We start from the raw sequence: 72089 nt of genomic DNA, 5'->3' as shown, positions 1-72089 counted from the left end.
TAATATACACCCTTTGCATGTGTATCTCTGCTCTAGTGTGTTAGCTACCTATACCAATAGGTTTCATTTTCATGATTGGCAGGGGAAGTGCCAATATAATCTACTTTGGTGGTGTAAAGATCTCATATTTTTGTGGAAAACACATATCTACAGTTGGTTGATGCTGTCATACTTTTGAATGGGTGATCCAATAGTCTAAGCTGGGTCATGCCATGTTTCAATTTTTTGTTGTAGATTAGAGAAAGAAATCTGTCCAAACTGTTCAATCTTTGCAGATAAGTAGCTAGGTAGAGAATGAAGGTTCCCAACTGTTTAATCTGGGGCCTTGGAAGCAATAAGGCTAGCCTTAGATAGAAAATCAAAAGAAAAAGCCAAAGGAAAAGAAAAGACACATAAGGGTTTGCAAGTCTAAGTGCACCCTCTTTGAAGTAACAAAAAATGATAGGCAATAGAATGGGTAGGTAGATGGGGTTGCAGAAGCATGATTTATGACATTTCACTGGCCTAAGCAAAGGAAAAACATGGTGTCAATGCAGATCTTCTTATTCAGTAGTTTTCTAGTAGCAAGATGAAGCATGTCTAACTTCCGAATCATCCCCCATCACATTCCTTGCTAACATCCCAATACCACCTTTGATCATGAGAGAAACAAACTCATTGATTGGTTCTTGTTGCATAAAGATCCACATTTCCTGTGTAAAAGTCTTTTCATTTCGATCTACTCTCCTAACTAAGTTTCTTCCCTACCAACTTAGTCTTTGCCTCCGCCCATTCCTATTTTCCTCCAATACTAACTACTAACTCTATCTATGCTTAATTCCCTATGTTCCCCTTTCCCTATTACTATAGCACTATGGTGTATAAAACCCCAAAAATATGTATATTCCCTCCCCTTTGGCATTATAGCCATATGCTCAAATATTGGAAAACCATGCAGAGATAAAGTCTGGTTGCATGTGGTTGTGTAAAGTCAGGGATTAAACTGACCCCTGGTTGGTTTAATAGCCTAAGCCCTACCCTTTTTCCCCTTACAACCACTTTGAAATGTTTTACCCACATTATTTGCGAAAAACCTTGTAAAAACCCACATTTTCTCTAACCCGCGCTATTTGCAATAAACACCAATAAACCCACTTGTGCCCCTTATCCAAAGTTTTGTTGTAATGCGCATTGAATACAAAAAACATTGAAAAACCCATATTTTCTTTGGTTTCCAAAGTCCCGCCCGGGCGCACATTTCAAGAAATACAATTGTTTATTCCCCACCCCGCTGCCGTATCGTCCTTTCATTTTTATAACCCGTCGACCGTCAGATCTGGGTTTTCCCATCCGACGGCCCATATCAATATTGGGCCGCCCCCGATGTCCAGACTATAGCACCCTAAAAGTGTCAGAGGGTGACGTCAGGGCAGTGCCACGCGTTGCTCCCATATCGTATCGGGAGGCCGCCTGCCAATACCATCCCCGTACAAATAGCGGTCCGAAATTACCGCTTACCGCTGTGGTTTATCGCCTGCCCACGTCACGCCCACGTCATGCCAAGTCAGCGTCGCATCAGCTCCCGGCCCGCCATCGCTCCAACCTGTCTACCACCTCATCAGTCCCCGTGGACCAATCACAGGCCGCCACGTCACCCTTCCATACCCAACCCCACCCGATGATGTCATGCTGACGTCATCCAAAAAAAGCGCCAATAGCCCAAAATGTCCATATTTTCACCAAAATTCGCGTTTTTTCTCACTTTTGCCAAAAGAACTATTTGTGCTCTCTGCACGCAATTTACAACCATTTCACTGCCAACCTACAGAAATCGATTTAAAGACCGTCGGCGCCCTCAATCTGCCTGCACTTGCCACCATTGCCGAAGTTCACCAGGTATTTATCCAAGTTTCCCCTCCGCGCCTAGTTTTTTGTATAAATTCACCAAAACAAGTGAGAAAAGAGAGATTTTTGAATAAATTCACCAAAACAAGTGAGAAAAGAGAGACAAATCACTGTAATTACCAGAAAATCCCCGGTGACCACCATTTATCTTCAGTTATAAGGTCAAAATTCACCTACAGAAGTCCACATTGAGCCAAGTTTCCATCAATTTACAGTCAGTTTGCGCATTCGTGAACTTAAAACCTTTGCTGCACTAATTCACCGGGAAAATAGCTTTGTTAGTCCCAGCATTTGCTCATTAGACTTTCTTGGGAGCATTTCAATTTGTTCTCACCATAATTCACCCTTCTTCCCCTGCAAATTGCCTTACTTTTGCAAAAAATACTGCTCTGTGTTGCTCTGCCCAGTGAAACAAGTTCTAGTACAATTCAGAGTACTATTTAACCATGGAAACACCAGTAGCACTAAACATTCCACCCTTGAATGCCCCACACAGAGAGCTAGAATGGCAGGCCCTGGGTGATAGAGATTACCAGATGACAGAAACACTCTCAATGCACACCAAATATAATATTCATGTACTCAATGAGCTGAAGGCCAATAACCTCAATGGAACTGATATTCTAGGGATTTGGGACTCCAATTTGCCCATTTATAACCTCCCTCAAGTCAATGTCCTTCCAGATTTAATTCACAGATGCAGTGCCAACTATGACCCATGTCAAAGAGCAGTCCTCAATACCTCAGGTTCAGTTTTGTTCCATGTCACCCCTGAGGCTATAAATCAAATGCTGAACTTTCACTCTACAAAGCCATTGACTCCTCTTTCCATGATGGACTTGCTAAAGAAAGGAGGCAAGCTGTCTAGTGCCCAAATCTTAAATATTAATCAGCTATTCATTGAATCACGCTCTCAAACTGTGAGGACCCCTCCTATAGGAAATGTCTATTTTAATGAGTTGGGCAGGTTGCTTGTGGATTTGATCAGTTATGTCCTGGGTTACAGATCAGCTGAGGATGCTGATGAAACCATTCTGGCAATGATGTCTATCTTCTCCCCTGGAATGCCTCCTTCTGTGCACTATGATTATGCTGCATACATCGCCAATAAGATTCATGAGCAATTGATGAATCTAGAGAGGGAAAAGGTGTTTAGATACACTTCATACATATATCACTTGTTCCTATTTTATCAACCTGATGGCTTCCCTATTCCTCTCAAGAAGTTTGATGCTCAGGGAAACCCAAGGTCTGTGGTATTTTGGACTTCAGTCTTTCACCACACATCTTATTCACCATACAGCTACTGTGAGTTCATAGACCTCTTTATCCATCCAGCTATGTCCTTGCTATTGGGTACCCCTCCTCCAAGATTGACAGATGAGATGCAAAGGATTCTCCAGCTCTCGAAGGCCTACAACATTGGGGATTGGTACTTTTACCAAAACCATACAGTGATCAGAATATATGGCTGTGAATTGGCCCCATATAGGCTACCAAGATATGTCCCTATGAGACTCTTTGCCTTAGAATATTTCAGGCAATTTGGAAATGCAGACATGGTCCATTTCCACAGCAAAAACAAGAAGGTACAGCTCAAAATCAGAAACCAGCTAGGCCCATTTCTTTATAACAAAAGAGAAGAAGGATGGAAAGAAGCAGATAAGATCCTAGAGGGCCTCCAATTGAAAACCAGCTTCCTCTGGTCACCCTATGACCCCAATCATTTCATTAGTCTTAGAAGGGTCAAGTTTAAATTGGCTAGCTATGCTCATGTCAGGCTACCCCACATTGAGAAATATGCCAATTTGTTAAGATGGAAAGAGGGCACATTAGAGGAAGCAAGTCCTAGAGAAGAAATAGCACAAAGAGAAGCAAAGAAACTTGAGAAGGAAGCTGACTTGGAAACTTGTGGGCAGGTTTCTTCCTCTTATCAAGTGCAACTCGGACCAGCTGCCTCATCCTCTGCAGCCCCCCAGCAGGCAGCTAAAACTGCTCCTCAGGTAGCCAGCAAAGGAAAAGAGAAGGAGATGGAGCAGGAGCAGCCACCCCCTACAGCAGAACAGCAGAAGGAGCAGCCCAAACAACAAGAACAAATAGCTGAGGCTCCCATATCTACAGAGCAGCAGGCTCAACAAAGTGTGCCTCCAAGGCAGGAAACAATAATGGAGACCTCAGTGCTCCAAACACCACTAAATGAAGAAAGAGGTAAGAAGAGGGACAGAGAGCAAGAGACTCCCCTCACCACATCAACAAATCAACAAGGGGAGAAGAGGCAAAGAATAAATCCCCTTTCTGAAGAAGAAATGCCTATTGGGCAATCATTGGGTATGGGTCCACCAAGCATGGAGGCATCTGCCAGTTCCTTTCAGCAGGAACAAGAAAGAATAATTGGAGGAGAGGTCAGCTCCTCAAGTCAGCAGAGGAGGGCAGAGTCCGGTATAAAACAGCAGTTCATTGACATCAAAAAGAGAAATGAGCCAGTGAGACTTCAGCTGTACAATCACTTGCTAAAAATGGCTCCCACAAACCAACAAAGACTTATGTCAGCATATGACATAACAGAGGGGAAAATGACTATGAGTCATTTCATGCCCACTATGTTGCAGCCACAGTCAGCTGCAGATTATATAAGGACCAACCTTGAGGTTCTTGCCAAAGACATCCACCCTATGGACCAGATAGAGCTTCACAAGCAAACGGGTGAGATGGTCTATTCAACACTTGCAGACAAGACCTTCCTGGCACATAAGTTGCAAAACAGTCTGCATAATACAACTGCTCAACTTGAGTTGGAAAAGGCATCCTCTCAGGCCAAAGACAACAGGATCAGGTCTTTGGAAGACATTATTATAGAGCTTGGGCATGACCCAAAGGATCCCAAAGCTATACAGGCACTGCTAAAGGAAAGAGATGCAGATATTGCAGCTTTGAGAAAGATGGTGAAGATCCCAGCAACCCTTCACCCTCAAACAGAAGAGGTTGCTCAACAGAGGAAGGACCAGGATGTAGCAGCCATGCTGCTAACACTGCACAAACAGCTGGTACAAACAGAAGGGAAGCTGGTAGAAACTGAGGCTGCATTACACGAAGCACTAAAGCAGAAAGAGGGAGGCTCAGCCCCCTCAGGAAGTCATAAACCTTGAGGAAACCCCTCAAACTATCTCTCCTCCCACAAGGCAGAGAGCTGAAACAGCTCCATCAACACCAGCACCAGCAACGACATCAGAACAATCTCAAAGCTTAGACATGCAGAAGATGATGAAGGAGATTCAAGTCCTAGAAGCCCGGATGGGAGAGCTGAATGAAGCCAAGGAGAAATTGGCCACACTTAATGAGAAATATGACAAATCAAAGAAAACTATGGCTGAGAAAACCAGGGAAGTTAAAGCTCTGGAGAAAAGGATAAAATAGCTAGAGAAAGAGCTCTCCCTTGAGAAAGTGGTATTTGAGATCAAGAAAGTTTTATGTGCCAATATTGGCCAGTCAATAAAAGATCAATGGCAGTAAATTGAAACCATTCATGAGCACATGGAGCTAATAGGCAGAGAACACAAGGAAAGCCAAAGAGCAAGGGCATCTCTAGGCACTATGCCTGAGATAGCCAACAGAATGATAAATGTCCTTAATAACCGCACAGGCCCTCAGCTGGCAGCAATAGGGATCACCAATAGAACGGACACCATCTTGCTGATAAAGAGGGTCTTAACTTTGAGAAGTTTGGTGCAGACATTGGATAGAAGGTGCCAGGAGATGCAAACAGAGGTAAATAAGTTCACAGATAAATTTACAGCATTGCATAGCAGAGGCCTTCCCAGCCTACTAAACAGTGCAGGTAGGTTGCTGTCACATGAGAATTATGCAAAAAGGGTGAATACATTTGCCACCAATCAGATCACTGTAGGATCAAGCACCCCAGAAGAAGCAGGGCCTGCATCTGGGCAGAGCCTCTATGAGAAAATAGAGAATTTATTTTTTATCATGAATGAAATCAGGCATTTGTTTGAAGTACCTCCTAATTACTTCAAATATACAGAGGCAGATGAAACACTAGGCACAATTTTGAGGCATCAGTTGCCTACACAGGAATGGTGGACCAGCATGATACAGACATTGCTGTAAACACACAGGTTTTCATCAAATTTTCACATCAGAATACAAATCAGCAGGTTCAGATAGTTGACATATTTACTATCACTGGAGAAGAGTGGACTGAGCCAACTCAGCAAACCAATTCGGCCACTAAAGCAACGCTGACAGGTACAGATGACAGGGCCGAGAAAGCTACAGCACGACAGAGCCATCAAGACATATCATTCAGAATTAATGAAGAGCGCTCAACCGACTCAGTGGCCTCCAAAAGTCAAAAGATTTCTGACAGAAGTAAAGGGTATTCATTATAAATTTAAGACAGCAATAACTTTCTTATCTTCTATTCTGAAAGTTGGTGAACGCAGTTATTGAGTGAATGACTCAGCGTTCAGATATTTTGTAAAAACAGATTGTATATATTTCCCCTCGCATAAGCTTGCAGGGGTTGTTGATTTTCTCTTCAAAAGAGCCTATGTTGTAAATTTCAGAGTTTAATACAAGGAGCTAATGGAATTTCCAAAGTTCTGTGTTGTTTGATGCATTGTGGTGTGCTTGCTGACTACTACAGGATTCCTGCATATTTCATGGCACAATAAGTTTCTTTAACCTTCTTGTTATGTATTTCATTCTTTCATAATCCGTTCATGCTCTATGTTTCACAGTTTAATAGCACAGAAAAAGAATAGTTTCAGGATTTATTCATTGAATACCCTGAACTCAATCTATGTTGTTATGAATGTTCTCCTCCAGTTATAGTTATGGAAGTGTAATTCTTAATTGTTGCACCTTCAGACTAAAACTTTCATAGTGACTATTGTTCAGGAATTAAAACCTGCTCCTGGGCTATATATCTCATTCTCACATCACCAGCTTAGTGAAAAACTCTTAATTGCCTTTCACTGGCTAATCATATTTCATCATCACAATTTCAAGTTTGTTTCATGATATATCTAAATGGCCCTGCAGTTTAAACAATCCCACTCAACATTTCAAACAACCTATAACCACAGACTCCATTGCCCAATGGACTGAAACTGTCTGAAGATCTCATCTTAGCTACTGGAAGACATCATTCAACCAAAATTTAAATCAAAACCCATACCTCATAACTAGCCTAAGAACCTCAAGAAAAAACACCAAAAAACTAAAAGAGAGAGCCCTCTCTGGTTACAGGTTGGCTAGAACCTGTAATCCAAAGCTTGGTTAGTGGTTACCCCGGCTGTATTCCCTCAGGAGTCAAAGGGAACAACCTGGGTGTTAACATAAATGGCGACTCCACTGGGGACTGAATGAACTTTCTAACCTCCTGCCTGGTTCTTAATACTGTAGATAAAGCCTGAGTGATAGCTAGATAGCCTTAGAAACTGCCTCTGCTTTGCATTTGCAGGAGTATATAAAAGCTGCCTCAGTCAATCTTTATTCCGTCTTAAGTTCCATACAGTTGTGCTATATCTGATCAGTCCTTGTAAAAAATTACTATTTCTCAGAAAAATTATCTTAAAGAAAATCTTAGAAACTGGCTCCTAAGAAGAAAACTCACTATACAAGATCAAACCCAGATCCTGATCCATCACCTGAGTTCCAAAATCCAAACTTAATTTCAAGAATCCTTAAGAGACACAAATCAGAAGGGACTTTATCAGATTCAAGTTCTGCAGCAGGATGTCAAATTAATATTCCAACCCCTGCTAAGGTTTCTCTACCTCCTCAAACCACCATTCCACAGTCTCTTAGTTCTTCATCCACTTCACAAGGTATCCTTTCAACCACTCCATCAACTACACATACCCCTCTCATCCCCTTTCCTCCACTTGTTCCATTTGTCCCAGTTTTCCCTATTGTCCCACCAAACATGGCTAATAGATATGCTCCACTGCAGTTACCTGCCAATCCAGGGCCTATGCCTCAAGATTACCAAAGCAAGATTTCATATTTTGACGGTACTGGCTCTTATCCAACCCTTCAACATACTAAGAAAATGCAGGACTACTTTGAAAATTATGAGATAGATGATGATGGGGTTAGGATGAAAATTTTTGTGCAAAGCCTAATAGGAGAGGTAAGAACATGGTTTAGGTCACTCCCAGCAAACTCCATAGCTGACCCTGAGGCCCTATATCAAACCTTTATCAACAGATGGGAGAAGAAAAAGGATCCACTTCATATTTTATCTGAATACTATACTATCAAAAGAGTTCCCCAAGAAACTGTCTTGGATTATTGTGCTCGGTTCAACAATGTCTACAATGCCATTCCCCAAAATCTCAAACCCCCACCTGACCTAGCTCTATACACCTTTACTGATGGGTTTGATTCAGATATGGCATACCAATTAAGAGAAAGAGCTCCTTGAACTTTAGCTGAAATGCAAGAAATAGCAGTGAGTGTAGAAGCCAACCTAGTAGCTAGGAGAAATAGGACCAGAACTGAAAGAAAAACTACCTTCAAAGAAGAGCCTTCATGCTGGGATCAGAAATTGGATGCAATGATCACTGGCATGCATAGGTTGGGTGACAGAGTAGAATCAGTTGAGAGGAAGTCATCATGGGAAGCACCACAGAATAATCCTATCAGGAATCCCAATTTTAGAAGAAACCAAAATCCTAATGTTGGCAAAGCAAGCCCTGAACCAGAAATTAGACCTCCATTCCAAGAAAACTATGCTGAGACATCCACTTCTAATGAGCAGATAGATGATACCCACATCAATTTGATGGGCCTCAATAATGATCAGCAAGTCTTTCTGAGTCAAGAGGATCATGAAGATGAAGACATCAAGTAGTTCCAAACTAAGTCAGGTGAGTCATTTGACTTTAAACAAGGCTATGACACAGCTGTTTATGAAGTTCATAAACAATACAAGCTAAGGAGCAGAACTATAAATGTGACACAGCCTGAGAAAGCAAAGGATAGCCTGCAGCCTAAGAAAGCTATTGTCACTGAGCCTATTAACAAGACTGATTCAAGTGCAAATGAGGTAACAGTTGAAGAGGTAACCGAACCATTTCCATTGAATAAACAACCAATGGTTACACCTCCCTCACAGCACAATCCAAGCAACACTTTTCAAAAGGTAAACAAAAAGGACAAGCCTCAAGATCAGAGTGAGAGTCAAGAAGAAAACTTAATTAACAAAGAAAAGGTTGTTAAACAGGACACCAAGATACAATCTGAAAAACCCTTTGACTTAGAAGCTGAAATTGGTAAATTGAAGATAGCCATTCCTCTTTCAGAGCTAGCTAAGCATAACATTTACAAACAACAAATCAAGAAATCCCTTCAACTCACTCATAACAAAGATGATGTCAATGTATTGGATGTCACCCCAGAACTACTTTTCGGTCCAGAGGTTGATGGAAAGACAGCAGTTATCGAAATCCTACCTTTCTATGTCAGCTTGCATGTTCATGATAAGATGTTACACAATGCAATGTTTGACTCAGGCGCTTCTCATAACCTGATGCCTAAATCAGTCATGGAGAGGTTGAATCTAGATATTACAAGACCATATAAGGACCTATTTTCATTTGACTCCAGCCAAGTTAAGTGTTTAGGCTTGATAAAAGACTTATGTGTATCCCTTGTCCAATACCCAAACAAAACAATTTTGATGGATGTGGTAGTTGTTGATATTCCACCCATATATGGAATGCTGTTATCAAGATCATGGGGGGCTAAACTCCAAGGTTCCCTACAATTAGACATGTCATATGCCACTATTTCTGTCTTTGGGCAACCCAAGAGGCTATACAGAGAGTCACTCATGAAATACATGGTGAGCAGTGAAGAAAAACCTCAAAATTTCCCTATTTATGCAGTCCATTCTGATATGGATTCCTTCATTTTGTTCAATGATGATATAAATCCAATGAGTGATAACAAATTTGTCACACTTGAACAAGACCTCCATATGAGTGAGCAATCAAGTCCCCAAGAAATCAAGGTTGTGCAATCAAGTGATGAAACTGCTCTAGAAAGCAAACCAGGAAAAAGACAAGAACTCCAACTTATAATCCCAACTCATAGAGATAATGTTGAAAATCCCCTAAATCAAGAGATCCTATGGTTTCTTGAGTTTGATGGATCAGTCAACAAATTAGGGGTAGGAGCTGGAGTGTGGATTCATAACAAACAAAGCAATCATGCACAAGGTCGAGCCTATAGGCTTAATTTCAGATGTACTAATAATATGGCAGAATATGAGGCTCTTCTGTTAGGCCTCAAACTGGTAAAATCCTTACAAGCCACAAAAGTTTCAATCATGGGAGATTCAGACCTTATTATTCAACAAGTAAAAGGCAATTTTGTCACCAATGACAAAAGACTAAGATCATACAGGTCTGCTACTATTGAAATACAATTTCAAATGACCAAAATACCTAGGACCCACAACCTTCATGCACATAGTTTAGCTACATTTTCCAGTACATGCAAATTGCCTTTTGAACCCAACCACTGCTTTACAGCTGAGATAAAACACAAACCTTCTGTCCCAAACAATGTCAAACATTGGAAAGTATTTGAGGATGACACAGATAAATAATTTCTTAACCTTGCAGCATGAATTTTCAGGCTTGAACATTGATGTTGATTCTGTGAAAGACACACAGTCATTGAGTGAACAGGACCAAACAACAATATCACTCAAAATAACAAATCAAATACTCTGTCCAACAATCTTTGACAAGGAAAATATACAACAATTTTAACAATTGCATTTTGATGAAGTAGCTGGTACAGAGGCTGAAATCATAGAGCTAAAAGATAACTTTCTACCAACAGGCCTAACTCCATTAGAGGACATTTTTGACTCAAATGATGTTCCTAGAAAACCAAAAATGCAACCCCTTAATGCTGCCATTGAAGAATGCAACATTGGAACTATTGAAAAACCCAAGATAATAAAATTATCTGCATCTTTACCTCCTGACTAGAAGCCTAAATACGTTGACCTCTTTAAAGAGTTCGAAGATGTGTTTGCATGGAGTTATGAGGATTTGAAATCCTATGACACCTCTGTTATTCAACACACTATCCCTCTCAAGCCCAATCAAAATCCATTCAAGCAAAAATTGAGAAGAATCAATCCTATGCTTCTCCATTCAATTGAGAAAGAGGTACAAAAAATGTTTAAAGTTGGTATCATAGCACCAATCAGGTTTTCAGACTGGATTTCAAACTTGGTCCCCACAAGAAAGAAAACTGGGGAGATTAGGCTTTGTGTTGACCTAAGGAATTTGAATCAAGTGTCCCTTAAAGACAATTATCCCTTGCCAAAAATGGATCACATTCTCCAAAGAGTGGTGGGGGCTTCAATAATTTCATTACTTGATGGATTTTCAGGTTTCAATCAGATCCTAGTCCACCCTGATGACCAAGATAAAACAACTTTCACAACCCCATGGGGAACTTGCAAATATGTTAAAATGCCTTTTGGATTGAAAAATGCAGGAGCTACATTTCAGAGAGCAATGGATATTGCTTTTGCTAAAGAGATTCATGAGTTCCTTGTTATTTACTTAGATGACCTCACACCTTTCTCAAAATCTGACCAAGAACACCTAAAACATTTAAGACAAATATTCATAACATGTAGGAAATATGGAATTTCCTTAAATCCTAAGAAGTCTCTATTTGGTTTGGAAGAAGGTAAGCTGTTGGGTCATATTATTTCAATGGATGGCATTAGAATTGACCCAGACAGAATACAGGCCATTTTGCAAATGCCGCATCCAAGAAATATCAAAGAATTACAAGCCTTCTTGGGAAAGATCAACTTTTTAAGGAGATTCATCCCAAACTTAGCAGAACTGATCAGATTGCTAAACAACATGCTAAAGAAGGATTCAAAAGTAAAGTGGACAGTAGAAGAAAATCAATCTTTTGAAGGTATTAGATTGGCCCTTACTCAAACCCCAGTCTTAACAAATCCTCAATTTGACAGAGAATTTATCATTTTCTCTTTTGCCTCTCAGCATACTATTGCTGCTGTCTTATTGCAAAAAGATGATCAAGGGAATGAAAAACCCATTGCTTTATTTAGTAGAGCCCTTAGAGATGCACCTCTGAAATATCAGATCATGGAAAAGCAAGCTTATGGTTTGGTCAAAGCCATTAAAGACTTCAGGATCTACATACTATACTCCCATGTTGTTGCCTATGTACCAAGTCCCATTGTGAAAGACATACTGACTCAAGAAAACTTAGAGGGTAGAAGAGGAAAATGGATTGCTAACATTTTAGAATTTGACATTGAAATAAGACCTACAAAACTGATAAAAGGGCAAGGTTTGGCTAAATTAATGTCTGAAACAAACTTCAAAGCCTTGGACATCAACCAACTGGACAATGAACCGGAGCTAGCGACTCCAAAGATCAATGCAGCCTTTGAACAATCCCCGTGGTATTCTGATATCTGTTATATATTGCAAAACCTGTGTGCTCCCCCAGGATTGTCCAGAACCAAATCTAGATTTTTAAAAATGAAAGCTTCAAGATTTTGTGTGATAGATGGTAATTTATTATGGAAAAATCATGAAGGTATATTGTTGAATTGTCTAACTATGGATGAAACAAGCAATGTTATGAAAGAATTTCATGCAGGTGATTGTGGTGGACATTTGTACTTGAAGTCCACTGTGGATAAGATATTGAGGGCAGGTTACTATTGGCCCACTCTCTTCTCTGATGTTAAAAAATTTACCACTTCATGTCACAAGTGTCAAGTGTTTGAAGGAAAAAGAAAGTTACTACCACTTCCCCTAAGGCCTATTGCAACAGAAAGGCCCTTTCAGCAATGGGGTTTGGATTTCATTGGGGAAATTCATCCTTCATCGTCAGGCCAACATAGATGGATTCTAACAGCCACAGATTACATTACTAAATGGATTGAGGTTGTTCCATGCAGACAAGAAAATGATTCTACTATCATTCAATTCCTTGAGACTAATATCCTTTCTAGATTTGGTTGTCCTGACAAGATTATAACAGACAATGTTGCTGCTTTCAGATCGAAGAAAATGGTGAAATTTTGTCACAAATTCCACATTACTTTGGGCCATTCTACTGCATATTACCCTCAGGGAAACTGTCTAGCTGAATCATCTAACAAAAGTCTTATCAACATCATTAAGAAGGTACTAGAAGAGAATAAGAAAAATTGGCACAAGAAGCTTGTGAATGCCTTATGGGCAGACAGGCTAACCACCAAAAGATCTATTGGGGTCAGCCCATATGAATTGGTTTATGGAATGGAAGCCAAATTCCCTTCATCATTGGGGGTCCCTGTCATGAAGCTACTTCAAGAAAGTCAAGCTGAGCCAAATGACATACAAAGAAGAATAAACCAGATTATATGTTTGCAGCAAACCAGAGATCAAGTGTATAGCAGAGTCCAAGTCCTACAAGAGAAGCTGAAGAAAGCCTTTGATAGAAGAACCAAGGCTGAAGATTTCTTCATTGGGGATAAAGTGCTTAAATGGGATTCAAGAAGAGAAGACAAGGGTAAGCATGGCAAATTTGACTCCCTTTGGAGGGGACCTTTTGTTATTCAAGCAGTACAAGGAAATAACACTTATTTCTTGAAGAATTTGGATGGCACTGAAGCTGAAGAGGGCCCTGTAAATGGCCATATGTTAAAGCACTACTTTGACTACTTTCCATGTGTATAGCATGACTTGCCCCTGTACATAATCAGTTGTATATACTGTTTTCTTGCAGCCTATAACTAGTTCAGTTTAAGAAGCTTTGTAAATAAGCAGGAAAAGGCTTTCATTTCAGCAAGTTCCACAATGGTGACAGATTCCAGTTTTGAAGTCCAAAGAGGAAGTTTTCCAGTTTTGAGAAGAAATCAAAAGCCAAGGCATTCTGACCTACTGTTCTTGGTCTTTCAAGTAGAAAAACTATCCCCAAGTGGAGCCACTGTTAGCTACCTATACCAATAGGTTTCATTTTCATGATTGGCAGGGGAAGTGCCAATATGATCTACTTTGGTGGTGCAAAGATCTCATATTTTTGTGGAAAACACATATCTACAGTTGGTTGATGATGTCATACTTTTGAATGGGTGATCCAACAGTCTAAGTTGGGTCATGCCATGTTTCAATTTTTTGTTGTAGATTAGAGAAAGAAATTTGTCCAAACTGTTCAATCTTGGCAGATAAGTAGCTAGGTAGAGAATGAAGGTTCCCAACTATTTAATCTGGGGCCTTGGAAGCAATAAGGCTAGCCTTAGATAGAAAATCAAAAGAAAAAGCCAAAGGAAAAGAAAAGGCACATAAGGGTTTGCAAGTCTAAGTGCACCCTCTTTGAAGTAACAAAAAATGCTAGGCAATAGAATGGGTAGGTAGATGGGGTTGCAGAAGCATGATTTATGACATTTCACTGGCCTAAGCAAAGGAAAAACATGGTGTCAGTGCAGATCTTCTTATTCAGCAGTTTTCTAGCAGCAAGATGAAGCATGTCTAACTTCCCAATCATCCCCCATCACATTCCTTGCTAACATCCCAATACCACCTTTGATCATGAGAGAAAACAAACTCATTGATTGGTTCTTGTTGCATAAAGAGCCACATTTCCTGTGTAAAAGTCTTTTCATTTTGATCTACTCTCCTAACTAAGTTTGTTCCCTAACAACTTAGTCTTTGCCTCCTCCCATTCCTATTCCCCTCCAATACTAACTACTAACTCTATCTATGCTTAATTCCCTATGTTCCCCTTTCCCTATTACTATAGCACTATGGTGTATAAAACCCCAAAAATATGTATATTCCCTCCCCTTTGGCATTATAGCCATATGCTCAAATATTGGAAAACCATGCAGAGATAAAGTCTGGTTGCATGTGGTTGTGTAAAGTCAGGGATTAAACTGACCCCTGGTTGGTTTAATAGCCTAAGCCCTACCCTTTTTCCCCTTACAACCACTTTGAAATGTTTTACCCACATTATTTGCGAAAAACCTTGTAAAAACCCACATTTTCTCTAACCCGCGCTATTTGCAATAAACACCAATAAACCCACTTGTGCGCCTTATCCAAAGTTTTGTTGTAATGCGCATTGAATACAAAAAACATTGAAAAACCCATATTTTCTTTGGTTTCCAAAGTCCCGCCTGGGCGCACATTTCAAGAAATACAATTGTTTATTCCCCGCCCCGCTGTCGTATCGTCCTTTCATTTTTATAACCCGTCGACCGTCGGATCTGGGCTTTCCCATCCGACGGCCCATATCAATATCGGGCCGCCCCCGATGTCCGGACTATAGCACCCGAAAAGTGTCAGAGGGTGACGTCAGGGCAGTGCCACACATCACTCCCATATCGCATCGGGAGGCCGCCTGCCAATACCACCCCCGTACAAATAGCGGTCTAAAATTACCGCTTACCGCTGTGGTTTATCACCTGCCCACGTCACGCCCACGTCATGCCAAGTCAGCGTCGCGTCAGCGCCCGGCCCGCCATCGCTCCGACCTGTCCGCCATCTCATCAGTCCCCGTGGACCAATCACAGGCCACCACGTCACCCTTCCATACCCAACCCCACCCGATGATGTCATGCTGACATCATCAAAAAAACGTGCCAATAGCCCAAAATGTCCATATTTTCACCAAAATTCGCGTTTTTTCTCACTTTTTCCAAAAGAATTATTTGTGCTCTCTGCATGCAATTTACGACCATTTCGCTGCCAACCTGCAGAAATCGATTTAAATACCGTGGGCGCCCTCAATCTGCCTGCACTTTCCACCATTGCCGAAGTTCACCAGGTATTTATCGAAGTTTCCCCTCCGCGCCTGGTTTTTTGTATAAATTCACCAAAACAAGTGAGAAAAGAGAGAGAAATCACTGTAATTACCAGCAAATCCCTAGTGACCACCATTTATCTTCAGTTATAAGGTCGAAATTCACCTACAAAAGTCCACATTGAGCCAAGTTTCCATCAATTTACAGTCAGTTTGCGCATTCATGAACTTAAAACCTTTGCTGCACTAATTCTTGGGAGCATTTCAATTTGTTCTCACCATAATTCACCCTGCTTCCCCTACAAATTGCCTTACTTCTGCAAAAAATACTGCTATGTGTTGCTCTGCCCAATGAAACAAGTTCTAGTATAATTCAGAGTACTAATTAACCATGGAAACACCAGTAACACTAAACATTCCACCCTTGAATGCCCCACACAGAGAGCTAGAATGGCAGGCCTTGGGTGATAGAGATTACCAGATGATAGAAACACTCTCAATGCACACCAAATATAATATTCATGTACTCAATGAGCTGAAGGCCAAGCACCTCAATGGAACTGATATTCTAGGGATTTCGGACTCCAATTTGCCCATTTATAACCTCCCTCAAGTCAATGTCCTTCCAGATTTAATTCACAGATGCAGTGCCAACTATGACCCATGTCAAAGAGCAGTCCTCAATACCTCAGGTTCAGTTTTTTTCCATGTCACCCCTGAGGCTATAAATCAAATGCTGAACTTTCACTCTACAAAGCCATTGACTCCTCTTTCCATGATGGACTTGCTAAAGAAAGGAGGCAAGTTGTCTAGTGCCCAAATCTTAAAGATTAATCAGCTATTCATTGAATCAGGCTCTCAAACTGTGAGGACCCCTCCTATAGGAAATGTCTATTTTAATGAGTTGGGAAGGTTGCTTGTGGATTTGATTAGTTATGTCCTGGGTTATAGATCAGTTGAGGATGCTGATGAAACCATTCTGGCAATGATGTCTATCTTGTCCCCTGGAATGCCTCCTTATGTGCACTATGATTATGCTGCATACATCGCCAATAAGATTCATGAGCAATTGATGAATCTAGAGAGGAAAAGGTGTTTAGATACACTTCATACATCTATCACTTGTTCCTATTTTATCAACCTGATGGCTTCCCTATTCCTCTCAAGAAGTTTGATGCTCAAGGAAACCCAAGGTCTGTGGTATTTTGGACTTCAGTCTTTCACCACACATCTTATTCACCATACAACTACTGTGAGTTCATAGACCTCTTTATCCATCCAGCTATGTTCTTGCTATTGGGTAGCCCTCCTCCAAGACTGACAGATGAGATGCAAAGGATTCTCCAGCTCTCGAAGGCCTATAGCATTGGGGATTGGTACTTTTACCAAAACCATATAGTGATCAGAATATATGGCTGTGAATTGGCCCCATATAGGCTACCAAGATATGTCCCTATGAGACTCTTTGCCTTAGAATATTTCAGGCAATTTGGAAATGCAGATATGGTCCATTTCCACAACAAAAACAAGAAGGTACAACTCAAAATCAGAAACCAGCTAGTCCCATTTCTTTATAACAAAAGAGAAGAAGGATAGAAAGAAGAAGATAAGATCTTGGAGGGCCTCCAATTGAAAACCAGCTTCCTCTGGTCACCCTATGACCCTAATCATTTCATTAGTCTTAGAAGGGTCAAGTTTAAATTGGCTAGCTATGATCGTGTCAACTTGCCCCACATTGAGAAATATGCCAATTTGTTAAGATGGAAAGAGGGCACATTAGAGGAAGCAAGTCCTAGAGAAGAAATAGCTCAAAGAGAAGCAAAGAAACTTGAGAAGGAAGCTGACTTGGAAACTTGTGGGTAGGTTTCTTCCTCTTATCAAGTGCAACTTGGACCAACTGCCTCATCCTTTGCAGCCCCCTAGCAGGCAGCTAAAACTGCTCCTCAGGTAGCCAGCAAAGGAAAAGAGAAGCAGTGGAGCAGGAGTAGCCACCCCCTACAGCAGAACAACAGAAGGAGCAACCCAAACAACAAGAAAAAATAGCTAAGGCTCCCATATCTAAAGAGCAGCAGGCTCAACAGAGTGTGCCTCCAAGGCAGGAAACAATAATGGAGACCTCAGTGCTCCAAACATCACTAAATGAAGAAAGAGGTAAGAAGAGGGACAGAGAGCAAGAGACTCCCCTCACCACATCAACAAATCAACAAGGGGAGAAGAGGAAAAGAATAAATCCCCTTTCTGAAGAAGAAATGCCTATTGGGCAATCATTGTGTATGGGTCCACCAAGCATGCAGGCGTCTGCCAGTTCCTTTCAGCAGGAACAAGAAAGAATAATTGGAGGAGAGGTCAGCTCCTCAAGTCAGCAGAGGAGGGCAGAGTCCAGTATAAAACAACAGTTCATTGACATCAAAAAGAGAAATGAGCCGGTGAGACTTCAGCTGTACAATCACTTGCTAAAAATGGCTCCCACAAACCAACAAAGACTTATGTCAGCATATGACATAAGAGAGGGGAAAATGACTCTGAGTCATTTCATACCCACTATGTTGCGGCCACAGTCAGCTGCAGATTATATAAGGACCAACCTTGAGGTTCTTGCCAAAGACATCCACCCTATGGACCAGATAGAGCTTCACAAGCAAACGGGTGAGATGGTCTATTCAACACTTGCAGACAAGACCTTCCTGGCACATAAGTTGCAAAACAGTCTGCATAATACAACTACTCAACCTGAGTTGGAAAAGGCATCCTCTCAGGCCAAAGACAACAGGATCAGGTCTTTGGAAGACATTATTATAGAGCTTGGGCATGACCTAAAGGATCCCAAAGCTATACAGGCAGTGCTAAAGGAAAGAGATGCAGATATTGCAGCTTTGAGAAAGATAGTGAAGATCCCAGCAGCCCTTCACCCTCAAACAGAAGAGGTTGCTCAACAAAGGAAGGATCAGGATGTAGCATCCATGCTGCTAACACTGCACAAACAGATGGTACAAACAGAAGGGAAGCTGGTAGAAACTGAGGATGCATTACAGGAAGCACTAAAGCAGAAAGAGGGAGGCCAGACATCTCAGCCCCCTCAGCAAGTCATAAACCTTGAGGAAACCCCTCAAACTATCACTCCTCCCACAGGGCAGACAGCTGAAACAGGTCCATCAACATCAGCACCAGCAACGACATCAGAACAGGCTCAAAGCCTAGACATGCAGAAGATGATGAAGGAGATTCAAGTCCTAGAAGCCCAGATGGCAGAGCTGAATGAAGCCAAGGAGAAATTGGCCACACTTAATGAGAAATATGACAAATCAAAGCAAACTGTGGCTGAGAAAACCAGGGAAGTTAAAGCTCTGGAGAAAAGGATAAAAGAGCTAGAGAAAGAGCTCTCCCTTGAGAAAGTGGTAGCTGAGATCAAGAAAGTTTTATGGGCCAATATTGGCCAATCAATAACAGATCAATGGCAGTACATTGAAACCATTCATGAGCACATGGAGCTCATAGGCAGAGCACACAAGGAAAGCCAAAGAGCAAGGGCATCTCTAGGCACTATGCCTGAGATAGCCAACAGAATGATAAATGTCCTTAATAACCGCACAGGCCCTCAGCTGGCAGCAATAGGGATCACCAATAGAACAGACACCATCTTGCTGATAAACGGGGTCTTAACTTTGAGAATTTTGGTGCAGACATTGGATAGAAGGTGCCAGGAGATGCAAACAGAGGTAAATAAGTTCACAGATAAATTTACATCACTGCATAGTAGAGGCCTTCCCAGCCTACTAAACAGTGCAGTTAGGTTGCTGTCACATGAGAATTATGCAAAAAGGGTGAATACATTTGCCACTAATCAGATCACTGCAGGATCAAGCACCCCAGAAGAAGCAGGGCCTACATCTGGGCAGAACCTCTATGAGAAAATAGAGAATTTATTTTTTATCATGAATGAGATCAGGCATTTGTTTGAAGTACCTCCTAATTACCTCAAATATACAGAGGCAGATGAAACACTAGGCACAATTTTGAGGCATCAGTTGCCTACATAGGAATGGTGGACCAGCATGATACAAACATTGCTATAAACACACAGCTTTTCATCAAATTTTCACATCAGAATACAAATCAACAGGTTCAGATAGTTGACATATTTACTATCATTGGAGAAGAGTGGACTGAGCCAACTCAGCAAACCAATTCGGCCACTAAAGCAACACTGACAGGTACAGATGACAGGGCCAAGAAAGCTACAGCACGACAAAGCCATCAAGACATATCATTCAGAATTAATGAAGAGCGCTCAACCGACTCAGTGGCCTCCAAAAGTCAAAATATTTCTGACAGAAGTAAAGGGTATTCATTATAAATTTAAGACAGCAATAACTTTCTTATCTTCTATTCTGAAAGTTGGTGAACGCAGTTATTGAGTGAATGACTCAGCGTTCAGATATTTTGTAAAAACCGATTGTATGTATTTCCCCTCGCATAAGCTTGCAAGGGTTGTTGATTTTCTCTTCAAAAGAGCCTATGTTGTAAATTTCAGAGTTTAATACAGGGGGCTAATGGAATTTCCAAAGTTCTGTGTTATTTGATGCGTTGTGGTGTGCTTGCTGACTGCTACAGGATTCCTGCATATTTCATGGCACAATAAGTTTCTTTAACCTTCTTGTTATGTATTTCATTCTTTCATAATCCGTTCATACTCTATGTTTCACAGTTTAATAGCACAAAAAAAGAATAGTTTCAGTATTTATTCATTGAATACCCTGAACTCAATCTATGCTGTTATGAATGTTTTCCTCCAGTTATAGTTATGAAAGTGTAATTCTTAATTTCTGCACCTTCAGACTAAAACTTTCACAGTGACTATTGTTCAGGAATTCAAACCTGCTCCTGGGCTATATATCTCATTCTCACATCACCATCTTAGTGAAAAACTCTTAATTGCGTTTCACTGGCTAATCATATTTCATCATCACAATTTTAAGTTTGTTTCATGATATATCTAAATGGCCCTGCAGTTTAAACAATCCCACTCAACATTTCAAACAACCTATAACCACAGACTCCATTGCCCAATGGACTGAAACTATCTGAAGATCTCATCTTAGATACTGGAAGACATCATTCAAACAAAATTTAAATCAAAACCCATACCTCATAACTAGCCTAAGATCCTCAAGAACAAACACCAAAAAACTAAAAGAGAGAGCCCTCTCTGGTTACAGGTTGGCTAGAACCTGTAATCCAAAGCTTGGTTAGTGGTTACCCCAGTCGTATTCCCTCAGGAGTCAAAGGGAACAACTTGGGTGTTAACATAGTGTACCCTTGGGAAGTCTTGTAGAAATTTTCTATGTTGATATTCAAAGATGCATGGTGAAAGTGACGAAATATTCTATGCCATGACTCACTGATGTCTCGGCTGTGCACCTTCTTTGCTTTAGTGCTCAAAGAAATGCGGTATTATACCTCTAATTTGTAGAGTTTCTTCAGTCAAAACCCTATCTACTTCACCTATCATGTGGCTATGTGATGAAGGAAATCCTTTCCCTTGCTAAATATCACATCATAGCCTCTATCCTCCAACATGGCAACAAAAACCAAGTTCTTCTTCAAACCTGAAAGATGCATAACATCTCTCAAAGTGTGGGTAGAACTAGGCTCCATATAAAAGGTAACAATACTGATGTTGGTTGTGTTATACCTCCCGTCATCATCCATATGGATATGCATCTTGATATCCTTCTCCTCCAAGTTACTGAAGAGATCTTTGTTACCGGTCATATGGAATGAAGCTCCACTTCCTAGGTACCACACACTACCCATCACCTATGACACCATGCAAGAAATGTGGGTAAAATCTCATTCAAATTGCGAAGAAAGAGCTTCACGTGCTACTCCTCCCGAGGGATTCTTAGCGGCCTTCTTCTACAGACACTTTGTGGCAAAGTGTTTGAGCTCGTGACAATGAAAACAATTGATTTTTGACATGTCCTTCCTCTTGCTACCCTGACAAGAATCTGACTTCAAATGGGATGACTCCCCTTCCATTTAGTTTCCTTACAGACTAAGGTACAATTCTTGTCATCATCATGCTTTGATGAGGATCTGTCTCTGGTTTTCCATCAAATCTCTTTCTGTAGCAAGTCATACCACAATATCTCCCACTTGGGTAGCTTCTCCCTCCAATTAACTGAGCCTTGGTAGTTGTGCTAGCTCTTAGGAATTCCTAGAAGTGTTAGTCTCACCAGATCATATTTTGCAAGAGTATCCCCAACACCTCCAAGCTCATTTCGACATTGAGTGAATTTGGCCTACCTTGTAATTGAGTTGCCCTTCTCCATCTTGATCTTTCTAAGCTTCTCCTATAATGCAAAATTATCATCATCCTCATGATTTGATGAGGATTCCTCTATGGTGTTCCATAAAATCACTTCCTGTACCAAGTCATACCATAATATCTCCGAGTCTAGTATCCTCTCCTGCCCATTAACTGAGTCCTGGTAGTGGTGCTATCTCTTGGGAAGTCCTAGAAGTGCTAGGCTCATGAGATCCTCTTTTATAGGAGTAGCGCCGACACTTCCAAGCTCATGTCGACATTGAGTGAACTTGGTCAAGTACTTCGGAATTGAGATGCTCTTCTCCATCTCGATATTTCTAATTTTGTCCTTCAATGCCAACTTCCTGTGGTCACTACTATTTTGAAACAGGTCTATCAATGCCTTCCCCATTGTAAATGGAGTTTCCTTACGATGGATATTCGAGACAATATGATCTCAAACTCCTTCTAGGATAATCCTTCTCACCTTTGCCACACACTTTCTTCATTCAACGATATTTTTAGCATCAGATGTTGGAGGCTTCAGGATATCATGATCTATGAGTTCCTTCAGCCCATTTTCTTCCAACACTACCTCCATCCTATCCTTACAAGCTATAAAATACGAGCTTCTCAAACCATATAATGACATCCTGCTCACTATGAAGTATGAAACTGTAAATTCAATTTTGCTTGCACAACAAACTCATATTCTCCTCTTATAAAGTGAGTTCATATTTGATACGAAGTAGATTTTTATTGTAGATTCAAATAGCTTATGTGATATTCTAAAACAAAAAACATGAATGTACTCTACTCACCAGCGGAAACAAAAATTGATCAATGAAAACACTAAGTAGAAAAGGAAGAATTTCAATCACACATAACATAATATTTTTTTGGGGAAAGAAACTCCTCAAAACCCCGACTATCTATATTGCATTAACTAAAACATCTGAGAAGAAAATACAATGCTTGTTCAACCGAAATAATCTCTGCACAAGTACAATCTATCTCATTGTTTCACAAACTAGCTCAAGCCAACACTTAGCCAAATATGATGTCTGCGAAGCCCCTACTTCCTTCCGCAATCCCAAAGGGAATCAACCCATATTTAATTGGTAAAATACCTCACCATAACTGCAAAATCCATCATAGGCCATCAACTGATTACATGCACCATTTGTACAACTCAGGAAATTATACAACTAATACTACATTGTCTCTAAAATCTAATCTCAACTCGGTCTTCCTTTGAACTCACATGCATGAGTTATCTATGATTGAATTATCATTTAATTAGTTGAGCACTGATAATCCAACTGTCGATGCCTTTATTCCACAATCTTAAAATTGGCACTGAGAATCCAATTAAAACGCTTTTATTCAACATTTCCAAATTGGCATTGACAATCCAACTGTCAACGCCCTAAATATTTTTGAATAAAATCAAAAAAAAATTACAATGTTGAACTTAATACTCTGAATATAAAATGAGATAATGAGTAGCACTTATCCTAAACATTGCAGATCAAGAAAAATAGTTTGTGGTATGTACTGATACATGCTTTGAAGGGTTGGGTGGTGTTTTGATGCAGGATAATTATAAATTAATGGAAATTGCTATTAGTATCGCTAAAACATATTTTTTAAAACAAATCAGAATTTCAGCATAGAATGATGAAATTTATCTAAAATTATAGCAGAAATTACAACAAACAATAGTATCTAGTTATGTACAAAATTTAGAAAAATTGTTAACATATAGGAACAAGATTTATGTTCCTAATGAAATTGCACTAAAGAAACTTATCTTGGATGAACATCACCAGAAGCCTTCTGCATGACATCCAGGATATTAGAAAAAATATTCAACATTGAGGAAATAATTTTTGCTGGCTTGGTATGAAGAAAGAAGTGGTATAACAATTGGCTAAATGTTTAGATTTCCATTAGGTAAAGGTAGAACACCAATGCACATCCAAAATATTAAATCCATTACCCATTCTAGAATGGAAGTGTGAAGTTATTTCTTTGGAATTTATCATTGGCCTCCTAATAACTAGAAGGAAACATGACTCGATTATGGTTGTTGTAGGCAAATTGAGTAAATCAACAAATCTCATATTTGTCTACTATACCTTTGGAATAGCACAGATTGTAAACATATTCACGAGGGAAATTTTTTTGTTACATGGTATACCAAATATGGTGATTTATGATAGAGATGCTAAATTTACTTCAAAATTCAGGAATACATTGTTTGGAGGAATGGATACAAAACTCAACTTTAGTACCACCTACCACCCCCAAATAGATAGAAAAATGGAAAGGATAGACCAAATTTTAGAAGATATGCTAAGGATGTATGTTATGAATATACCTACTAAGTGGGAAGATATATTATACTTAGCCAAATTTGATTAGAATAATAGTTATCAAGCATGTATAAAAATGATCCCATTTCAACCAATGTATGGAAGGGAATTACACACTCCTTTAAGTTGGAGTCATCCAAAAGATAAGCTTGTATTGGGACCCAATGATCTATAAGAAATGAAGTAAGTGGTGAGAAATATTCAGTAGTATTTAAAAACTACACAAAAACAATAGAAAAGTTATGTACTTCATAAGGGACTACACAAAGAATTTAATGTAAAAGAACATATGTGTGTTAAAATAAAATCAAGGAAGAGCACCTTGAGATTTAGAATTTGTGCTAAACGAGCACCTGTGTTATTGTAACATACCTCGTGAAAATTCCATGGAATAAAAGTTAAAAGTAATAAGCACGATTGATGGGACACTTATTCCAAGCTGAATGTTGGGAAAGACATCCTAAGGGGTGTCCATTTGGTTGTTCATGGCTAAGGAAATTGAAAAAGGCAATAACTAAGTCTTTGGAAAGGAAAAATGGAAATTTTGGCTCATTTATTTATGAAAATAATGGAAATTAGGGGAAGAGTAAGGTGAAAGGTCGCATGTTTCATGTGAGGAGGAAAATGAAGGGAAATAATGGAAAATGAAGAAAATAGAAGCCTCATTCATAAAAATGCTTTTAAGGATCAGTTGGTAACCATTTTTCAGTTTAGTTTTGGAACTCTCTCATTATTCTCTCTCTCTCACACTCTTGGACACTTAGAGTTTTCATGGAGCACTTTGGAATTGGAGCAAGAAAGGAAAAGAAGGCAAGAGGATGCAAAGATCAGGCAAGGAAAGGTAGGATCAAGTAGATACAACAGACTTAATTGCAAGTACCAACTTGTATGTGTATTTTCCTTGCTAGATGTGGCATGCATGGTATTTAATGTGGTTCCTTTATATCATGGCATGGGTTTTTCCAGGTGTGATTGTGTTCTTCAGCATAGCCTTGCGATTTCCTGATAGCTTTGATGAGATGGGTTCTCATATTTTGTTAATGTGGGATGGCCATATGGATTCAAATCTGAGTGGGGTGGATCTCCAAAATGAAAAACACATGGCCCAGTGGTCCTTGAACTGGAGTATGGATCAAGGTAAAGCCACTGGCCTAGTAATCCCTAATCCAGATTGTGGGTTTGGGTAAAGCTAGGATTGTGTGCCTCAGTGGGCCTAGGAAGCCTTACTCGTGAATTGCAGGATATATGGTAAATCGAAGAGGTGGATTTCTCTCCGTTGGGCCTGGTAGTCACAAGATGGGATTTATAGTAGATATTGTAGAGTGTGTCTTGGTGTAGGTCCTCGTGATCCCTGGATCAAACTGTGGATTACGGTAAAGCCTAAGAGACTAGGAGGCACTCAAATTCCTAACGGTGTAGGTGGACGACTCTGGTGGAATCCATGATTGTCTGGTTATTTTTTGGTGTCTTCTATGAATCCCACATTCATGCTTGGAACATGGCACGTGGGTGATTAGCTTAAGAGAGACTTGGCTCAATCAATCTATGGTCAAGTGGAATGTGGTAGTCCCATCTTTGGCTGGATTATTGCATCATTAATGAAAGGTTATTTGTCCTTGTATTTATATGAGTATTTTGATGGATTATATGTGGTCTATATGGCTATACTTGCATGAGTATTTTTGTTTTTATTATTGTGGTTAAATGTGTGTTTTGTGACAACAACCATGTATGGCTCCCATCATGATTTTACTTGTAAATGAATGGATAATGTATCTATGGTCTAATATATGGTAATGCAACAAATGACATGAAGAAACAATGGTTCTTAGCGATTCTCAGATAAGTACAAGATCCCTATGCTTAATTTTATTATTTACACTTGTAGATTACATGTTGATGATATGTTTGAAAAACCGCCTGTCATGGTTAGTAGAAGTTTGATTAAGGTCTTATCTAACTTATTTCTTTTCAATCATTTTTTCCCTATTCTTTTACTAATCTTAGGCTATCATTCCATTCTAGGAAGTGACCTGGGCTCTAGGCCTAAAAAAGTTGTGTAAATCTCAGGGATGTTGGCATAAAACTAGCCCAATGGGTCTCTGGTGGTTGTTGGCCATGCAAGCATGTGAGAAAGCCTTTGGGTTTCTGGATGCTCTCATTCCTATAGCATGAGAGAAACTAAGGCCTAAGATGTCTAGAAGATCAGTGGAACCCAGGGATAAGATGTCTGAGAGGCCAAAATGTGTCCTACGGATTTTGAAGTTGATGTTGGATGACTGTGTATGATGTTTCCATTGATTCCACTTCCTTAAGGTCACAAAGTATGTCAAATATAGTCATAGTAGCCTCTCATCACATTTTTACCTCGTTGGAATGGTTACTTGGGTGCACATGTGAGAAGGGTGTTATAGACTGGTATTACAACATGCTTCACCCCTTGGACTGGATGGACGATGTGTGTTGGTCATTCATGCATGTGAGTTGCATGCGTATCTCTTACACTTGCATTCCATGTGCTTGATATATTTGCTCGATGACTGACTATGGTTGAAGTAAGGTTGTTATGGAGAATTTGGTGTTGATTTTGTGGAATGCATCATCATGAGTATATGAGTAGTTACATATTGTTACATGTCACTTACATGTTGATTTTATGTCGCCTACTTACATCCTTGTATGTTAGGCTACATTATTGTAGATTTGATTACATGTATTAGTCTTGTCGGTTGATTACAAGAATTGATCACTTTTAATAGACTACATGTGTCTATGCATATGTGTAGTTGATTTGGAATTTCTTATGCATGTTGATGCCTGCATGCAGAAATGTGTACAATGGAGTAATGGTTATTGTCATCTATGAAGTCATGACATGCATTATTGATATGGCCTTGCATTGATGACTGGACCCTAGCAAGAATGATGTTTATGTGTTAATGCACTTAATTGTTATATGTCTATATTCTATTATGATTATGTTATACATGTTTCACACTGAATTTTTATCTTACAAACAAGGTATCCTCCCTGAATTATGCGAAGGTACATTGATTTATTGCGATATGGTTTATCCGACATATTGTTCATTTCAGGAAAGAGATAAAATGGCTAGCATGGTGGTAGGCTACATAGAATATTTGTATGCATCAGATGAGAACCCTGGTCTGGGGAAATCTATTGATTTGGCAGATACACTAAGAAGTTTGAAGGAAGAGATAAGGAGTTGTAAGGAAGATAATGACCAGATCATACATGCACAAGATAAACAAGTAGAGGTTAATGCTATACTCCTTCAAAGTTTGTCAGACTTGTAGTGACAAGGGTCGTTTTAAATCAGCCATAGACATCAGGATATAACTAATGGGGCATATGGCAGTAAATCTCCTAGAAGACACAGGTCAGATAGATTTGACATGGTGAGAGATGCGAGGTTGTTGGATACTTCAGATAGGAGAGGCAATGGATACATGTACTATTCTAGTTCTAGTTTTAATAGACATCATGATCGTTACTGTTATCATCCTTATAGGAGGAATGGTATGGGATACTTACCAAATGAGTTTAAGAAAGTGAATCCACCTAATTTTGATGAAGATGTGAAGAAGCTGGAAGATGCAGAGGCTTGGATAATTAGGATGAACAAATTCTTTGAGTTGCATGAGTACACAGATAACATGAAGGCCAGAGTAGAGATCTTCAGCTTGAAAAGTAAAGAAAACATATGTTGGGAAGATGTGAAGCGGGCTAGAGACCTCAGGACAAATGATTTGAGTTGGTGAAAGTGAAAGAGACTTTTGAGGAAGAAGTACTTGTAAGAAAGGTACTATGATAGTAGGCCAAAGAATTCTATGAGCTAAATATGGGATCAATGATAGATGAAGAGTAAACGACCAAGTTTCTGGAGCTATTGAAGTATATACCATGCCTTATTGATGAGAAGGCTAAATTTCAACGATTTGTTAGTGGTTTTCCATTACCATTTAAAGACCATATTAAGTATGACGAGCCTTGGTCACTTGAGGAAGTTGTTGAGAAACTGAAGCATTTCTATGAACAATCAAAGCATAAGAATGAATCTCAGCAAGAATTAGGGTGGTGGGGCTTATATATACAATGCACAGGAGGTGAAGACTATTGGGGATCTTGGGTAGAGAATTCCTCGTATCTATGCAACAGTGGATAATAGATAGGCAGAACATCAGGCATCTATCATTAAGATGGAAGGTAAGCTTTGTGATCAATTTATTTCTATTTTAATTTACCCTAAATCTAATTATAGCTATGATAGTCTTGACTTGGTGGATAAGTGTAGTTTGAGTAAAGAGTTGCATGCATAATCTTGGTTAGTGCAGTAGGCTACATGTACCAACAAGTGATTGCATCATTGGATAAGAGCTTGTGCATTTTATTTGAATGGTATGCCTACTGTAGAACATCTAAATGTACTACCATTGTGATTATACAGTATGTCATTGGGGATGGATTGGTTGTATCTTCATAGAACCAAGGTAGACTGATATGAAAAATCTATTGAGTGTATTGATGAAAATGGAGAACCCAGAGTCTTACAGGGTAAGAAGAAAGCCACATCAGTTGGGATGGTGAAAACTATGCAAAAAATCATAGCCGCAAGAAAGGGTGTGTGTTATTTGTAGTACACATTTCTAGTGATAAGGGTAAGGAGGTTGAGGATGCAGATGTGTTGAGCAGGTACCCAGTTTTGCAGTAGTTTCCAGATGTATTTTCTGAGGACATTACAGAGTTTCCACCTCATAGGGAGGTAGACTTTTCTATTCTGTTATTGCCAGTGGTAGCTCCAACATCAAAATCACCTTACAGGATGAGCATACCTGAGTTGGTTGAGTTGAAATTGCAGTTGAAGGAAATGTTGGACAAGGGATACATTAGGTCAAGTGTATCGCCTTGAGGTGCGTTGGTATTGTTCATGAAGAAAAGGGATGGTACTCTTAGACTATGCATTAACTACAAGATGTTAAACAAGGTGACCATCAAAAACAGGTACCCTTTGCCAAGGATTGATGAATCGTTTGATCAACTGAAGAAAGCATCAATTTCCTCCAAGATCGACCTGAGATCCGGATACCATCTGGTATGCTTCAAATAGGAGGACATTTATAAGACATATTTATTAATCAAGTATCGACATTATGAGTTTGTTGTAGTTCCATTTTCCTTAACTAATGATCTAGCTACATTTATGTGCTTTATGAATAGTGTGTTGCGTCCATATTTGGATAAGTTTATTATTGTATTCATTGGTGATATATTGGTATATTCTAAAAAAGAGGAAGAGCATGGCAAGCATTTAAGAGTGGTGTTGAGGTTATTGAGGTAGCATCTGTTGTATGCTAAGCTCAACAAGTCTAGCTTCTTTCAGAATGAGGTACACTACTTGTGGCAGTTTGTCTCCAAGGAGGGAATTACAGTGGATATAGAGAAGATAAGGGCCATCATGGAGTGGGTAGCTTCTAAGAATGTGGATGCCGTGAGATATTTCATGGGTTTGGCAGGCTATTATTTAAGGTTCATCAGGAACTTCTCGCATATTTCTTATCCTATCACATCATTGCAAGGGAGAGGTTAGAAGTTCAAATGGACAGAGGAGTGTGAGGCTAGGATTGAGCAGCTTAAGAAGTTATTGACACATGCACCACCATTACAGATTGGAGATCTGGAAAGGGAGTTTGTTGTATAACAATGTAAACTTTGAAATGGGAACCGATATTATTACCCGTTTTGTAGAGATAGTAAAAGAGTGACCCGATTTTGAAAAGGGGGATGCAGAACACACATATTTCTTTTAGAACATAGTTTTTGGCACTTTAATTTTTTTTATATACATTACATTTTAGAATGTTAGTAATTTGCATGCCGATTTAAAAAAGTGGTGATTCTGCATCAAGCCATTTTTTTAAAAGACCTATTTTTTTACTTTAAACTTTGTAATGTATGAAATGTAAATAATTATTTTCTAAATTTAACAAATATAAAAATATATTAAAAAAACAAAAAAAAAAAACATAAAAAAAAACAATTATAAAAATATATTAAAAAAACAAATATAAAAATATATTAAAAAAACAAATATAAAAATATATTAAAAAAACAAAAAAAAAAAACATAAAATGTATATATGTGTGTGTAAACCATAAAAAAAGTTGGCAAAAAAAACAAAAAAAATAAAAAAACTATAAAATTAAGTAACTAAAAATAAAAAAAAATTTAAAAGCATTAACAAAAAACTACAAAAAAAAAAAATTAAAAGAAACTAGATTAAAAGAAAAATAGAAAAAAAAAAGCAAATAAAAATCTAAAAAACTATTAAAATCAAAATTAAAAACATAAAAAAAAAAAAAACCTAAAAAAACAAAATATACTCAAATTAAAAAAAAAAAAACAAACAAACAAACCAAAAAACAATTAAAATTTAATCTCTCTCTCTCTCTCTCTCTCTATAGCAATTGTCTATAATGCGACTTTTTGGAAGCCTTTCCGGTGGGTTTTTCTAGTCAAAATCCGGCAGCAATTTATTGGAATCGCAAGTTTGATAGCTAGTTTCTACACAATCAAAGCCTCCCAGGGTTTTCCAGGGTGTTGAATCCAAATATGCAGTGAAAAAACCATTTTAACTGCAACAAATCAAGATTTAACCTCAATTTCTTCTGTCGGATTCTGTCACCGGAATCTCCAAAAAGTTGCATTATAGACAACTCTCTCTCTCTCTCTCTCTCTCTCTCTCTCTATATATATATATATATATATATATATATATATATTATAACAAAATAAAAAATCTAAAAACATTTTAAATTTAAAATATATATATATATATATATATATATGATTTTGAAAAAATCATTAAAAAAAAAAAAAAAAAACATATATTTTCAATTTTTAAAAAATAAAGAACATTTAAAACTTAAAAAAACATATATTTACGATTAAAATTTTAAAAAATATATATATGCACACAGCTCTGTCACCTAGGGCCCTGCCCCCATGGGCGGCCTTGTGGTGGCTATCTGATTCCGAGAATCGCATAGCCACCCCCATGGGCAGTGAGGTGGTGGCTATCCAATTCTCGGAATCGAATAACCACTGCCCGACTGCCCATGGGGGTGGCCATCTGATTCTGAGAATCAGATAGCCACCACCCAGCCACTCGTGGGGGTGGCTGGGCAGTGGCTATATGATTCTCAGAATCAGATGGCCACCCCCATGGGAGGCTGAGCGGTGGCCATCTGATTCTGAGAATCAGATAGCCACCGCCCGGCCACCCCCATGGGTGGTTGGGTGGTGGCTATCCGATTCTGAGAATCGGATAGCAATCGAATAGCCACCCACATGGGCAACTGGGCAATTGATATTTGATTCCGAGAATTGGATAGCCACCCCCACGGGCATCTGGGTGATGGCTATTCGATTCCAAGAATCGGATAGCCACCCTCACGGGTGGTGGGGCGATGGCTTTTGGATTCCAAGAATCGAATAACCACCCCCACTAGCGGTCAGGCGGTGGCTATCCGATTTTTGGAATCGGATAACCACCCCCTGAACTCCTTTGAGGTGGATAGGCGATTCTGAGAATCGGGCCCAACCGCTCGTGGGGGTGGCTAGGAAGTGGTCATTCTATTCTCGAAATCAAATAGTCATCGCTCGACCGTTCGTGGGAGCGGTGGCCGATAAAATTATTTTTTTTAAATAAAAAATAAATTTTGTTAAATATGTTTATATATATATATATATATTTATTAAATGTTATTTTAAAAATATCAAAAATATATTTAGCTTCTTTTAATTTTAATGTTTTTGTGTTTTTATTTTTTTCTAAATCCAAGTTTTAAATCATTGTCAAATCCAAATTTTAAATTTTAAATTTTAAAGTTTAAATTTTCTAATATAAAATTTGAATTTTTTTAATCATATATATATATATATATATATATATATATATATATATATATTAAATGTTCTTTGATTTTATTTGTTAATTTGAAACATGTATTTTTTTTAAATTTTAATTGTTTTTCCGGTTTTTATTTTATTTTTAATTTCAGCATATTTTTGTGTTTTAGGGTTTTTTGAAAATGTTTTTAATCTTAATTTTTGTACTTTTTTAATTCTTTTTCGTTTTTTTGTTATTTTTCTATTTTTTTAATCTAATTTGTTTTTAATTTAATTTTATAATTTTTTAGTTTTTCTTAATGTTTTTTAAAATTTCCTATTTTTACTTAATTTTATAGTATTTTTTATTTTTTTTTCTTTCCAATTTTCTATTTTATGGTTTACCACATAAAAAAAAATGTTATTTTTTTGAAAATATGTTTTTCTTATTATTTATTTCTTTAATTTTTTTTAATCTTTTAATTCTTATATTTTATAGGTTAATTTTGTTTTTTTTTACATTTTTATGATTGACTTTTTTTCATTTTATGTTTTGTTTTTAATATATATATTTTTATTTAGGTTTTGGTATTTTTTTAATCTTTTTTTTTGTGTTTTTTTTCATTGTTTTTATTTTTAATTTTATGTTTTCATTATCTTTTTGAACTTTTAATGTTTTTCGGAGTCATAACAAAATCTTTTACACCATTATTTCAAGATGTTTAAAATTTACCCCCAAAAAAAAATGTTATTCTAGCATCAACACTTTTCGTTTTGAGGCTGTTTTTTGCACAGTTTTTGCACATAAAAAATCGGTTTTACTGGCATTTTTTTAAAGTGTTGAAAATTGATCCGAAAAAAAAAAAATTCATCGTTCCATTATTAGCACTTTTCATTTTCAGGTCGTTTTTTGCACAATTTTTGCACAAAAAATTCGTTCTCACTGCCATTTTTAAAACATGTTCAAAATTGACCCTAGAAAAAAAACCATCATTCTAGTATACACACTTTTCATTTTTAGCATTGTTTTTCATGTTCTTTCAGTGTTTTTTGGGTAGAGTTCTTGTTTTTAGTTTATGGTTCCCGTTTCAAAGTTTACATTGTTGTATGCACATATGCTTGCAAGAGAGGACTCGGTCGAATTCTTATGTAGCATGGACATGTCGTATGCTATGAGTCCCAAAAAATACACGAGCATGAGAAAAACCACCCAACACATGATCTTATGTTAGCAGCGATCATATATGCATTGAATATGTGGAGGCACTACTTTCTTGGCATGAGGTTTGTACTTATGAGTGATCATATTGGGTTGAGATATTTGTTTGACCAGCTCAATTTGAATGGCAAGAGGACTAGATATTGGGCCACAATTAGTTAGTTTGATTTCGAGATCAGGTGCATGAAAGGTAAAGAGAATAGTGTGTTGAATGCACTTAGCAGGTGGATACAAGTAAACCACTTGGACACGATGAGCTCTTATGTGACAGACTTATAGAATAGGATCTTGTAGGCAGGTCAACAAGATGCTAGGTATATGGAGATTATGCATAGCTTGCAGCAGGGTGCTAGTACAAGTATAGGTGATATTAAAAGTACATGCATAGGTACAAGTATAGGTACATGTACATGTGGAAGTACAGGTACAGGTGCAAGTTCACAAGGTATGGATTGTTGTCTTACAATAGATGGACTCGTTAGGTTCTGTGACATGATATATGTACCGGATAACAGTGAGCTCACGAAGGTGATCTTGAGGGAGTTCCATATGAACCCTTATTCAAGTCACCCAAGTTATCATAAGACATTGATAACAATGAATATATTTTACTATTGGCTGAATTTGAAGAGGGATGTAGCGAAGTTTGTGTCTAAGTGTTTTGATTTCCGGCGTGTGAAGGAAGAATGTAAACATCCAGGTGGACTGCTACAACAAATTGTGATTCTAGAGTGGGAATGAGAGGTCATTTCCATGGACTTGATCACAGGGTTTCCGAAGACAATGAGACAACATGATTCTATTGTGGATGTTTTTGAGAGGTTGAAAAAGGTTGTGCACTTCATTCCAGTCAAGTCTACATTCTCAGCTAGTAATGCAACACAGTTATTCATCAGAGATGTGGTAAAGTTGCATGGTGTTCCAAAGAAGATTGTGTTAGACAGGGATGCGAAGTTCGCTTCCAAAATTTTGGAACGAGTTATTTACAGCTTTGCGCACAGAGTTGGCCTTCATTACAACTTATAATCCAAAGACAAATGGATAGTGAGAGACGGTAAATGGATACTTGACGACATGTTGAGGATGTATGTGATGCATTAGCAATGGAATTGGGAAGAGTATTTTCCTTTTGTAGATTTCGCGTACAACAATAGTTATCAGGATTCATCGAGGATGAGTCCTTTTGAGGCATTGTATGGGTGGAGTTGTAACACTCCTATCAGTTGGAGTGATCCGGTTAGCAGGGTATTGATTGGACCAGTTATGCTGGCAAACACGGAACAAGAAATGCAAGTGATCAAGAAGAATCTAAAGGCAACGTGGGATATCCATAAGGGCTATGAAAATAGGAATAGGTTGTTTAAGGAGTTCCAGGTTGGGGAATAGGTGTACTTGCACATCAAACCGAAGAAGAGCTCCTTGCTGGTCGAATCTTGTGCCAAGCTAGCACCATGGTTTTGTGTTTCCTCTTGTATCATTGGAAGGATTGGACTAGTAGCCTATCAGCCTGCACCGCGTCCAAAAATGAAAGTCCATGATGTTTTCCATGTATCTATGCTTAATAAGTATGTTAAGGATGTTGATAATGTCATTTACTGGTCTATGTTGCAGGTGGAACCAGATGCATAATTCTAGCTAGAGCCTCAGTGCATATTGCAAAAAAAAGGTGCTCATGCTCCGAAACTGAGCAATTGAGAAAGATAAAATTCAATGGAAGCACTTTCGGCCCAACGAAGCTACATGGGATATGGCAGATCAAATGCAAGCTATGTATCCTTCCTTGTTTACCCATCGAGGAAAATCAACTTTGGTATGGTGTTTTGGTATATTCTTTGATATAGTGTTTTGGTATATGCTTTGATATGGTGTTTTGGTATATGTTTTGATATGATGTTATGCTATATGTTTTGGTACATGTTTTTTCTATATATTTTGGTGATATTGCTATATGGACATAATTATATGGATGTAAATATTGGCATGAGCTTTGTTAGAAAGCTCCATCAAGTGGTATGGGTATCATGTCATTATGATTATGTTTTTATGTTACTATGCTATCATGTGGTTATGTTATCATGATTTTATGATTTCATGTGGGTTGGCACTCAACAGGATAATAATTTTAAATACTGTAATGAGCTATGTTATAAAGCTCAAATATGTGGTATGTTGTCATGATGTTTTGCTTTTGAGTAGGTCCTTCATTGTAAATATTGCACCGAGCTATGTTATAAAGCTCCATGAGTAGTATGTCTTCTTTGAATGGGTTTCTAAGGTATATTTGTGATTGAACACCGAGGATGATTTGGGAGAGAATTCTATAACAATCCTGGTGAAAATTCCATGTAATAAAAGTTAAAAATAATAACCACGGTTGATGGGACACTTACTCCAAGTTGATTGTTGGCAAAGACGTCCTAGGGGGTGTTCATTTGGTTTTTTATGGCTAAGAAATTTGTCAAAGCCAATGGCTAAGGATTTGGAAAGGCAAAATGACATTTTTGGTACAATTATTTATGAAAATAATGGAAATTAGGAGAAAAAGGAGGTGAAAGGTCACAGGTTGCTTGTGAGGAGGAAAATGAAGGAAAATAATGGAAAATGAAGAAAATGGAGGCCTCATTCATAAAAAGGCTTGTGAGGATCAGTTGGTAAACTTTTGTTAGTGAGTTTTGGATCTCTCTCATTATTCTCTCTCTCTCTCTCTCTCTCTTTCTCACACACACACACATACTATTGGACACTTAGATTTTTTTTGGAGAATTTTCGCATTTAATCAAGAAAGGAAAAGAACGCAAGAGGAAGAAAAGATCAAGCAGGGAAAGGCAGGATAAAGTAGCTACAACGTGCTTAATTTCATGTATCGACTTGCATGTGCATTTTCATTGCTATATTTTGTTGGCATTATGAGACAAGTATTGTCCTTGATGGCAAATCACACTGATAACAAATCATAGTGCAGAAGGATAGCAGCAAGGAACTGATGATCAGTCTACAAGTATGAAGAAAAATATATACACGCTGGTTCACTATATACCAAGTCACGTATACAAGCAGGTTCACTATATACCAAGTCGCGTATACGCAGGTTCGCTATATACCAAGTCACGTGTACACGCTGGTTGGCTTCAGTAAAAGCGCGTGTATGTGGAAAACTTATCTTTGGTCGACGACGGTTATTCCTTGGAAGTTGTGCCTATGGTTTTGGACCTTGGTGTCTCGACGGACGTGTTGATCCCTAGTTTTGAAGATGATGGTATTGGATTTCTATGGTTTTGGCTCTTGGTATTGAACAAGGCCTAAGGCTATATAAGGAGAAGGAAATCATTAGGCAAGCGCATCTGAAAAAGTCTTGAATATCTGATGAAATATTAGATCCAGTATGCAGGTTATTGGTTGATGATGTATTGTTTGATCTGAGCTAAGGAGAGATCTCATCGGTTGATGGAGAACAAAATCTAAGGAGAGATCGGGATCAAATGGTTTGAAATGAACTATCTTTATATGGTTGATTATGCGTATTTCTAGATCTGCATACTGACGCAATGTTATGTTCACGGTATAACTGAAATCGGGTACAGCTGCAAGTTATGAAAAATTATTTTTAGATCTGTACGCAGGTTGTCTTCGGTAAAACCGCGTGTATACGTAGGTTGCCTTCATTGTAGTAGCGTATATCTTTTGGAGCTTGATTTTTTAAGTTGCAGCTGGGTCTGACTGTTATTGCAGAATTCTGTAGTCTGCTCTGTGTTCTGGTGACTGGGTTTGATAGGGTTTCAGTGGTTCAGTGATTCAAAGATTGATGATGCTAGTATTGGTTGTTTTATGCTTCAATGATTTGTGAATGAATCATGGTCTTCAGATTGTAATGTTATGCTTCAGAAGTATCCAGTCTGAAAATTGATGAAAAGTGGTACCTGAAGGAAAGAAGATTGTAGGCCAGCACTTACGTACTAGTATCTTAGCTAGTACAAGAGCAAAGGGGGTTGGAGGTCCCTTCCAAGGAAGTTTGGAGAACGAGAGAAGGTTGAAGCCTTCTGCAGGTTGTAGCCTGCGTACTGGTACAAGGCTGCACCAATACAAAAGATTGTAAACTAAAGTTCTTATTAAAGAAAGATAGAGACGACTTGCAGCAGGTGGTTTTCACCCACATTGGGTTTCCACCTTATATCATGGTGTTCATGTGTGTGGCTTTTGAGTGATGATCTGTTCTGTTATACTGCATCTGTTTACTCTTAATATGATGAATAATGTCCTGATGCATTTAACTGAAGATAAACTAACTGGATTATAAGATTTATGGTTATACGCTGGTTTCTTTAGACACAGTAGCGTGTACACGCTGGTTCACTTAACTGAAGTAGCGTATATGTTTCTGAGCATTGAAAAAGTTTTATTGATCTGATAATACTGATTCACCCCCCCTTTCAGTATTATTTCCAACAATTGGTATCAGAGCAGGTCCTTCAGAGAAGCTTGATCGTTTGAAGGTAGATCGTTCATCATGAGCAACTACGAGAGAGAAGCATCAATCAGGCCACCGGTTTTTGATGGGACAAACTTCAATTATTGGAAGGTAAGAGTTACTGCCTATCCTCAATCTCTTGGTACAGAAGTTTGGGACATCGTAGAGACAGGCTACACTTTTCCTTCAGCTACTCCTACAGATGCAGCCGAGAAAAAGAAATATGAAACAAATGCGAAAGCAGTCAATACTCTATTGGGATGTATATCTCAATCAGAATTCATGAAGGTAATGCACTATAAATCTGCAAAAGAAATATGGGACAAAATTGTCACGAGCTATGAAGGAGACGAACAGGTAAAGCGTGCTAAACTTCAAACTCTCAGGATTAAGTATGAGACTCTCGGAATGTATAATGATGAAAGTGTGGCTAACTATTTCCTTAGGGTAGATGAGATTGTTAATTGCATGAAAAACTTGGGTGAAGAAATAAAAGAGGCTATTGTGGTTGAAAAGGTTCTAAGATCTTTGTCCCCCAAGTTTGAATCTAAAGTGTGTGCCATAGAAGAAAAGGAAAATCTGCAAATTCTTACTATGTCTCAGCTTCACGGGATTCTAACCGCTTATGAAATGAGAAAGGGAGGTCCATCAGACAGAAGAGAAGCTGCCTTCAAGGCTTCAGGCAAAGAAGAGTACTATGAAGCAAGTCACATGCCAAAAGATGAAGAAGAGGAATCAAATTTTGTCAGAAATCTTCAAAGGGGTTCTGGAAGGTTCAGAGGTAAGTTGCCTTTTAAATGCTTTACTTGTGGAAGAGTAGGTCATTATGCTGCCAGATGTCCTCACAAAAATAAGAATGACAAGGGAAAGGAACCTGTTAAATGGAACAAGAAACAAAATGAAAAGAAGAAAAGCTATTACACTCATGAAGATAGTGATGGTCTTTCAAATAGTGATGAAGATGAACAATGTAATAGATATAAATTGTTAATGGCTTTTGAAGATGATGACTATATGGATGCTATAGATGTAGAAGGCTTTTGTGAAGAAATGAAAGATCTCAAAGTTTGCTTAGAAGAGAAGAGTGCTATTATTGATTCTCTACAATGTCAACTAGCTGAAAAGGAAAAACATCTTGAAAAATTGGAATGTGAGATTGTTTGTCTTAGAAAGGAGATTGAGAAAACAAAAGCGATTAATCTTAAATTTGTTAAAGGATCTTAAACCTTGGATGAGATTATCAATGTGCAGCGATCTCCTCTGATCAAGACAGGTCTTGGATATAATGGAGAAACATCTCAAGCCTCTACCTCTAAAAGATATCTTGATGCAGCAAGGAGAAGCGAGCAAAGGCCAAATAAAAGTCATCAAGTGAATCAGGGACAGTTTACCTCAAGAACATATAAAGACCATCAAGAAATTCGGGGACAAATTACCTTAAGGACAAACAAAAGCTACAATCAGCCTCAGGTAAAATCCTCCCAATTTGCTCCAAGAATGAATGTGAATAGAAGCTACAATCGGTTGGATGATAGATCCGATTATCGCAGAAGTTTCTTTAATGGCCAATGCTTTTCTTGCCATAACTTCGGTCACAAAGCAGCTCAATGTGTTTCCTACAAGACAATCATGACTAGAGAAGCTCAAAAGCAAGGGAGAATGACTGGAACCATGAAAAGGACTTATAACAACTTTTCGGTTCTTGAAAATGAAGTTGAATGCTCTATTTGTAATAACTTTGGTCATGAAGACTCTGAATGCAGGAGCAGGTTCTGGAAGACAACTCAGAAGGAACAAACCTCAAATGTCAGAACATGGAGAATAAAGGAACCACAACTAGAAAGATGTGGGATAGCTTTTTATGCAGAAGGTCAATAAAGTCTATGGTACATTGACAACAGATGTTCGAAGCATATGACAGGGGACAAAGAAAAGCTTGAGTCATATACCACATTAGAAAAGGGGAAGAAAGTTTCTTTTGGAAACGATATCTCTGCAGCCATAAAAGGAAAAGGTGTTGCTCCATTGAAAGAGAAGGTCAAAGCTGGAAATGTTTTGTATGTTGATGGATTGAAGCATAATCTTCTGAGTGTCAGTCAGATGTGCGATCAAGGAACAGAGGTAATATTTAGATCAAATGGATGTTGTGTTCGTGACCTTGATACAGGTAAAACAGTGATCAAAGGAAGAAGGACTCCAAATAATCTATACATATTTGAAGAAGGACCACAACAATGCTACTTGAGCAAGGATGATGAACACTGGCTATGGCATCGGAGGTTGGGGCATCTAAGCTTTTCACAAATAAGGAAAGCATGCAAATATCAGGCAGTTCGTGGTCTTCCAGATATTAAAATTCCAGACAACACTATATGCAAATCTTGTCAGTTTGGAAAGCAAACCAGAACTAACTTTCCAGAGAAGGAAGGATCAGCCAACATACCTCTTGAGCTAGTCCATACAGATGTATGTGGTCCATTTAGGAAAAGGACACCTCGAGGAGAAGAATATTTGATATTATTCATTGACGATTTCTCCAGGTTTGTCTGGTTAGGGCTTATGAAGCACAAAGATGAAGCATTCGAAAAATTCAAATCCTTCAAAGCTTTGGTTGAAAATGAATCAGGACACAAAATTAAGTGCCTCAGATCTGACAGAGGTGGGGAATTTACCTCAAATGAATTTTTCGATTTCTGTGAAGAACATGGGATAAGAAGAGAATTCTCTATAGCTAGAACTCCTCAGCAAAATGGGGTTGTGGAAAGAATGAACAGAACAATCCAAAAAATGGCTCGTGCTATGCTTGATGAATCAGGTACTCCCACAACTTTCTGGGGTGAGGCTGCACATGCTGCAGTTATTATTCTTAACAAAAAAAATGTCCGAGTAAACAAAACTCAAACACCTCATGAGCTCTGGAGTGGTGAGACTCCTTCGGTGAAGCATTTCAAAATCTTTGGGAGCAAATGTTATATTAAGAATACTGATGAGCAACTTGGAAAACTTGAACCAAGAGTAGATGAAGGTATTCTTCTTGGTTATTCTCCACATAACAAAGCATACGAGTGCTACAACAAAAGACTTGGCAGAATTGTTGACATCATTGATGTAGTGGTTGATGAGAAGGGATATATTCCTAGGCAAGTTCATCATGAAGACATTGAAGAAGATGAAGGCTACCCTCAAAGGCAGAATGATGAAGAAGAAGAACCTGAAGAAGAACCTCAAGAAGAAGAAGAACCTCAAGAAGAACCAGAGGAGCAGACAAGAATAGAAGAGAAGACTCCATCCAGATATGTTCAAAAGAATCATCCAGAATCTCAAATTGTGGGGCAGAAAGAAGCAGGAATACAAACAAGAAGAAAAATTGCAGAAGCTTCAAGCTATTTGGCATTACTCTCTTCCACTGAACCACAAAATGTGAAAGAGGCATGCAAAGATGAATGTTGGGTCAAAGCAATGGATGAAGAACTTGAGCAGATCAAAAAGAACAACACTTGGGAACTGGTTCCTAGACCAAAAGATAAGAATGTCATAGGGACAAAATGGGTCTTCAAGAATAAACTGAATGAAAAGGGAGAAGTAATTAGAAACAAGGCCAGACTTGTTTGTAAATGGTATGCGCAACAAGAAGGGATATATTTTGAAGAAACCTTTGCTCCTGTTGCAAGACTTGAGGCCATTCGAATGTTCCTTGCTCTCTCAAGCTTTCAAAACTTCAAGGTATTTCAAATGGACGTGAAATCAGCCTTTTTGAATGGAAACTTAGAAGAAGAAGTATATATTGAACAGCAAGATGGTTTCATTCTTGGGAATGATCCAAACCTTGTATGCAGATTGAAAAAGGCTCTCTATGGTCTCAAACAAGCTCCAAGGGCTTGGTACTATCGGTTGGACAAATATCTTCACCAACAAGGCTTTTCAAAAGGATCAGCAGATAGCAATCTCTATATAAAAGTTGAAAATAACAAATTGCTAATACTTGTTGTTTATGTAGATGATATTATCTTTGGCAGCAATGAAGAGACTATGAGTCAAAACTTTGCCTTGGTTATGCAGAAAGAATTCGAAATGTCACTAATTGGAGAATTGACATACTTCCTTGGATTGCAAATCCAACAAAATGAAGAAGGAATCTTCTTGTCTCAAACCAAGTACCTCAAGCAGATCTTGAAGAAGTATGGCATGGAAGAGTCAAAGCCAGTATGTACACCCATGGTTACAGGATGCAGCCTCAGTGCAAATGATGAATCAGTAGCAGTTCATCAACCAACTTATAGATCCATGATTGGGAGTTTGCTTTAGTTGACAGGTACCTGACCAGACATCATGCATGCAGTCGGAATAGTTGGAAGATTTCAAGCAAATCCGAAGGAGACTCATCTTCAGGCAGTGAAGAGAATTTTCAAGTATCTTCAAGGGACACAAAATTATGGCTTATGGTATCCTAGAAATACAGATCTCACACTTCATGCTTATACAGATGCAGATTGGGCCGGAAGCGTGGATGACAGAAAGAGCACAAGTGGTGGTGCATTCTTTATGGGCTCCAGATTAGTATCTTGGTTCAGCAAGAAACAGAGCTCGATTGCCTTATCTACAGCTGAAGCAGAATATGTGGCTGCGGCATCTTGTTGCACACAACTTCTTTGGATGATGCAGACCTTGCAGGATTTTCAAATCACCTGCACTTCACCAGTCTCTATCTTATGTGATAATACAAGTGCAATCAGCATTTCAAAGAATCCAGTCATGCACTCAAAGACCAAGCACATACCAATCAAGTACCATTTTCTTCGGGAACAAGTGCTTGAGCAGAAGGTCAAGTTGGAGTATGTTCCTTCTAAGGAACAAGTTGCTGACATTCTCACAAAACCACTGCCCAGGGAAACTTTTGAATATCTCAGACAAAAGCTGGGAGTAGTTGATACTTCATCCTGTTGTTGAAGCTTGTGTGTTCTACAGAAAAGTTGGTATACGCAAGTTACGTAAGGGAAAGTAGCGTGTATGGTGTACGCGTGTTGCAGAAAGCATATCCACGTGCATACGTCGTTTTATGCAGGAGAAGTCGCGTATATGGAGTTCTGAATAGCAAGGGCAGACTCTGGTTGGAGAAGGTCTGAGATGGGTATGCCAGAATGCAGCAGGCACAGGTTCAGGGGGAGCAGCTTAAAAGTCTCATAAAGCATTGTTGGCATTTAGATGCTTTTGGTTCTAGTACACAACTGTTGTTGGTTTCAGGAGAAGGAGCTCAGAAGGAAATCTTGGTTGCTGATCTACAAAGATGTTTATCAGATGCTGCTTGTGATCTTCATAAGTCTTGGTCTAGATCTGTTGTCTCTATGTCATGTATTTCTTTTTGTAATATCTCTTTTATGGTGTCAAGGTCATGTAACGGCCTATGTTGGTTTCCCCACTATGCCTGGGATGAATGATGTAATATAATTGGTTGTTTCTGATGTATCCCCTCTTGGTTGGGAATATGGATTGAGTCTTTTGGTGATAGGGAGGTCCCTTATGGTGTATAAGTCTTGGTTCTTTTGAAGAACATCTTTTGTAGATCTTGCGTACAGTCAGGGGGAGCATGTTTCAGCACAGCCAAGCAAAGGTATTAGCATGTACTCAGGGGGAGCACAGCCCTTTGCCCTTGATGACAAAGGGGGAGAGTGATTTGATTTGGTGTTGTTGCCATCAAGTCCAAAGGGGGAGATTGTTGGCATTATGAGACAAGTATTGTCCTTGATGGCAAATCACACTGATAACAAATCATAGTGCAGAAGGATAGCAGCAAGGAATTGATGATCAATCTACAAGTATGAAGAAAAATATATACACACTGGTTCACTATATACCAAGTCGCGTATACAAGCAGGTTCACTATATACCAAGTCGCGTATACGCAGGTTCGCTATATACCAAGTCACGTGTACACGCTGGTTGGCTTCAGTAAAAGTGTGTGTATGTGGAAAACTTATCTTTGGTCCACGGCGTTGTTCCTTGGAAGTTGTGCCTATGGTTTTGGACCTTGGTGTCTCGATGGACGTGTTGATCCCTAGTTTTGAAGATGATGGTATTGGATTTCTATGGTTTTGGCTCTTAGTATTGAACAAGGCCTAAGGCTATATAAGGAGAAGGAAATCATTAGGCAAGCGCATCTGAAAAAGTCTTGAATATCTGATGAAATATTAGATCCAGTATGCAGGTTATTGGTTGATGATGTATTGTTTGATCTGAGCTAAGGAGAGATCTCATCGGTTGATGGAGAACAAAATCTAAGGAGAGATCGGGATCAAATGGTTTGAAATGAACTATCTTTATATGGTTGATTATGCGTATTTCTAGATCTGCATACTGACGCAATGTTATGTTTAGGGTATAACTGAAATCTGGTACAGCTGCAAGTTATGAAAAAATATTTTTAGATCTGTACGCAGGTTGTCTTCGGTAAAACCGCGTGTATACGTAGGTTGCCTTCATTGTAGTAGCGTATATCTTTTGGAGCTTGATTTTTTGGGTTGCAGCTGGGTCTGACTGTTATTTCCGAATTCTGTAGTCTGCTCTGTGTTCTGGTGACTGGGTTTAACAGGGTTTCAGTGGTTCAGTGATTCAAAGATTGATGATGCTAGTATTGGTTGTTTTATGCTTCAATGATTTGTGAATGAATCATGGTCTTAAGATTGTAATGTTATGCTTCAGAAGTATCCAGTCTGAAAATTGATGAAAAGTGGTACCTGAAGGAAAGAAGATTGTAGGCCAGCACCTACGTACTAGTATCTTAGCTAGTACAAGAGCAAAGGGGGTTGGAGCTCCCTTCCAAGGAAGTTTGGAGAACGAGAGAAGGTTGAAGCCTTCTGCAAGTTGTAGCCTGCGTACTGGTATAAGGCTGCACCAGTACAAAATATTGTAAACTGAAGTTCTTATTAAAGAAAGATAGAGACGACTTCCAGCAGGTGGTTTTCACCCACATTGGGTTTCCACCTTATATCATGGTGTTCATGTGTGTTGCTTTTGAGTGATGATCTGTTCTGTTATACTGCATCTGTTTACTCTTAATATGATGAATAATGTCTTGATGCATTTAACTGAAGATAAACTAACTGGATTATAAGATTTATGGTTATACGCTGGTTTCTTTAGACACAGTAACGTGTACACGCTGGTTCACTTAACTGAAGTAGCGTATATGTTTCTGAGCATTGAAAAAGTTTTATTGATCTGATAATACTGATTCACCCCCCCTCTCAGTATTATTTCCAACATATTTGGCATCGATGGCATTAAATGTGGTTCTTTTCTATCATGGCATGGTTTTTCTAGGTGTAACAGTGTTTTCAACCCATCCTTTCCATTTCTAGATAGCCATGGTGTGATGGAGTTCTCAAGTTTTTGTCGTGCTATATTCTTGGATGGATTACAAGCTAAGTGGGGTGGATCTCCAAATGATAGAGAACATGGCCTAGTGGTCCCTCAACCAAACTGTGGATCAAGATAAAACCACTAGCTTAGTCACCCCTAAGCTAGATTGTGGGTTGCAGTAAAGCCATGATTGTGTTGCCTCGGTGGGCCTAGGAATCCTTGTTGGTGAATGGCAGGATACATAGTAAAGAAAAGAGGTGTTTTTCTCCCCGTTGGCCCTAGTAATCCCAATTTTGGGATATGTGGTACATCTTGGAGAGAGGGTATCGGTTTAGGCACTAGTGATTCGGGTTTGGATTGTGGTAAAGCCTTAGAGACTAGGAAACAGGAAAATTCTTCACGGTGTAGGTATATAAATATAGTGGCATCCATGCTTGTTTGGCCTAGTGATTGAGTGGAGATCATGGTAAATCTTGTTATGATGCGTTCATTGTGTTTTCCAAGTGATCTAGGATGGATTATGGTAAAGAAAGGTTTCTATTGATGAGGGTGAGGTGGTTGAGCCTCAGTTTTCCCTGGCTGGTTCTTTTGGTTTGAGTCCCACATTCATGCTAGGCATATGACACAAGGTTGAATGGCTCAAGAGAGATTGGGTCAGCCATTCTATAGTGAGGTGGAACATGGAAGTCCCATCCCAAGTTTTGATTCTGCCTCATTAATGAAATGTTATTTCTCCTTGTATTTCTATGAGAATTTTGATGGACTATATGTGGATATTATGGTTGATATGTTTATGATATTTATGTCCCTATTATGTTGGTTAAATGTATGTTTTATGGGAGCAGTTATGTATGGCTCTCATCATGCTTTTTCTTTTAAATATATAGATAATGTATCTATGTTATGATAGATGGCAATGCAGCAAATGGCATTAGAAAATAATGGTTCTTAGCAATTCTTGGATAAGTATGAGATCCCTACACTTATTTTTGTTAATTACGCCTATAGGTTACATGTTGATGATATGTTTGACAAAATGCCTAGCATGGCTAGTAGGGGTCTAGATAAGGTCATATTGAAATTATTTCTTTTGCATCATTTTCTCCCTATACTTTTACTGATTTTAAGCTATCACTCCATTCTGGGCAGTGACCTAGGCTCTCGGCCAGAAAAAGTGGCTTAAATCTTGGAGTTTCTCGCATAAAACTAGAAATTTTAGTCCCTGGTCACTGGGAGGCAGGCATATGAGAGCGACTTTAGGTTTTTGGTCACTCTGTTTCTTATAGCGGGAGAGAAATTGAGGCCTAATATGTCCAAAACATTAGTGGGACGCAGGGATAGTATGTCTGAGTGGCTGACATGTCTCTTGAGGATTCTGAAGCTAATTTTGGATGATTGTGTGTGATGTTTCTATATATTCCACCTCCTTAAGGTCACATTGGAGATCTAATCCAATCATAGTATCCCCTCATCGCATGTTTACATGGTTGGCATGGTTACTTGGGTGGACGTGTGAGGAGGGTGATACACTCTATTACCCATCCAACAATGGTACCTTGTCTTCAATGAGGGGGTTGTGGTTATGACATGTATACCATACATTCATATCACAGAAAAAAAAAACTTTTTTTTTGTTGGATGCTAAAGAAAAACATTTTCCAAATCAAGATATCAACCAATTTCTTAAACTAATCACTCACAACTACATGGAATTGGTGATCCACTTCAACAAGGAAGATTTTGAATAATAGGAAATTAGTAGTAAACGTACAATATGGAATGAAAGTCAAGGTAATGTGGGATTAATGAACTCCCGTGTATACAAACAACCCAAATTTGAGTAATACATAAAATATATTTACAATTAGTTATATATAGCTTTAGTAGACACTCTTCTATAAATTATTATATAAGGCTTCTCGTTAGTCTGTCGTTATCCTTTCAACTAGTTCATGGGAAAAATTAGAGGTCAATCTGATTGCACAAGGGCTTCACTATGGGAGGAATACCATACCACATGTATTCATGGGGGGGATATATATTGAGGAAAAAATAACATAATATATTGAAAATATAATAGGGGGTAAATGGTTTTTTATTGGAAGGTATAAAAATGGAGCTCAATGTTAATGAAAAAATGTATACCTACAATAGCTAGTGAAAGTAGGGGTATTTCAAATTGGTAAGGTGTATTGGGTTCCTATTGGGAGGGGGTTAAATAATGTGATTTTTAGAGGTATTTTCCAATATGTACTCAAACTAAGGGTATTTTTTAGTATGTCGTGGATGCACATTATATGTTAGAGGTTCATTAAGTGAGGCCCCAACGTTTGATTTTAGTTATTTATGTATTGCTCCATGAAAACCACTTCATGATTAAGAGTATGAACACGAATTAGGATGAACTTGTAATGGTAAAAGAAGAAATGGTAGGATTTTCATAAAGGAGCAAGAATAATAAAATTGTTCTCCAGATCACCGAGTTTAAGAAGGAATAACGTAAGTGGGAGAAACATGAAACTACCAAGTCATTATTTCACTCTCTAATTCAACTATTATGGATTTCCTAAAAACTAAAGAAGACTTGAAAAGAAAAGTAATCCCATTCGATTTTCCAAGGACTAATAAAAACCCAAAATAAATCCCCAAAATAATCTAATTTTATAATGATAGAATAATATGAGAATTCCATTGTAGGAAGTTGGAGTTGTTGGTTCCTTACTTGTGGATTCCAATCTCGGTGAACTCTATAAATACATAATGGATATCATATAGATAAGAAACAAGGTTATATCCAAGCTTATGTATGAGATACTGTTGTGGCCAGCAACAACCCCCCTCATTCAATCTAGTGTCAGCCACGATACTGAATGAATGGGGACCCTTAGTTAATTTTTAGGAAAAGCAAGGATTTCTTTTTGAGGTTACAACCATACGCTTAGAAAAGGTTTCTTGAATGTCTTAAGCCTAAGCCTGTGTTCATGGAAGCAAATCTTAAGGTCGCACCAAATAAGGATAAGAAACACCTTCGTTTCCCTTCGAAAGACCAATATGCGCGCCGCCCCAGTGTTAATAACAACATCACATCGCAACATACTAGCATCCATAAAGAAAAGCTTACAAATCCGCCGATATGCGATATCGCGATCGCATATCGCAGAAATGAGGCAGGCGAAGTTTGGCAAACATTGAATTATTACGATCTGCGATATTGCGATCGTGCGATTTGCGATTGCGCGACATGCAAGGGTACGTTGGCAAATCATAAAGCACATTAGTACGAAGCCTTCGGGCACGTCACCCAAAGAAAAACCACTTACTATAACCTGACTTGAAATTATGCGATTTTAATGATAGTAATAAATTAGTTGTCAGTTATTAAGTGGAATAAAGACGCGTGCCTTGATGCAGATTTGCTTCACGTAAGGTGGCATATCTGATTATCTCTTGCATTTAAAACTCTCCCATCACCTTTCTGATTAGTCTTTCCATTTCACTCGTAACCTGCAGGAGCAAGGTGCGAAGGCAAATCAGACAAAAGCGCAAAGCGAAATGGGAAAGAAGAACAAAGCTCGAAGCTCCGAAACAAGAGAAAAAACCAAGGAGATGGCGCCCCTGTACACAGATACAGCCTGCAACAGAGATGCAGGTATCTCAACATGGGAAGGCATGTATAGGCTGTTAGAAGAAGAGAACCCTAGAATAATGAAGGTAATTGCTGCTGTCGCGGGCGCATCACGTCCTTCGGAGCCATCCCTGGAAGACCTAGCGTGTTCTTTCCTCCATAGAATAGTGGCAAGGCCGAATATCCTACCATATACATACATGATCAAGTGGATTCTAGATGATGCGGAATTGTCAAATAGGCAATCCAAAGTCCAGGGACATGGGGTCGTGGGATCGTTTGCTGCCCAAGACCTGAAGCTCATGTATCATCTTCCTGAGCCGCAAGCGACCTATAATGCACAGTTTGTTAAGAAGTTCGCAGTAGAGAATCCGGATCTATCAGACACCACTAAAGAATGATCAAGAAGAGATGAGCCATTGAAAAAGGATAAAAACGGTATGTACAACACTGGTTCCCTTACCTCTCCATATTGTTTTGCTGCACCCATGCTCTGTAGATTATTTGGTATGCCCGATATCAATAAGTTTTCGTCTGAATGGCTACCGTTAGTTGATGCCGCTCCTAACTCCAAGATAGTAGATTGGGCCAAAATCCTTTCTGATACTCTATACATGGTAGTTGTCAAATACCGTTCTAAGAGATCCTTCTCCCAAACGGTCTATCCTCCTTTTTATTTGTCTGCCTATATAATGGACTTTGTCTGTCTTGTATCAAATTTTCCTACCATGGGTTGGAAATGGACTACCCAAGACCCATTGCCCATCCATGTTTATCATAAAGTCTTATGGGATTCCCAGTTTGCCCCTCATTTTTACCAGATTTGCCATGAGCTCATATTGCCCATATATAGAATGATATATGATAAGGACCCCCCAAGGTGCTCTCCCGAGGCCCAAATTGACATCATCCCCATCGCGAGATGGTTTGGGGAAGAATGGTTTACCTACATTCGAGTTTTTGGAAGCACTGTACCTCCACATGTCCTACCCTTGTATGTCCCTGATAAACTGTTGGCCCAAGAAACCGCTTATCAAACTTGTTCTGAAGGCGACTTAACCAAGGACCTAAAGGACAAAAAGAAGGCCATTTGGCCTCAATTTCCCGTCACTTGTGGGGCCTTCTCTTTGTTCGATGTGGGACACACTTTTGACGAGGTGGAGAATGTGACGTGTCATCAATTATTTAAGTTCTCATCAAGACCATTCGACCTAAATAATGTGGCCCAGGAATTTACAATCAACGACAAGATAAGAGTGTTCTCTGGGAAGAAAGATCTGTTTGATGATCTCTTTCAGAGTAAAAGCTCGCTCAAAGATTTTTTACAAGAAGCTCAGTCGAGGTTTTCTCCAGACGACCTCCGGAAATTCACGTTATATAGAGAGAGAAGGCTAGCTAGTATTCCACTAGAAGGGCTGCGAGTAGCTACTAGAGAACCGACTCCGAGCATCAGCCTCAGTGAAAACTCCAGCGCTTCCATATTTAAGTCCAGCGCCGCAAGAAAAATATCTGAACATCCTGAAGAGTCTGTGCACGACAAAGAAAAGAACGAAGAAACCACCAAAGACACAGCTCAGTCAAGTACGATGGCTCAGCAGCAAGTTATCGCCTCACCACCAAGAAACGTTCCCCCTCCTGTCGTCGAAACACCTCTTGTCACAACAACGTTGGATAAAGAGTGGGAAACCTTCAATGAATTAATTAATCTTGAAGGGCAAGTCTCGAAGACACCTGTCGACAATAAAAAGGTGGTGCAAGAGGTCGTCTCGACCATAGTCAGTAGCGCCGTAGAAGCAGAACACCTTCCTATCGCTCCATCCTCAGAACTTCTACCCAACGTAGAAGAAATTCCTCCATTAGACGTATTCTACAGTCCCCAGCACAAAGCAGTTGTAAGGAGACAAAGAAAGAAGAGAAAGCTTGAGAATGCACTGTCTCAAGATGCTAAACATCTAGACGTCTTGTGGAAAGACCCAAATAATAATCCAACTAAGAATCTCACGAAGCTGTCTCAGATTGCAGGAGCATATGCTTCTGCAACTATTGACAAGGCCTCTGAAGTTCAGCAACTCCTAAAAGAACATGAAAATCAAATACAACTGCTACAACAACACTTGCAACAAGCCAGCGCAAACACTGAAGCTTCCAGACAGCTCGAAAAGCTACAGGAAGACTTTCGCCAGATGCACGTAAGCTATCAAAGAAGTCTTGAAGAAAAAGAAAAGCAACTGCAGACGGTGCAAGAAATGCATAAAGATGAACCTAAGCTGGCAGAGTTTATTTCAGAGTCCATCGGCTTGAACGAGCAACTATCACAGCAACAGGAAGATATGGTACGTAGAATATCACAGTGGAGACACTTTTGTGATCTAAGCGACAGGATCACCAGCCAGGTGGTGGAATTGCGGAACGACTATGATCAGAACAAAAAAAGAGTAACAGAATATTTGGCTTGGCCAAATGATGAGGAAGGGAAAAGAGCAGGGACACCCAAGATTAATGAAAATCACAAGGAGCTGCTCTTTAATAAATGGGACGAACAAATCACATAGGCGGAGCAAGCAACAGAGACAGCGGCGACACAAGCGAGAATCCTTATCGACTGTGTAAATGAAAATTTACACAAAGCCAATTTGATTTCAGAGACCACCCCGGGATACCTACCGAGCAAGTTTAAACTGGAGACAGAATGGAGGCAGAAAGTGCAGGCAAACGGGAAAACAATCCAGGCATTGGCTAGACTAAATTGGGAAAGTTACTGGACATACTTAGTTAAACCGCACAGCCAATGCATGACAGTAAGATGCATCGTGAACGCAACCGAGAAGGTAGCACCAGCTCTTATGGATGTCGTTTTCGCAGCCCAGCTAAGCGCAGAAATCAGCCAGCCTACTCTTCTCAAGCCTATGCTTGACAGCTGCAACTTCAAAGACCAAGTTCACAAGTAATTTCATTTAGAATGTTGTTTTCTCCTTTTTAACTAAATTAGAAAAAGGGCGGTCATTTGAGAACCGTATCCTCAATTTTGTAATAATAATATTATTAGAATTAGGAAGTAGTATTTTAACCCTTCTCATTGCATTGGAGAAAGGTCCAGAAATTTGTCAAAAACTTGTCCTCGGAACATGCACTTCTGCACCCTCAGAGGAGGTTTTGATGAATGAAAGGATCGAGATTTATTGATGTTTGCATTTTAATGTCTGCTACTGATGTTGCACTACTGTACTCTTAGTAGATATTAGAACAAGTAGAGATAAATCGTTATTGCTTGAAGTCTGTGAGTAAAAATCAGTCATAAATGGTACTTTTATCTCTTGACAAATTTATGCTTATATTCTTAGAGTGATATGCAGCTGATATTGTTTATATGTTAATGTATGAGCATATGGGTTATCATTTGGCACTTTTGTACGGTGGACTCATTTATTTATGCTTGACATGTGAATGATTTATTTATGCGATATGCTGTTCACAACTGTTTTGTTTAACTTCTTATGCAGAATGGTTCATCTTAAATGGTTTATATTCTTGTGATAGCTGAATGATCTTTATCACTAGTTGTTATATGAAATCTTTCTAAATCGCATAATGGAAAAGATATATCCCAGGTTAGTGTATATCACATATGTTGTTTTCATTAGATTACTGTACCTTAGAATCATTTTGCGAGTTATATTTAAATTAGTTTTAGAATGCTTCCAGAATCAACATAATCAAACTCTACTCACACACACATCCCATGCATCGGGAAGCTGGTCCCGTTACCCCCAGTCGGACCCGCTACTCCAAACGGGCAAGGAGCCGCCAACCAGGTTCCGGACCGGGTGGGTATCCCCCTTGTTGTTGACCCGATTTCCGGGCCCTCAACATATTTGGCGCTAGAAGGAGGGCCTGAACCTACGTGTCTGTTGGAATGTTTTTAAATTAAAAATCTTGAAATAGGATGGCTACTCATAGAATTCCTATTTGGAGTTGCATCCATGTTCCTGCCTCTTCCAACACTCCACCAGATGTGGTAAGGCTATTGTCTGAGGTAAAATTCAATGGTAAGAATAATTCTTCTGAATTCCATCATGCCCTGCAATTCATTCAAAGAGTTTCGAGTTCTGATATTCAGAAAATTGATGAAGGCGTTTTGTGCAGGATTTTTACTCTTACATTCACAGCGGAAGCTAGAAAATGGTGCAGAAACCTCCCAGTTGCATCAATCCACAGCTGGGACCAATTCGTTAGGACTTTCATCTTGGAATTTGATTGCTATGAATATGACCAGGTCTATGATGAAATCGACTATCTGCGGAAACAAGACGAACCCGTAAGGGATTTCAATATGCGATTTCATCTTAAATGTCTACAATATGACCTCGAGAATGAGCTCACAGATGAAGAATCTTCAGATTGTGATGAGTATTTCCTACCTCCTGTATCTGACCAAACAGAGATTAGCCTAGGAGTCTTGCATGCTATAGTACTAGAAAACAAAGACGAAAATACTGAAAGGGAAACTACCTTGGAACCAGAAGATGACTTTGACATAGAGTCAGACAATATCATTTCAAATCAACAAATGTTGATGCCAAGGTTAGATCCACCAACTATTTCTCTTTCAAAAAATATCGGCACGAAAAGGTATGATCTAAAGCCTGATGCTTATAGTGAATCTGATGAACAAAATTTATCTGATGTTTTTAAATACATTATTCCAGATTCACATTTTTCTCTTTACCCCAATGTTTTTAGTGATGACAATTTTTCCCCTCATAATATCAAGCATATCTCAACAGACACAGAGGGTTATTCAAACAAATCATCTTTGGGTTTTCAAAATAAAGAGACCACTTTAGCACAGCCTTTGATCAATATCAAACGAGAGCTGCCTGACCTCCCTTGTTTGAAAACACATAATGAAAAAGAGGAACCTAGGGAAAACTGTAAAGTCTTTCTTGATAGTTGCTTTGACAATTGTGATGATGTTGAGTTATCACAAGTAACTCATCTAGGGTCAGTTAATAAGGAACATCTTAGATCAGGAACTATTCCATTTGACCCTCATCTCAAAGCAAAAGCTCATTTGAATAATTCTACTATCCCAGACAATACTCCGATCTATGATTCATATCAAGAGGAAAGCTCCATCCCTGTTCGCAATCATGACTTAGTTCCTGATTCACAAAACCTGGCCAGTTCTTGTGAAAAGAAAAAAGTTGCAAGTAACTCCCAGTTGTGCGATAACACTATTTGTGTAAATACCCAATAATTTCTTTCTCACTTGCATTCATTTTGTACAAAATCGGATTTCTTTTTAAATTTTCAAATTTTTGATAAATTATATTTTAGCGATTTATATATGAGAACTTTCATTATCGCTAAAAGCTCAACGTCAACAAGAAACGGGTTACAAGCCATCGAAACTGAAAGACCTTTTTCACAATTTGACTCGTCATCCCTCCTATTGAAAGATCACCAATTCACATCAGAAATTCACCCTAATTTTTATGATCCAATAGGTACTCAGTTGGAAAGAACTTCTCATGAGAAAAGAAAATAAGACAGAATTCCAATTGAGGTTGTAGATTCTTATTCCCTAGCCAACAATTTCGATCCAAGGGAAATTCGGTTCTTTTTACTGATGCTTGGAAGATTCATATGGCTAGGAATAATAATGAATCGTTGGTTCCATTGGAAATATCATTTTACTTAGTTATTTCATGTATATAGTTAGAATAGGAGTAGGAGTAATTTAGCTAAGTTGCTAGTTTTGCTTTCAATAATTGATAGGCAAAGTTATTTATATTCTCTACATGACCCTAGGGAATGTTTGCCTCTCTCAAGTAATGTTTGTTCTGGCTAAACGGCATTTGACGTTTACTAAATACACCTTTTCTCTGTTAAAGATTTTGGACTTCGGCTCCTATGAATAGCAAATCTTTTGAGAATTTGATCTTTATTATCGATAGAACTTTGACCCAGAAATGATGATAGTTTCAACTCCAAAAAATTAAAGGAAAGCTATCTCAGTGAAGGATTTGTTTTAGGTCAGCACAATGAAAGGTATCAATATTAAAATAAAGATTCTCTGTGAAGGCAGCCATTACCAAAAGCAGCCCTATCATTGTCGTCCAGAACTTTCTTAAGGAAAGAAAATTTGACTTCCTCCCTGCTGAAGGAAAACACAACATTCAGAGGAATGACCTAAAAAGATGCTATATCTCAAAGAATAAGAGGTCTCATCACGAGCCGACTTATCATGATCACAGATATTATAACTTGCTGACTTTGCCAAGACTGTCTACCAAAACAGGGCAATGACTCAAGATTGTTGCAATCAAAAGACAAGGGGTCTCATCACGAGCCAACTTGCTCAGCAAAAGTGTAAATCAAGTGAGTGACTGTGTCATAATTTGGCCACCAAACCAAGACATTGTTCTTTAGAGAATAAAAAAGGAAAAAGCATCAAGAAAGGGATTCTTTCTGAAAGAGTTGTAAATAACCTGAGGCAGGATAAAGGATCATTCCTGGATAATAGGTAACCCTGTCGAGGCTATGGACGCCTGCTGGCAGCAGTGGCTCTACCTGCGACAAAGGAGCATACTTAAGAAGGACTGATACATAGAGAACACTTTATTTTTATGTTTTACAAGACCAAGTAATGACTGATTTAAATTCGAATACAATCTGGGGATGAAAGTAATTGAGCTAGAATGGAGCTAAAACAAAACATCATTGACGCTTTGAAGTATCATTTGTTTTTATCTTTTTATAATAAAGATTCAAATTTCTTGAGAAAATTTTTTTAGAAGTTTGAAAACGTCAATAGAAAAAGAGCAGAGATAACTGGTTCTCCCAAGTGAATCGCCAATTGTTGTGGCCAGCAACAAACCCCCTCGTTCAATCTAGTATCAGCCACGATACTGAATGAATGGGGACCCTTAGTTAATTTTTAGGAAAAGCAAGGATTTCTTTTTGAGGTTACAACCATACGCTTAGAAAAGGTTTCTTGAATGTCTTAAGCCTAATCCTGTGTTCATGGAAGCAAATCTTAAGGTCGCACCACATAAGGATAAGAAACACCTTCGTTTCCCTTCTAAAGACCAATATGCGCGCCACCCCAATGTTAATAACAACATCGCATCGCAACATACTAGCATCGATAAAGAAAAGCTTACAAATCTGCCGATATGCGATATCGCGATCGCGTGATCGCATATCGCAGAAATGAGGTAGGCGAAGTTTGGAAAACATTGAATTATTGCGATCTGCGATATTGCGATCGCTGTGATTTGCGATTGCGCGACATGCAAGGGTACGTTGGCAAATCATAAAGCACCTTTGTATGAATCCTTCGGGCACGTCACCCAAAGAAAAGCCACTTACTATAACCTGACTTGAAATTATGCGCTTTTAATGATAGTAATAAATTAGTTGTCAGTTATTAACTGTAATAAAGACGCGTGCCTTGATGCGGATTTGCTTCACGTAAGGTGGCATATCTGATTATCTCTTGCATTTAAAACTCTCCCATCACCTTTCTGATCAGTCTTTCCATTTCACTCGTAACCTGTAGTAGCAAGGTGAGAAGGCAAATCAAACAAAAGCGCAAAGCGAAATGGGAAAGAAGAACAAAGCTCGAAGCTCCGAAACAGGAGATGGCGCCCCTGTACACAGATACAGCCTGCAACAGAGATGCAAGTATCTCAACATGGGAAGGCACGAATAGGTTGTTAGAAGAATAGAACCCTAGAATAATGAAGGTAACTGCTGCTGTCGCGGGTGCATCACGTCCTTCGGAGGCATCCCTGGAAGACCTAGCGTGTTCTTTCCTCCATGGAATAGCGAGAAGGCCGAAGATCCTACAATATACAGACATGATCAAGTGGATTCTAGATGATGCGGAATTGGCAAATAGGCAACTCAAAGTCCAGGGACATGGGGTCGTGGGATCGTTTGCTGCCCAAGACCTGAAGCTCATGTATCATCTTCCTGAGCCGCAAGCGACCTATAATGCATAATTTGTTAAGAAGTTCGCAGTAGAGAATCCAGATCTATCAGACACCACTAAAGAATGGTCAAGAAGAGATGAGCCGTTGAAAAAGGATAAAAACGGTATGTACAGCACTGGTTCCCTTACCTCTCCATATTGTTTTGCTGCAGCCATGCTCTGTAGATTATTTGGTATGCCCGATATCAATAAGTTTTCGTCTGAATGGCTACCGTTAGTTGATGCCGCGACTAACTCCGAGATAGTAGATTGGGCCAAAATCCTTTCTGATACTCTATACATGGCGGTTGTCAAATACCGTTCTAAGAGATCCTTCTCCCAAAGGGTCTATCCTCCTTTTTATTTGTCTGCCTATATAATGGACTCTGTCTGTCTTGTATCAAATTTTCCTACCATGGGTTGGAAATGGACTACCCAAGACCCATTTCCCATCCATGTTTATCATAAAGTCTTATGGGATTCCCAGTTTGCCCCTCACTTTTACCAGATTTTCCATGAGCTCATATTGCCCATATATAGAATGATATATGATAAGGACCCCCCAAGGTGCTCTCTCGAGGCCCAAATTGACATCATCCGCATTGCGAGATGGTTTGGGGAAGAATGGTTTACCTACATTCGAGTTTTTGGAAGCACTGTACCTCCACATGTCCTACCCTTGTATGTCCCTGATAAACTGTTGGCCCGGGAAATCGCTTATCAAACTTGTTCTCAAGGCGGCTTAACCAAGGACCTAAAGGACAAAAAGAAGGCCATTTGGCCTCAATTTCCCGTCACTTGTGGGGCCTTCTCTTTGTTCGATGTGGGACACGCTTTTGACAAGGTGGAGAATGTGACGTGTCTTCAATTATTTAAGTTCTCATCAAGACCATTCGACCCAAATAATGTGGCCCAGGAATTTACAATCAACGTCAAGATAAGAGTGTTCTCTGGGAAGAAAGATCTGTTTGATGATCTCTTTCAGAGTAAAAGCTCGCTCAAAGAGACTTTGCAAGAAGCTCAGTCGAGGTTGTCTCCAGACGACCTTCGGAAATTCACGTTATATAGAGAGAGAAGGCTGGCTAGTATTCCACTAGAAGGGCTGCGAGTAGCTACTAGAGAACCGACTCCGAGCATCAGCCTCAGTGAAAACTCCAGCGCTTCCAGATCTAAGTCCAGCGCCGCAAGAAAAATATCTGAACATCCTGAAGAGTCTGTGCACGACAAAGAAAAGAACAAAGAAACCACCAAAGACACAGCTCAGTCAAGTATGATGGCTCAGCAGCAAGTTATCGCCTCACCACCAAGAAACGTTCCCCCTCCCGTCGTCGAAACACCTCTTGTCACAACAGAGTTGGATAAAGAGTGGGAAACCTTCAATGAATTAATTAATCTTTAAGGGCAAGTCCCGAAGACACCTGTGGACAATACACAGGTGGTGCAAGAGGTCATCTCGACCATAGTGAGTATCACCGTAGAAGCAGAACACCTTCCTATCGCTCCATCCTCAGAACTTCTACTCAACGTAGAAGAAATTCCTCCACTAGACGTATTCTACAGTCCCCAGCACAAAGCAGTTGTAAGGAGACAAAAAAAGAAGAGAAAGCTTGAGAATGCACTGTCTCAAGATGCTGAACATCTAGACGTCTTGTGGAAAAAGCCAACTAATAATCCAAATGAGAATCTCACGAAGCTGTCTCAGATTGCAGGAGCATATGCTTCTGCAACTATTGACAAGGCCTCTGAAGTTCAGCAACTCCTAAAAGAACATGAAAATCAAATACAACTGCTACAACAACAGTTGCAACAAGTCAGCGCAAACACTGAAGCTTCCAGACAACTCGAAAAGCTACAGGAAGACTTTCGCCAGATGCAGGTAAGCTATCAAAGAAGTCTTGAAGAAAAAGAAAAGCAACTGCAGACGGTGCAAGAAATGCATAAAGATGAACCTAAGCTGGCAGAGTTTATTTCAGAGTCCATCGTCCTGAACGAGCAACTATCACATCAAAAGGAAGATATGGTACGCAGAATATCACAGTGGAGACACTTTTGTGAACTAAGCGACAGGATCACCATCCAGGTGGTGGAATTGCGGAACGACTATGATCAGAACAACAAAAGAGTAACAGAATATTTGGCTTGGAAAAATGATGAGGAAGGGAAAAGAGCAGGGGCACCCAAGATTAATGAAAATCACAAGGAGCTGCTCTTTAATAAATGGGACGAACAAATCACACAGGCGGAGCAAGCAGCAGAGACAGCGGCGACACAAGCGAGCATCCTTATCGACTGTGTAAATGAAAATTTACACAGAGCCAATTTGATTTCAGAGACCACCCCGGGATACCTAGCGAGCAAGTTGCAACTGGAGACAGAATGGAGGCAGAAAGCGCAGGCAAACGGGAAAACAATCCAGGCATTGGCTAGACTAAATTGGGAAAGTTACTGGACATACTTAGTTAAACCGCACAGCCAATGCATGATAGTAAGATGCATCATGAACGCAGTCGAGAAGGTAGCGCCAGCTCTTATGGATGTCGTTTTCACAGCCCAGCTAAGCGCAGAAATCAGCCAGCCTACTCTTCTCAAGCCTATGCTTGACAGCTGCAACTTTAAAGACGAAGTTCACAAGTAATTTCATTTAGAATGTTGTTTTTTCCTTTTTGACTAAATTAGAAAAATGGCGGTCATTTGAGAATCGTATCCTCAATTTTGTAATAATACTATTATTAGAACTAGGAAGTAGTATTTTAACCCTTCTCATTGCATTGGAGAAAGGTCTAGAAATTTGTCAAAAACTTGTCCTCGGAACATGCACTTCTGCACCCTCAGAGGAGGTTTTGATGAATGGAAGGATCGAGATTTATTGATGTTTGCATTTTAATGTCTGCTACTGATGTTGCACTACTGTACTCTTAGTAGATATTAGAACAAGTAGAGATAAATCGTTATTGCTTGAAGTCTGTGAGTAAAAATCAGTCATAAATGGTACTTTTATCTCTTGACGAATTTCTGCTTATATTCTTAGAGTGATATGCAGCTGATATTGTTTATATGTTAATGTATGAGCATATGGGTTATCATTTGGCACTTTTGTACGGTGGACTCATTTATTTATGCTCGACATGTGAATGATTTATTTATGCGATATGCTGTTCACAACTGTTTTGTTTAACTTCTTATGCAAAATGGTTCATCTTAAATGGTTTATATTCTTGTGATAGTTGAATGATCTTTATCACCAGTTGTTATATGAAATCTTTCTAAATCGCATAATGGAAAAGATATATCCCGGGTTAGTGTAGATCACATATGTTGTTTTCATTAGATTACTGTACCTTAGAATCAGTTTGCGAGTTATATTTAAATTAGTTTTAGAATGCTTCCAGAATCAACATAATCAAACTCTACTCACACACACATCCCATGCATCGGGAAGCTGGTCCCGTTACCCCCAGTCGGACCCGCTACTCCAAACGGGCAAGGAGCCGCCAACCAGGTTCTGGACCGGGTGGGTATCCCCCTTGTTGTTGACCCGATTTCGGGGCCCTCAACAGATACTAAACCTATCCAGGTCAAAAAATATTCACCTTCACATGAACACTTTTAGACTTCTCCTTTGACAGATCATTTGTATAACTAATTTTTTTCTTGGGGAAATTTCCACTTCTAAGAGCCTTCAATTGACCTTTATGGCATGCCAAAACTTGCACGGTGTAGATTTTCATTGTAGATTGAAACTTCTTATGTGATATGATAAAATAAAAGACATGAAGCTACTCTAGTCATCATCGGAAGCAAAAATTGATCGATGAAAAAACTAAGCAGAAAAGGAAGAATTTCAATCCCACATAACACAATATTTTTCTGGGGAAAGCAACTCCTTAAAACCCTGACTATCTATATTTCATTAACTAGAAGATCTAAGAAAAAAATACAATGCATGTTCAACCTGAACAATCCTTACACAAGTACAATCTATCTCACTCCTTCCCAAACTAGCTCAAGCCAACAATTAGCCAAATCGGTTGCCTATGAATCCCCTACTTCTTTGTGTAGTCCCAAAGGGAGTTAGCCCATATTTAATTGCGGAAATTCCTCACCACAAGTTTGCTATCCATCATAGGCCTTCAACTAATTGGATGAACCAGTTGTACAACTAAGAAAATTATAGAATTGATTATACACTCTCCCTGAATTCTAATATCAATTGGGTCTTCCTATGAATTGACATACATGAGTTATTTATTAGGGAATTATCAGTTAACTGTGTGAGCACTAAATTTTCTCCCCACTACTAGATCTCCTACTAGTTCCTCCAAATGTTGGAACTAGTTTCACTAACATCAATTAGACATAATTAATTAATTACAACTCAAAAGAACTAAACCTGGACCCCTAAAAACTCAGAAACACTCTACATGACTCTAAATAGACTTCCAACTCAAATTTACTAAGGCAACTAAGTCAAGTTAACTTAGTTAACTATTACAAGTTGCTATGAGAATAGAATTTATATTTAATTCCTAATTTAATTCAAAGAAAAATTAAATTAGGGTTTCTTGTTGTTATTTTAATACCCCCTCTCAACAATAAAGGGATTATATGATACCTAGATCCTGCCTCTGTGAAAATCGAATTTGAATCCTGACAAGTCCTTTGTCAAAATATCTACATCCTCCTCCTCTGTGGGAATGTACTCTAGCAACATGATTATCCTTTGCACACAATCTAAAAGATAGTGATATCAGATACCAATATGCATGGAACGATCATGAAAAACTAGATTCTTAGAGAGTTTGACACAAATCTGATGGTCACAGTAAATCACTATTGGATCCATCTATTAACCAAACAAACCAATAATAATCTTCCTCGTCGAGATACCCTCACAAGTTCCTTGAATAGCATTCATGTACTATGATTCTGCTAAACTAAGTGAAACAGATCTTTGCTTCCTATTGTACCAAGAAACAATTGTTGAACCAATACTGAAGTTCCCCCTTGAAGTTCTCTTCCTGTCAGATGGACTCGCTGCCTAGTCTGCATCTATGAAGCCTTGAAGCTTCACTCCCTCTATCCATTTATACTAAAAACCAAACTGAGTAGTGCCCCTAAGGTATCTCAACACATGTTTGGCTGCCTTCCAATACAATCTGGTAGGATTAATCATAGCTTGACTAAGTTGGTTAACTGCATAACACATATTTGGTCGTGTCTTCACCAAATACATGAGTGAACCAACAAACTGTTTATAAATAGTAGCTTGCACTACTTCACCTAAACTAACATTTTCCTTCCTTTAGTTACGAGCTAGAGGAGAGTCCATGGGTTTAATGCTCTACATGTGGAACTTCTTCGGTACATCGTTGGCATACTTTCCCTAAGAGACAAATAGTTCATCATCTCCTTTCCATATTGCCATACCCAGAAAGTAATGTATGAGCCCCAACTCCTTCATTTTTAGCTCTCTTATAAGGTCCTCTTTACAAGACTCGATAAATCATCGACATATAAAACAATAATAAAAAATTTAGCTTCAACCACATTATGGTAAAGGTTTGCAAGTGCTTCACTTTTGGTGAAGCCCAACCTAGTTAAATAATTATCGATCCTAGTGTACCAAGCATGGGGTCCTTGTTTTAGTCCATATAATGCTCTCTTGAGTCTGCACACATGTAACTCTCTATTGAAGGTCTCAAATCCTTCAGGATACTCAATATAAACCTCTTCATCAATCATGTCACTGAGGAATGATGTCTTTACATCCATCTCATATATCTTCCATCAAATCTATGCTGACAGTGCTAGAATGAATCTGATTGATGAGTACCTTGCTATAGGACAAAACGTCTCACTGTAATCAATTCCCTCCAACTCAGATAACCCTTTGGCCACAAATGTGGCCTTGTGTTTCTCCACATTCCCATTTGTACCTTTATTTACCTTGTAAATCCATTTGGAACTCATGCTTGACTTGTTTGCTCATCTTGGGACCTCTTCCCCAACATATTTCCTAATAATGGAGTCATACTCCTCAACCATGGCATCAACCCAATTTAGTTGTTGCACTTCTTCCTAAAAAGAGGATGGCTCAATATCTCTAGTGACCTCCTTTTTTTTTTGTGATGTGGATGCTCCCACATTCTCTCTAGCATCATGCAATAACCTTCCACCATCTTTGTTATGCTTTCTCCGATCTATGTAAGTCGATGAATAAGTGGGTGTTCCCATTCCCTGCTCCTCTGCATGTGGTTTCTACACATCATCCTGAGGTTCCTCCATTGGATCTAAAAGCTTCTCAACTACATGTAGTTGAAGCTACCTCTCAAGGAAACATCTCATGGCCTTATCTTCATTGAACTTCACATTTATACAAACCACTGTCATCCTGTTCGTTGGCAAGTACACTTGATAGTTTTGAGGTGTATCAATGTACCCCACAAATATGCCCAACTTAGTTGTTGGCTCTAGATTTTTCTATGCATCTTTCATAACATGGAAGTAGACTGATGAACCAAAGGTCTTGAAGTATCCCACATCTGGTTTATTCCCTGAAAAATCCTCCTTTGTTGTAGTCATCCCATGAATTCAATGAGGGCTTTTGTTCTGAAATTAAATAGTTGTATTGCATGCTTCAACCGATAATTGTAATGGTAGGCCTTGATCATGTAACATGTAACATATCTTGTTTCACTCCCACAATACTTTTGTATTTCCTTTCATCCAACACATTATGTTGTGGATTATGAGGTTGTATCAAATCTCGTCAAATAACTTTTGTTGCACATAATTATTGAATTCATTCGACACATACTCTCCATCATTATCACTTCTCTGAGATTTAACTTTCCTGCCAGTATCTTTCTTGAGACGTGCTTGAAATTCACAAAACTTAGCAAATGTATGATATTTCTTCTGCATGAAGAAAATCCAAAAATTACAAGAAAACACATCGATAAATATTACATAATACTTGTGCTTGGTTGTGGATGTTGTTGATAATGGTCCACACATATCTAAGTGAATTCGATCAAGGATAACTTCTGCTCCACTATATTTGCCATGAAAGGAAGATTTGGTGTACTTCCCTAATATACACCCTTTGCATGTGTATCACTTGGTAATTTTTTATTTTTTTCATGTTTATCTATAGGTACCTTGAGCATGGTTTGGTATTCAAAAATTGATTTTTCTTTTTCAATTCCTTGCATACATGATTTTATTATGAGTTGTACACTTGTGCCTGAGCTGATAAACAAATTGTACCTATAGAATCAGATTAGCTACAGAATAGAATCAACTGCAGAACGTGAAACAGAAAGTGAAATATGGCTTATGGATCATGAATAATGGAAGTGCAATGTAAGTGAAATGAAATGAGATGTAAGACAATATGATAAATGAAATGAAGATGGAATGAAAACTGTAAAAGGAAAAATTGAAAAATTTATTGATGAAATATGACAATGGGATGAAGTCAAACTGCAAAATAAAATGGAGTGAGGTGAGATGAGATGATGAATTTTGCAGAATATAAACTGTAGAGTGATTGTAGCTTTCTGTCACTACTTATTACAGAAAGAAAATGGAAAATATAGGGTGTCAAAAACCTCTGATTTTCACCCTGTAATTTCTGTATAAGTATGCCAATCAATGATTGGTTTTCAACCTTATACAATTTATTAATTTTTTTCTTTTTTTAGGAAAAATAAAGACTAAGTTAGTGGAGAAGAAGAATTCTTCTTCACTAGCTTCATTTTAGAATCATCTTGGAAAATATTAATGAACTCCTCTTTTGAAATGGGTTTCTCATATCTCTTTAATCTATGACTATTCACAAGAATAGGAGTTTTACTTTCATCTATTGTTCTTATCCTCACTGCTCCATTACTAAAGACTTTTTCAATCTCATATGGCCCAAGCCAATGAGTTTGAAACTTAACTTGAAAATATTTAAACTTTGAATCAAATAATAGCACCCAATCTCCCACTTGAAACCTCTTTTCCTTGATATATTTTTCATGCGACTTAGCCCTCTGTTGTTGGACTATAATATTCCTTTGAATTGCCTCTTCCTTGATTTCATCAAGTTCATTTAATTTCTCCAGCCTATGCTTTTGTGCCTCTAATAAATCTAGTCCTAGTTGGATTGCCATCTTGAAAGTTATAATTTGGAAATATATAGGGAATAGGACTTGTTTCTCATAAACAAGTTCATAGGGTGTCTGTCCCATTGTATTCCTCCATGTAGTTCTATAGTCCCATAAGGCGTCAAGAAGCCATTCCACCCAATCTCTTCTATGTAGATGCACAGTCTTGGTGAGGATTCCTTCAATCACTTTATTTGTAGATTCCACTTGACCATTTGATTGTGGATGATAGGGAGTAGATTTCCTATGTTTAATCTTGTATTCTTCCACAAGCCCTTCCACCATGTTAGATGTAAATTGAGATCCTTGATCTGTCACAATTTCTCTTGAAACACCAAAACGAGTGAAGATGTCCTCAAAAAGAAAATTAACTACATATTTTTCCTTATAAAAAGGTAATGCTTTGGCTTTTACCCATTTAGTGACATAATCAGTGCATACCAATATATACTTCTTCTGCTTAGATGGAGGATTAATTGGCCCAATAAAATCTAAACCCTGTTTTTCAAAAGGTTCGATGAGTACTTGAATTTGTAATGGCATTTCATTTGAGGGAGCAAGTTTCCCTACCTTTTAGCAATTGTCACATCTCCTCCATATTCTTTAGTATCTCTAAAGATGGATGGCCAATAATATCCTAAAGAAAGTATTTTATAGGTTGTCCTCCTGTTAGCAAAGTGTCCACCACATGGCTTATCATGACATGCCTTAAGAATCTCGGAAATTTCATCTTCCCTGACCCACCTTCTGATCATAATATCCGGGCCTATTTTATACAATTCGTTAGTGATCCATGAATATCTTGCACTTTCCTGAATACTTTTTCTTTTCTCTCTAGGAAGAAAATGTGAAGGTAACTTTCCTGTGACCAAATAGTTAGCAATATTTACAAACCAAGGAGTTTGAGTAGTTATTGCAAAAAGATATTAATCAGGAAACTTATCTTCAATTAGAGAATCTTCTTTGATATTCTGAATCCCGAACAAGAAATCAACAACTATGTTTTGTTTTCTAGGTCTATCTAGTATAGTAATGTTGAATTCTTGCCAAAGTAAAAGCCATGTTGTAACTTTGGCATTAGTAATAGGTTTATTCATTAAATATGTAATTGCAAAGTGATTTGTATGAACAAAGGTTTCATAGCCTGTTATATAGTGTCTGAACTTGTTATTTGCATAAACAACAACTAAAAATTCCTTTTCATTCATAGTATAATTTAACTCACTAGGAGTCCAATTCTTACTTGTATAGTAAATGGCATAAGGAATCAAATCTTTTTGTCCCAATACAACTCCTAGAGATGTATTTGAAGCATCTATTGAAGTATGAAAAGGGAGTTTCCAATTTGGACCTCTTAAAATGGGTGCTTCATAATTTTTTTTTTAAGGTTTCAGATGCCAATTGGCACTCAGAATTCCAATTGAATTCACAATCTTTGGTAAGCAATTTTAAGAGCGGGGATGCTATTTTAGTGAAATTTTATATAAACCTTCTATAGTATCCTATAAATCCTAGAAAACTTCTAACATCCTTTTGGCAATTTGGAATTGATAATTTAGAGATGACTTCAACTTTAGATTTGTCAACTTTAATCCCATCTCCTGAAATGTGATGTCCTAAAACAATACCTTCCGTAAACATCATAAAACATTTTGCATGGCTTAGTGAAATGTTTGTTCCTTTACATCTTTTTAAGAACTTTTTCCAAAATTTCCAAAGCTTCCTCAAATGTATTCCCATAGACTGTAAAATCATCCATATATACCTCTACACAATCATGTATTAGATTAGAAAAAATTCCTAGTACTACTCTTTGGAATGTTGCAGGTGCATTAGATAACCTAAAATGAAGTACTCGGTAGGCATAAGTTCCCCATGGACAAGTAAATGTGGTTTTATCCTTATCTTCAGGTGCTATCTGAATTTGATTATAACCACTAAAACCATCCAAGAATGAGAAATACATCTGACCTGCTAATGTATCTAACACTTGATCTATAAAAGGTAAAGGGAAATGATCATTAAGGGTTGCTTTATTCAGTTCTCAATAATCAATGCACACCCTCAATTTACCATTCTTTTTAGGCACAATTATCGAAGGAGAAACCCATTGGCTATCTGAAATTGGGTAAATGAAGTTTACATTCAGTCATTTTTGGAGCTCTTCTTTCACATTCTCTGTAAGATATGGATTCATCCTTCTCTGAGGTTTTGTGATAGGTCTACAATTTTCCTCAATGTAGATGTGATGGATAGAAGTCTTAGGATTAATGCCTTTCATGTCGATGTTTTCCCATGCAAATGCAGCATAATGTTTTTCTAATGTTTTGGTTAGCTCTTCTTACTGTAGTTTTTCCAAGTTTTTGTTTATGTTCAATGTCCTATCTAGAAAAAATTCAATTGTAGGGCTAGCGAACTCTTCCATAGAATAGAGAGACATCTGACTAGATGACAAATATTCAACATTAGATTTTTCTTGAAATTGCTCATGGTCATATTCTGAAGATGATTCAAAATTTTCTTATGTATTTAAAATTTGACTATCTTCACTAATATCTGAAATAGTAAAGAGAGGCTGAATATCATCTTCATCATCAATCCATTCTTTTTCATCTATTTCTATGATTTCTTTTGCTAGAGGATATAAAGTAAATTTTTTTGTTGAATTACCATTAGAAATATACATGCCACCATATCTACAACTAATAAAAACATCAACTGTGGCCAACCAAGGTCTTCCTAATATGAGTAGATGTCCTCATAGATTGTTCTTGGGAGTTAAGATTATGAAATCAACAGGGTATTCCCATGAATCTAAGGATACTAAAATATCTTCTAACACCATCTAGTTTGATTACTGATCTATCTTCTAGTTGCAGTAAGGTAGGTGTGTAGAGAAGATTAGGAAGCTTGAGTTGCTCCATAGTTTGTTTGATAATGATGGTTATTGCTACCCTAAGTCAATCAATGTATTTGGAATTTCAACTCCATTGATATGTGTTTTCACAATTGGACTTCCTGGATCCACATATTTTTGTATGGAAATTTTTCCATCATTATGTCTGCTATTTTTCCTACCAGGTGAATTCTTTTTGTTTCCTTTGTTTTTCTTCCTGGATTCTTTATGCTCAACTCCTTTATTGTTTTAGCTAGAATTGGAATTTCTTTAATGGCTTGTAGAAAACGGATTTTGATACACACATTCTTCAATTCATCTACAAAATCATAATTGGGCAACATAATTTGCTTTTCTATTCCTCTATCAATTTGTAGTCTTTTAGGAAAGGGAGGTGTAGAAGTAGATGTTGGTTGCTCATTGATAGGAGTTGTGTTCACTGATTCTTTTTGTTTTTCTTTTTCAATGTTTTGGTTTTGGAGAGATGTTCCCTCAAAACTTTTATTGACCTTTAGAGAATCTTCCTCAGATCTGTCTTGTTTCTAAATAAATACAGAAGGCCTTGCCTTTTCTAATATCTTACCAGATCTCAGTTGAACATCATTAAGATCTATAGGAGTAATCATATAAGTTGGAAATTGTTGTCCTACCATGTAAGCATTATGAGGGTTTTTATTGTTGGGGTTTGGTAATGGTTGGGTAGGTAGTTGATTTGGTTTCTGCTAAAATGATAGTAAGAGTTGAGGATTTTGATTTTGTTGTGGAGATTGTTGTGGAAATGGTAATGAAAGTTGAGGGTTCTGATCTTGAAGTTGTGGTTGCTGATTTTATTGTGGAATGTTTGGGGGAGGATAGTTCTGGTATGATGCGGGATATTGATAATATTGAGAAAATATCCCATAAGGATTTTGTATTCCTTGTGCCCACAATTGAGATTGAGATTGATGTTGAGGTTGAGGCCAAGTTTGAGTTTGAGATTGAGGTTGAGGCCAAAGTTGCTGCCAACAATTCCAATTTGGTGGGGGCTGAGGATACATTTGATTGCTAAATCCATAATTTTATGGCCCCTGCCAAGGTCTTATAGCAACAAAACAAAGAGGTTTTGTAGAGTTTGGGACTTTTTCCTCTTTAAAGATAGCCTGAAGACTTGGAATTTTAGGACAACCTTTGGTCTCATGGCTTTCTGAGCAAATCATACAAGTTTGTACAAATTTTTCATCTAAAGGGAATTCTCTTAGAGCATGTTTTTTATGAATTTTGGAAAAAAATATGGCTAAAGCATCTGCTATTGGGTAAAATTCACCGGATGAAAAATGCCTTCAAAGGCCTTCCCAGGACCTTCGATGGACTGTAAGATTATCTGCAAAAGCTACCAGTTACACACATGTTCATCTATCAAACATAAATTGATAGGGTATGGAAATTGTATCACCTTTGGTTCCTTCTAGATTCGCTTGGGGATCTCTGTGTAGTAAGAATAACTACTTCTAAGCCGGCTCCAAGAAAATTCCAGAACAAAGGACAAGGAAAACCAATCACATCTTACTCTTCTGCAAATAAATGTAAGAATCCGTAACAAACATGTATAGATGTATAACTTTAACCACTCAACTTGACAAGCATCAGAATGAACAAGTAAATGCACAATATCATCGACACTTTGGAGTAGGTAACACAACTGTAGTTCTATATTTACAATGGAATATTGATTACAATAATCCATTGTATCAGCCTTCCTTACCCCTTCTTCCTCTCTCTCTCCCATTCTTTCAACTAGCTCCTTCAAGAATATGACAGTTCACAATAGCTCTATCGGCTATCCTTCCAAATGCTCTAATCCCTTTTGCAATGGCCCTCTCGTTGCTTATATAGCAATCAAATTAGGGCTGCTAAGCTCCATCTAGAGTTCATTAGGGAAAAAACTATGAACCTGCCCTGTTTACAAGATTTTTCCCATTTGCCTTCATTCTCGTAATAGAATTTCTCCAAATATCTTGATTTTTGGAGTTTCCTTGCTTTTCTTGCACAAATTTAGGGATTTAATATCTATATATTTATGAGCAGATTCATTGGTATGACCTTTTGAACATCACTTAAGTTCACTAACTCTCCCCCTTAACTAACCACAAGAGTTAGCAGGGTGAATAATGCTCCTTCATGCTTGGTAACAAGCTTTATAAAGCAGGTTGTCAGTGTATAGAGAGCATTAGTGTGGATTCTGGGCCTAGAATTGTGGTCATTGCTTCTTGTCTTTCACCTCTGAGTTGATTAGGAGGTCAATTTGTCCTATAATAGATGCCCCTAAAGTATGAGATCAAAGATAGAGACGATGGCTAAAATACTTTATGAAAAAACACTGTAATTTGTTGTCAAAATCTTTGTAGAAAGAGAGAGAAGTTTCGGGCGGTAAGGAAAACCTAATACAACAAAGATACATATATATAAACTACTGAAATCATGTGCTGAGTCGGTCATTCCCATGCTCAGTAGCCATGTTAGAGTAATTTTCTCGTCGGAGATATAACAATGCTGGCTTCCAATATGGCACAGGGCGGATCCAATGTCATAATAGATCAACCTAAAATAGTTGTCTCCAAAGAAAAATATTGCAGCTTGGGAGAGGAAACAAGGCTGAATGATGCAAGCCTCTACCCAAGGTCTTAATTCCCACTTCATCGAACATCATAGATCGATACATGTGATAATATGTGTTGACGTCCAATATGCACGAAATCATCTAATTACCAGCCAATAATGGAGACTATTAACAGATGCAAGGAAGGCCACCAATAATGGTGATGGTCTCAAAGATGCATAGTGCAAACTAAGGAGTGTGAAAGATTTTTTGTCGTCGAACACTCGTAGAATCGCTTAACCAGGAGCCAATAATGAAAACCCGTGATCAAACACAAGGTAACCTGCCACTAATGTCTATAGGAACCAAGGCACTAAATGTGCTTCTAGGTTATCCTCCTAGATAGAGTGTTGAAGTCGATAGGAAGAGACCTGTCAAAAGGTAGGCAATGACATGTCCTACATCAATCGACATGAAACCAGACAAGGATGATTTTGTTTTTTGAAGAATCTTTTGAGCTTTTGGGTCTAAACAACGGAGGGCATGATGAAAGGATATGTAAGATCAGTTGATAGAGGAAACAAATGGGAACCCTTGAACAATAGAAGGCACAACAACGGTTTTAACCAGACAACACTAGACTCATTAACACTACAGAGTGTTTAAGATACAGAGATGCAATTACATTAGGGTATATAGGCTAATAACTCATAGGTTGGTAGGGTTCATATTGAGAGGCTATCAAAATGAAGGTTTATATGAGGGTGTTCCATGTTCAAGGGAATGAATGCTGCCAAACCACGCTTTTGAATACAGGATACAGTTGTATTTTCCACTTTCCCCATATGATTTTTTAATGAGCCTAGATGGGTAAACTCATTGGTATTTTCATGTTTAAAGAGTCTGAAAATGATTGCAAAAACAATGACTCTTTTCCCTATCTAATTAGTTTAATGAGTCTAGACAGGTAAACTCGTCAATTTTTTCATCTTTTAAGAGTCGAAAATTATTGTAAAAGGAACGACCCTATATCTTGTCTATGTATTTAATGAGTCCAGACTAGACAACTCGGTGGTCTTTTCATAGTATACCTCGATCAGTTACATTTCCGTACTTTAATCTATCGAACTCGAATAAAGAGAAACCTTTTTCCAATAGATGTCGACCTCATTTTGTTATGAGTATGAGGTGACAAACTAAACTCGTATTTTTTCATGACACTTTAACGAGCTCAGTAACAAAAACTTGGGATTTTTCATTTTTTAACAAGCAAGAAAAAGTACCTAAAAGAATGCTCGGGTCATCTTTAGCATGTTTAATGAGCAACAAGAGATAGTTCGGAATTTTTTCAGTTAAAAGAATGAGAAAAAAGTGCCTAAAAATGATGCTCCATTGGTCTTTTTCAGTTTATGAGCTGGAACAAGATCAATAAAGAGGTGCTCAGAGCACCATTTGCATATATTTAATGCGTGCAAATGATGAGAAACTCAGGGATGTTTATATTGTTTGAAAGGCGAT

Source organism: Pinus tabuliformis, chromosome 7, assembly GCF_031772625.1.
Source record: "Pinus tabuliformis cultivar Carrire ecotype Pingquan chromosome 7, CPIR1, whole genome shotgun sequence".
Classification (NCBI taxonomy): Eukaryota; Viridiplantae; Streptophyta; class Pinopsida; order Pinales; family Pinaceae; genus Pinus; species Pinus tabuliformis.
This window is presented reverse-complemented; position numbering follows the sequence as displayed.